Source organism: Paroedura picta, chromosome 9 (genome assembly GCF_049243985.1).
Source record: "Paroedura picta isolate Pp20150507F chromosome 9, Ppicta_v3.0, whole genome shotgun sequence".
Taxonomy (NCBI): domain Eukaryota; kingdom Metazoa; phylum Chordata; class Lepidosauria; order Squamata; family Gekkonidae; genus Paroedura; species Paroedura picta.
Window position 1 is genome coordinate 29874164 of NC_135377.1, and position 72089 is coordinate 29946252.

Genomic DNA, 72089 nt, shown 5'->3' on the forward strand with positions numbered 1-72089 from the left:
CCAGAGATGCAGCAGCCAGGGAAGCGCGAGCGTCGCGGAACAATGCCCAGGCGTCCCGGGGATTGGGAAACCTAGCTGTGCCATCTAGTGGTCACTCTAGGAAACGAGGAAGCCGTGCTCTCAGAAGAGCCGCGGACTGTTTTGGTTGTCGGCTCGGATACGCTTCCGGATGGACAACAAACAGGCCTCTCTGGCACTTCCTGCTAGTCATCTCGCTTTGCGCGGCGTTAAGGTGTGCCAGTAGGACGGGAGAGACTTAACAGTGCGGCAGCAAAACTGTCCAGGCCAGTAAGCTTCCCTGAGAGGTACTCCCTTTGCACAGGATCACACTCTTCTAGCCCAAGGTGATGTGAGGAAGTCCATGTAATCATTTACTGTCCTCTGCTTATTATCATATTGATGAACACCTGGAGATTGCAAAACGGTGGGGGGCAGAGAGAGAGAGAAAACCCTGCCCTGGTTTAACACCATTCTGAGTTGCGTTGGGAGGAAAGGCAACAAAGTCCCATTTCGATGTGACCCATTGCTCACCTTAAACATGGGCACAGTGCAGTGGCTGGAGGGGTTCCCTGAGCAGCCGTGAGAAACCAGCAGTCAGACAAACAGGCCAGGCCCATGGCCCTTTCCTGCTGGCAAAAGGGTGCAGACCAGAAGGAAGTGAATGATGAACTTGCCCCAGGGCCATGTGCTCTCAGGAGTTGGTTTTGCCCCCCAAACACAATATTTTTAAGGTGAGTGCTGAGTCACATGTTAAATGTCAGCTGGGTTTGGGTTGTGTTTGATGGAATCTGCTTCCAAGGATCCTTCCCTGTGTATAAGCCCTACTGGTCAGTACGATTCTGAGAGGACCTACCTAGGATGGCCATTTTGCACATGGATAGAAATGAGCAGCTGAAGCTTTTCAGGGCACTGGATTAAATTTCACTGCTTCTTAAATAACACCCCAGCGTGCCTCTGTTCTAGGGGCAGGAGATTTTTCTCCAGGTCTGCTGGTAAACCTCAGTCCCAATTTGAAAGTGGCCATCGGCTTGCACACATCCTGCAATATCACGTTGAAGAACAGCAGTAATGATGGCATGTTGGAGGCCACCAGCCGGGAAAAGGCTGCCCCTTTGCTGCAGAGTCCAGCCATTCCTAGAGACCTGGGGCTCCTAGAAATTGATCCTCCTGCAGCCAGCTCTATAAATTAACATCAAAAGAGATGGTTGCAGGGACATTTATTCCTTTCTGTTTCCGAACTCATCACTCAGTGCTCATCTCTGATTTGCTAATAGAAAAATACCTTGCTGGGGCATTTCTGTGGTTCTGTGTTTCTTTTTTGCTGATTATTTTTAATTTTATACAGCAAATATGCTCTGCTGTGATTTAAAGGGAAAGATGGGCACAAAGCTAGAAGTGCACCTTAACCCTTTACTGGGAGGGTTTTTTTTAATCAATGCAAGTAAAATCACATTTCACTGAAGAATCTTACAGTACATATACATTCCCCTCTCCCCTGAGTAAAAAGATTTCCTATAAGATTTCTGCATTAAGGGTAAAATTACTTTGAGGAGGATGCTTTTTGATGAAAAAGCCGTCTGAAGGGAAAGGTTACTCTGGACTTCTTTTCCTCTTGAAGGGGTGGATGGAGACAAGCAGCAGGATGGTAGCTGCAAGATTCCCTCGGGAACTCAATTCTGAAGAGGCGCAGCAAATTGATTTGGATCTTGACTGTGGCCTGGTAAAAGAGGGGTTTCAGCTCTCCCCCTACACAACTTCCCCCACTTGAAATGCCCCCAGACATGTGCATGTATTCGTCCTATGTGCAGGAAGAGGGGATGCAGTGGGGCACTTCTGTACCTGAATCATGTCAGAAAGTGGGGTTCATTCCTGATTCATATCAGGCTGCTGCATGACTTCCGAACTGAGCTTCTTAGATCTGCGATCCTGCTGCAATGAGTGTCTTGGGGAACCCCAGATGGGGTACCATCTTCACTAGCCTCCACCTCTGGTACTTGCTTCTCCAGTGAGGTGACCTCCCCCCTCCCATTTCCAGCAAGGCACGTCTCTATCTCCTTTCTCCAACTTTTCTCTGTGCAAAGTAGTATGAGTTCCAGCATGTGGAGGAAGAAGCCTAAGGCATTTCAAGATCCAATTTGGTGCACATATACAGGTTTTTATAGCCTGCTTTTCTCTAGCCTGAGGAGTCTCAAAGCAGCTTACAATCACCTTCCCTCACTCTCCCCATGAAAGGCTCTTTGTAAGATAAGTGGGGCTGAAAGAGTTCTGAGAGAACTGTGACTGGTCCAAGGTCACTCAGCAGGCTTCAGGTGGAGAATGGGAGGAATCAAACCCAGGTCTCCAGGATAGAGTTGACCTCTCTTAACCATCATGCCACACTGACTCTCAGTAGAGGAGGAAGAGGAGAAGAGTTGGTTCTTATATGCCACTTTTCTCTACGAGGAGGAGTCTCAAAGTGGCTTGCAATCGCTTTTCCTTTCCTCTCCCCTCAATAGATGACCTGTGAGGTGGGTGAAGCTGAGAGAACCCTGATATTACTGCTCAGTCACAACACCGTTATCAGTGCTATGGAGAGCCCAAGGTCATCAAGCTGGCTTTATGTGGGGGAGCAGGGAATCAGACACGGCTCGCTAGATTAGAATCTGATGCTCTTAACCATTACATCAAGCTGGCAGAAGATCCCAGGTTCAATTCCTAGCACTTCCAGTTAAGAGGAACAGGTACTTAATGACGTGAAATACGTCTGGCTTGCAGACCCTGCAGAACTCAGTGAGTTCTGTCAGACCCCTGATTTCCCCTGGGAGCTCATTCCACCAAGTGGGTATTGACCAAGCATACTTCCTTGGGGCTGGGGATTCTCAGCCGGTTGGTGTGGGCTGATTGCAGTTCTCTCTAGGGGATGTATTTAGAAAGGTGGTCCTTCAGATGAGCAGGGCCCAGACTACTAATGAGCAGGGCCCAGACTACCAATACCTTGAACCAAATCTGGAATTCTATAGGAGATTAGTGCAGTTGCTGAAGGACGGGTCTTTAATATGGTTCTCCATGGTGTTTATAGGTAAAGGTAAAGGTATCCCCTGTGCAAGCACCGAGTCATGTCTGACCCTTGGGGTGATGCCCTCTAGCGTTTTCATGGCAGACTCAATACGGGGTGGTTTGCCATTCCCTTCCCCAGTCATTACCATTTACCCCCCAGTAAGCTGGGTACTCATTTTACCGACCTCGGAAGGATGGAAGGCTGAGTCGACCTTGAGCCAGCTGCTGGGATCGAACTCCCAGCCTCATGGGCAGAGCTTCAGACAGCATGTTGGCTGCTTTACCACCCTGCGCCTAAAAATAGACAAACAAGGAGTTCTGGGAAAGGAAAATATATAAAATAAATATATAAAATAATTCAGAATTTGCTTTAGACTACATGATATATTTAAAAAGCAGGGTAAGGAAAGACTCTCACCCAACATCTTCCTCCTCTCCATAATCTTCTTCCTCTCCTTACTTCAGTTATTAAAACCAATCTATTTTGCCACTATGTTATTATATTCATTACTATATATCCTGTATCATACACACCTCATTATATATTTACTATATTTATACTATATTTAATGCAAAATGCATTAAAATAAAAATCCTTTCGCTATTTCATATTAAAGAAACAAAATTAAAGTCCACTTTAGCTAATCCAGATTTACAATGATTCTTTGGCCTTCCTAGGAAGGCAAGCTAAACCTTCCAAGGTTTGCAGGTCCCTTGTTGCTAGTTTATATTTCAAGGGTTCTTGGGGAAGGTTCCTCTTTGACCATCAGGAATTAGGGCCTCATGCAAATATTTCCTCCCAGCAAAATTCAGATTCAGAAAAGGTTTCTGCAGAAAAATACAGGATTTGCATTCAGCACTCTAGGGATTACATGCAAAACTAGGATCAGGGAAGAGAAGCAAGCCATGAAGGCCTTTTGGGTCACATATAGATGGGATAGGAGAATCTCCCTCAAACTGGCCATCCAGAACAGGTAATCTTTCCATTGTCCTCCTCAGATATAGTACTTGTTGACCATCTAGGTTTCACACCAAAATGTGAAGTTATATGGAGTCTGATAACTAGTCTGTCAAAGTCAGTGGTGTCTGTTTGTGATGGTGTATGTGTGTGTGTGAAGGTCTTTCACATCACGTACTCCCTGATTCATTTAATTAGATATGCTGGGAATTGAACCTGGGACTTTCTGCTTACAAAGCAGAATCGCTACCATTGAGACACTGCCCTACCCTGTATCCTTGAAGCTGCCCTCTTTCAGATCATGAAATGGAGTTTTGATCAGGACAGATCTTCTTGGCAAGATTAGCCCTTCTCTTTCAATCACTAGGAAAAGGAGTGATCATTCACAATGCAGGCCCCTCTCAGTTTATCACAGGCAAAATGTCATAACCGTGTGATATATATGTAGAGCAGGCCTAAGGGTATTTGTACTAAATTCCATGACTGCAAGAAGCATTAATGAATGTATTCTCCTTTAAGGTTGACAGAGCTATATAGCTCAACATTGCAGTATTTTAATTGCTAGACATACATCTTCAAAGAGTTTAGGGGTGACAAAAGAATCATTGCTGTTTCTTTCTGTCAACACAAGATGGCAATATAAGCTTTATATTCTTGCACGTCTGTCACTGTGATCTGAATGACACAGGTAAAATAACAAGATGTTGGAGAAGAACACCCAATTAGAAAATGTTACTGACTGAAGATATGAACATTACAGCATTATATACCATGATTTAAAAGATGCATTTAATATTTTCATAGACAGAACGTATCATTGGCATCAGAGGGAGCACAAGGTGATAAGCATGGGCCGGAGGACTCCCTACATTGGCAAGAAATGAAGTTGAAGTCTTTCATTATTGCCGAGAGCACCATGTCTGATTTGCTAAAAGGGATTCGCCAGAAAACCATGCCTTGCTTGACCAATTGTGTTCTGTTTGTTAGAATTAGCAGAGAACTTCGCTTTGAGGACCAGAATAAAGGTGACATTCGGCCTGCAGCAAATGAATAAAAACCAAATACACACCAATTCCAGATGGAAAAGGGGAGTTAAAAATAAGGATGACTGTCTTTGAGGGGGAGAATGTAATGGAACATATATTTTAAACATTCCTAACATAGTGAGAGTAAACATAGAAGGAAACCACTGAAAACTCAGGGTACTGTTTGTGGCTGCCCTCAAAACTGGGCCTGTTTTTAATGCCTCAGTTATAGAATGCTGACATGAATAATGAAAAGAGTTCCATTGGGCACGTGCAGAGGGTTTATCCTTTGCCGCTGAGCTGTCAATAATAAATAATCTGGTAGAGAAAAACTATCAGGTTTGATAGTCTTTAACCAGGTTTGACTTTGAACACTCTGGAATTTAATCACTATCTACGTTAATATTCTGCTTGACTAGGTTTTAACATACCGGGTAGAGTTTATTATTCTGTTTTTGGTGCTAGATGTCAGCCTGGGAAGGATTACAATGATTATGAAAAAGCTGCTTCTGAGCATGCATAGAATGCACTGCAACCAGAATTGAGTCTGTGCATTTAGCAGAACGTGTAGCAGAACTTTGAGGAGGCAGAATGGGCTGTGCCACTTTAGGTTGCAGGCAAAGTATGCTATTTTGGAATGTTCTACTACCTAAAAGATCCAAAGACTAGATTGTTTGGGGGGAGGGGGAGTGTGATCCAATCTTGTCTACTCTTCCCTGTGTTAGATTTCCACTTTTATTCTTTGGGTATTTAAAGAAGTAGTTCTTCCCTGGGGATTGTGCCTGGGGAAGTGAGAAGTTGGGAAGGGGGAGGGAGCTTAGTGGCGATGTGATATCACAGAGGCCATCATTTACTTCAGAGACACTGCTCTCTGTAGCCTAGATAGGCTGGCATGAGAGTTTGGGGGGTAAGGACTCACCAGGCCAGCATTCCCCAGCATTGCAGCATCATCCAGAAGTGGCGTTCATGCATCAGGGTGACACTCTAACATTTACCCTAAATGCAATGGTTTTCATATAGAGTTTGGAATAAATGCTAGATTGTCCTTCAGCATACTGATATCACTCCCCCGCCCTGGTCTTTAAAAAAGGTGGTGGGAGCCTAATGGTAGGATCCATCAAAGTAGGAGAACTGGTGGACATATGTAGTAGAACCTACATATGGAGATCAATTGTTTTTCTGAAAGAACTCTAGGCCCCACCTGATGGTTGGAACTCTAGGCCCCACCTAAGGGCTCTTCCACACATTGAAAAAAATAGCATTATGTCAGCAAAATGGCGTAACGCTAAAAAATAACATGCTTCCGGCCATTCCTCACCTTCTGGCTCTCTTGCTTTCCTCTGCTGCCTTCTTGTGCTTCTTAGCACTCTACACACCTGCTTGAAATGGCAGAAGAGAGCAACATGCTTTACATGTGACTCCCCTCCACCTGTCAATCATGCCAGGCAGCCAATCATCTTTCTCCATGTTTAAAAGGGCCCACGATGCCAGCTAATTTTTTTTAAAGTAAAACATCTCTGTTGAGATGCTTATGCCAATTAGCGCGAATTAAAGGGCAAGTCAGTGGACAAACATATTCATACATATATATTCTTTTTACAGAAAACAAGTAAAGTCCATGTTGGAATTCAGGCCTTTCAGGGTTATTGTATCCAAACTAAAAACTCCAGCCCTTTAATTCACACTAATTGGCAACACCTGTACAATTAAGCATTTGTTTAAACATGGACTGGAGATAACAGTAGCTGGGCACGTAAGAGTAAAATTGCCTCAAGAAAGAGAGCTTAAAGCCGGGAGATACGTCTTAATTTACTGTTAAATGGATTACAGGTATGTTGGCAAATGGATCTAGTTTGGTTTGTATTATTTTGTACATTTCATGATATCTTGTTAATTATTATGAAAACATTTATTTGTAAATAATCATTGTGGCAATCATTGAAGAAGTATTTGAAAACAGGGAAAAATATACCTAGGAGCCCGTTCTGATTGCCCAGAAATTATATGATTTATACACCAAACAAGAGTGGCTGTAAGACTTATCATTTGGGCCTGCTGATTTCATTTTTCTCTCATCTGTAGGTTCCAAGATCTGACAAGATTGGATTGTACCCTCCCCAAGAAATAGCCCCTGCCTGGGATTAGGAGAAAATATTTTTCAGGCTCAAGTATGTAGACCCTTAGAGGGCTTGACTTTTCAAACAAATGTATTTTAAATATATATATTACTTTGCATGGATGGTTCTTAAATTAGATGAGCTACTTGTAACATTTTGCTATCAGCTTCTAGTCTAGTAATGAACAGAAACTTTTCATTGGTGACATGAAAATCTGAGATGGGGGAATTGTTGGAATATGCAAGATCTGTAGTGTGCTTGATTCAAAAGGATATGAAGAATATCTTACAGGAACATCGGGGAAGGAGATATGTAATTAGCAGATTTAGAGAGGAATTTAATTTCCTGGCATTTTTGAAATAATTTCCCCCTGTGTCCTGATTGGCCCTGTTGGAGACTTCCTGCTCCTTTGAGCTCATTCTTCAGGTGGAGACAACAATCGGACCCCAGAACACTCTCTCAGTCCTCTCTCTCTTTACAATGTTGTTTCAATAATCAATAAAGCTAATTATTCTTTAAATAGCCGGTGCTGTTTACCTTTGCATATTTAAACTCTGCCAACAAAAGTGGACTACAGCTTTGTGTCCACAAAGTATACATCGCCATCAAAATGTCTGTATCTATCAGATCATTCAGTGCAGAATCTTAAATTATCTAACTGGAAACATCCAAAAATCTCACAATTTCCATCCACTCGGATTAACGGGTTGCTCTTAGAATTGAATGTCCCCAAGGTTATACTGAATGAAGAGCTTTCATTTTTTTAAAAGTGAAATCAATGGGAGATCCCAGTATTTGTGAACGAAAACCTATAATTTTTAAGGCTTATCTTAACACTGTGGCACAGTAAACAAAATCAAAAGCTTGCCCAAGAAATCAAAGCAGCAGGACTGTACTCCAGTGAGTAAAAGCTTGGACAATTATTCCACTGTGTACGCAACTGCAGCAAATGTAGGGACAAGTCAACCTTTAGTGATGTTTTTAGAAACAGTATACACATCTGAAACCTCTTATTTATGAATCCCTGGTTAGGGCTGTGCCTGACACAGTTTCCACAATTAATGTGATCTCTACACCCAGACTCCTTCATTTGCGAAGAAAAGCTCCTTTGCTCGCTCTTAAAAGGCTAACTATACATTACATGCAGATTTGCGTATCCCAGCCAGCTTTCAAAGTGAAAAGCAGTTTCAGGAACAAAGAGTATAGGACAGAGAATCCGGGGAAAGGGAGGAAGGAAATGGGGCATATATAACCATTTCCATACATCAGGGGTAATCAACCTGCGGCCCTCCAGATGTCCATGGACTACAATTCCCATGAGCCCCTGCTCCTGCCAGGGCCACAGTTTGACTACCCTTGCTTATAATTATACCTCACCTTTCTCCCCAATGACCCAAATTGGTCTACATTGTTTTCCTTTCCTTCATTTTATTCTCACGACACTGAGCGGTATTTTTAATTTTAAAATGTATTTTATTTATGTTATAGTCTGCCTTTCTCATTGAGGCTCAAGGTGGATTGCATAATGTAAGAGTAAAGTTTGAGTCTAGTGGCACCTTTAAGACCAACAAGCTTTAATTCTGGATGTAAGCTTTTGTGTTGTTGGTGATGACACTGGACACAAACTTTGTTCTGTCCTCCCTGAGCTTGGGTGGGGGCAGCAGCCGTAGCTGCTTCAGGAAGTGAGGGCAGAAGGAGCTGTCAGTATCTTTTCCCTAAATGCCATCACCTCAATGTTCAAACCTCTAAGGAAATCAGGAGGTATATCTTTTCTCCCTCAGGGTGCCTTTAAAAAATGTAAATAGATAGGCATAGTTTCTTATCACCCTGAATTCTGTCACTGTAGCATGTAGATACCAGCTAGGGGGAGGTGAGAGACTCTGAAACACCACTGAAGCCCCTGGGAATGGGAGGAGAAGAAAAAGGAAGTGGGGTGAAAATGTGCATGGGAAAAATATGTTCAAAAAACCCAAAACAAAGCCAGATCTCTTCCTCCCCCCCCCCCTGCAAATCTGGGATTTCCTTAAGGTTGCACATCTGTGAAGCTGACCCTGGTAGTAGAATTGCCAGGGAAATAGGGTTGCCAGCTCCAGATGGAGAAACTCCTGGAGATTCAGAGGTGGAGCTTGGGGAGGACAAGAATCTCAGTGGGGTACAAGTGCCATGGAGTCTACCTTCTAAACTGTTCATTTTCTCCAGGGGAAGGGATCAGTCTGGAGTTGAGCTGTAGTTCTTGGTGATCCCCAGGCCCCACCTAGAGACTGGCACCCCTACCTTGTGAGTGAATTTGGCTATCTGGGAACAGGGAACAGACCTTTGATATTCCACACGGTTGTTAATATTGTTCCAGAGACTAAATAGAAGCTAAACATGACAATCTGACCAACCCTTTGCAATCTTGGCTATTACCGAGTAAGTTCTTCACAACATCAGAAACCCTAATGTTGATTGTCATGGAGAAGGATAGAGTCAGGTGGGTAGCCATGTTTCAAGCAACAGAACAAAGTCTGAGTCCAGTGGCACCTTTAAGGCCAACTAAATTTAATTCTGCGTATAAGCTGTCATGTGCATGCACATTTCCTCAAGTATGTGCTGTAACACAAAAGCTTATCAGTTCCATTTAATATTTCTGGTAAGGCCTTGGAGGAGGAGCGTGTCTCATGGCTTAAGTGTTAGCACTTAACACCCACTCAGGGCAGCTGTCTCACCCCTGAGTGCCTCCTCCTCCAATCATCTTGCTTGTCTGTCCAGCAGTCAGCCAAACACCTTCTGTCCCCCACTCCTGATCACCCCCCTCCTCCTTCCACTCTCCTCCAAGGCTTGGAGGCTGCAGATCCCTGCTGCGTGAGAACTGCCACTGTCTGTGAGTTCCCTAACAGCTGCCTGCAGCCTTTCCAGGTCCTGGGGGGAGGAAGAGGCTGTCCGCAAAGTTCTTCCACCCCCCCCCCTCCAATCTAGCACCTGTTGTATTCCTGAATGCAATGGGATTGGCCCCTAGTATCCTTTATAGAACATTGCTGGTCTTAAGGATGCCACTGGTCTCAACATTTGCTCTGTAAAGGATAACACTAATGACTGGTTTGCCAAGGGATTCAGAAGATGGCACAGTATACCCTGACCTTTTCCCTCGGTATCTGGGGAACTCTGTGCATTTTCAAAGTTGGCTGCATCTTTCTTTGCTTGTGAATTTCCCTCCCAACTAAAAGAATAACAGTGCAATCCTAAGCAACATTGCTTCCTTTAAAACCCAAAGCCTTAGAGCTCACAGCAGATTGTAATTCCACATCAGATTGTGCTGTAAATATCATAAACAGGTGTTAGAGTACTAGCAATCATTCGGCAGCTTGGGGAGTCACAGGATGGTGTAAAGGCGGGGGGGGGGGGAGGAGGGCTGCAAGTGGCAAGCATTTTAATATCCACATATCTTTATATACTATTGTATTTCATGGGCTATATTGAACATTAAACTTGTGATGTCTTATTGTCATGACAAGAACTGAAAATATCACCAAACCGAGGTAATCCATTTTCATGACAGGTTTGCAGCGTGCATGAGGAATAGCGAACATAAGCCACTCTCATTACAGTCTGAAGACTGTAATCTCATTGTCCTCCATGGATGTCATTCCCGGGGCAATCATCACAGAGCTGGGTTTTTTTTTTAAAAAAGGAAGATCATATTTCATATTTCTGGAAGTTCTTGAGCAGTCCAGTTATCAGTTCCAGCCACTTCCCAAAATGAATGTAAATAATTCTTGCTGCAGCAGTTCAAGAAATGCTTGTCAACAATGAATAATAGCTATGAATATTTATGAAACATATAAATACTTCAGAAACATTAAGGCTTTTCTGTAGAAGTCAGGTTATTCCAATCACATTGTTTGATGTGCATGCAGATAAGGCTGTTGTGGAACAGGCTTAAAGATTTAATGTTAAAAACTGTTTTTTAAAAAATAAATTGCAGATATGTGTACACACACACACACACAAACCAGGCTTAAAAGCTTGGGTCAGTACAAAGTTCCACAGTGTAGGGAATGTTGCCCAGCCTTGGATTTTATGTGAGACCTCACAGAGTGTGACATGGGACTTTTAATCCTGGGCATATTTTAATTGAGACCCCTGGGTGCCAATGCATTGTGCATTTTGAGAAATATCACTATATGGTTGATTAAAACATCTAAAACAAGATTCAGTGACTTATAGATTGCTAAAGTGTGTGTGTGTACTGTTTTTACAATGTCCTTTTAATTATATTTTTACAAGCAAGGAACCCACAAAAATGAGGGATTTCATTTTTCTCTCTCTCTCTCTTTTTTTTCTTTCCCCAAAAAACTCCCATAGCCTCTCCCCTTTTCTTGCCTCCTTCACCAGTCAACCATCTGCCTTCCCTGGTCTTTAGCTTCGTATCCTTTCCTTATACAGAAGGCTCTATCCAGGAAAATTAATTGCATAGTACTGGCCACTGAGTCAGGCCTGGTTGTGTGGTTAGGACCCCACACCTTATTTCTCCCATTTCTCCTTCCCCCACACTATTACTTTCCATTTCTCCTTCCCCCACACTATTACTTTCCATATTGTTGCCTTTCCCTGCTTTCTTCTCTTCTTCTCATCTACTTTCTGCTGCCACCTATCTTCAGCTATATTAATAAATATGCTTTACCTCACTGATATCTTACCTTCCTCCACAATGGGGTCCATAACAGTGTACATCATTTTGCTGTCACCCTTGTTATCTTCATAACAACTTAGTGAGGTAAAATAGGCTGTGTATATGTGAATGGCTGAAGGTCACTCAGTGATTTTCATGACAGTTCAGGAATTCAAACTTGGGCCTGCAACTCAAACCACTGCACTATGTTAGTTTTTGTGGGGAGAGTGATATTGAATCGTAATAAACAGGCATACCTCAGTGGTGGTAACAAGTTGTGCAGTGAGCCTGGCTCTTACGAGTCCTTCCTCAAAGGTCAAAACAGCCCTGGAAAGGGCCCTGTTCCTCCCCCTGCCTTTAACTTACAAAAAAATGATACTTGAAGGATGGCAGTACTGTTGTGGTTGCCAAGCAACAGCTATTGAGGACATTCATATCTTAAAGTAGTAACTGTTCCTTTTATTATTGGGGGTGGGTTAGCCCTCTAATTTTTAAAAATAATTTCAGCTTTTTCTGCAAACCTGAGATTTCCTCAAGTTTGTAGAAATATCTCTCTAGTCTGGTCATGGCTCCAGTCTCTGGATTTAAGTATCTACAGATTTGGTATGTTAAGAATTAGATATATTGATAGACCTACATATTCACTGGGAAATGAAAGAAAGGGAAACACTCTTGATGATGATGACAACACTCAGCCACTTCATGAACTCATTGCCATTCACTTTGAAGACTTCATTAGTTCTGATTCGCACATCTTACAGAAAGGCTTTTTCTCCGAGAGATTGGAATTTTATTGGTCTGTGCTTGAGATAAATTGATCAGGAGGAAATAATGTGGGGAGGGCAATACATTGGAAACTGAGGTGCCCCCTGTGAGTACCCTGGGTTCTCTTCCTGTATGTGTATAATACTGATAGAATGAGGTACAAATATCATTGAAAAAATGTGCCTTTTATAGGGGAAATATGATGTAGGGGAAAAGAATATGAAATGAGACTGAAATAGGTGAGGGGAAAAACCCATGTTACTTACATCGCTACATATAATTTTCAAAGTGGTGCAAATTGTGGCCCCACAGGGCAGTTTGAAGAAGAGGGGAGGGAGAAACCAGTTCTCACACACTGCAGAAAAGAACTGGCACATATCGATATACACAAAAGTTGTTGGATTTTGTAATGTGTGGTGATACTGCGAATTGTACCCTGAGGCATCTTACACTGGGAAGAGACATGCCAAACTGGATGCTCTTATCTGAACAGAGCCAGGGGGCATGGGTCTTAAATCCCCCAGTGTCTTAAATTCCTCAGTACATCATCTCTTGAGACACTACACTATTCCAGTGTAAGGGATTGGGATGGTGAGCAGCATCTCTCTTCACAAAGTCAGTGTGGCCCAGGAGGTTTTTTAGCCAAAGAGCCAGTTTGGTGTAGTGGTTAAGAGTGCGGACTTCTAACTTGGCGAGTGGGGTTTGATTCCCCACTTCTCCCCCACATGCAGCCAGGTGGGTGACCTTGGGCCTGCCACAGCACTGATAAAGCTGTTCTGACAGAGCAGTAATATCAGGGCTCTCTCAGCCTCACCTACATCACAGGGTTCTGTTGTGGGGAAAGGAAATGGAAGGTGATTGTAAGACGCTTTGAGACTCCTCCTGGTAGAAAAAAGTGGCATATAAGATAAGGTGCCCATTCATCCCACTTCTCGCGGGACCGCCCCGCCTCCAGGCAGATAGCCCCATATTCCGCCACATTCCGCAAATGTCCCATGACGGTGCCCAGCACATCGCAAGGCGAGGCGGCGTGGGGTGGTACAAGGCAAGGCGAGATGGAGCAGGGCGAGGCAAGGCAGCCAGCCCTAGGGAGCTGGAGGTGGTGCCTGTGCCCTGCCCCTTGCAGGCCAGCCCAGATGGGGCGGGCGGCCAGGCGGCTGCCTCCGCCCTGCTTCCCGCTTTGTTCCGCCCACCCGGCCGGCCGGCCAGAGAGGAGGCTGCAGCCAGGATAGAGGAGCAGTCTGGCGTGGGGCCTGGTGCAGCCTCCGCCCGCCCTTCCCTGGGGCCAGCAGCCAGTGGAAAGGCAGCTGGGATGGTCCATCTCAGAGGCAGCCAGTTCCATTGGCTGCCCACTTCCCGGGGCTTTCCTGCTGCCAGCGCACATGGCCAAGAAGAGGAAGCAGATGAGCCAGGGGTGGAGAGGACAGGAGGAGAGCACCCCCGCCACCGCCAAACAGGAGCCGCTGCCCCCCCAACTCCCTGCTGCTGCCGAGCAGGAGCCGCTGCCACCCACCCGCCGCCGCCCACCCACCGCCCCTAAAGCAGCCCTTTCCATCTTTCCTCCACCACTGATCAGGAGCTGCCGTGGAACACAAGCCACTGCTGCTGCCGCCACTGAGCAGGAGCCACTACCACCGCCCCACTGCTGCCACCCCCCCTCGCCCCGCCCCCGGTGTTCCACCTTAGGTCCCTCACAATCTGGTCACCTTAATATAAGAACTAACTCTTCTTCTTCTTCAGAGTCCTCTTAGCTGCTCAGTTTGTGAAAGTGTTCGTCCAGCCTATGCTTTTCAACATTTGCAAAATACTAGTGTCTGAGACTGTAGCTTTGTAGCCAACTTACATCAATATGTTGAGGACCCGGCCGTACATCTCTCTGAATAATATTCTGGATGCTACTTTTAGTTCGGTGCCTAGATGCATGTACACGAAAGCTCATACCTTGAATAAAACATTAAGGTACCACTGGACTCTGAGTTTGTCCTCCTGCTTCAGACCAACATGATTACTCACCTGAATCTAGGGAAAATGTGTAATTAGATGAACAAACTGACACTGGAATACACAAGTCTGGAGGTTCAGTGAGTTTTTCCACACTTTTACTCTTCCACATTGTTTCTCTGTCTCTCAGTTGACATTTTAGGATCTATAGTTGCAATCCTAACATCACTTTCTTGGGGGTAATCATTGAATAATATAGGTCTCACTCAAATTTGCTCTCTTTGTATCTAAATTAAGTTTAGATGACTTCTGTAGACTACCAGATTTGGTAGTCTCAGTGGAGTTACTTCCACAGTAACGAGGTAGAGGGTCATGGCAGAAAAGTAGGTCACTGTCCTGTGATTTCAGTGGTGGAGGAGTAAACTGGGGGATGAGACTGAACCTTATGTCACTAAGTATTATCTTGTAGTGGCAGAGAAACAGATAGGGATGGAAAATGGAACCAATTCACCCCATGCCTGAACACCACGTTATCTATACTTTTAATCCAGACTTTTACTATAAGGACCTCCATCTGCAATTGCAACACCATATGGCTTGGTGATCTTATAGCTGGATTCGTGCAAATATTACAAGGTGCTTTAATTTGGCTGTGCAGGCAAGCAAGACAAGCAATGACCATGCCCCTATGAGGATGGTGATGGGCAGGAATAGAAGTTCCTACTAGTGTCAGCCCTAATACTAGGCCTTTGGTTAGCCCAACAGGACGGAATTGTTATCTGCACCCATTGTCCCTACCCTGTACTATGCCAAGACCTGAGGAACCTGTAAACAATAAAGTTGCTGCTGATTCTTCCCAGAAAGATTTGTCTGTGTTGTCCCACCCGTGGAGTGATCCAACTCTCAGCACAAATACATGTCCCAACCTAAGAGCTGTTGTGGGGTAATAACAGGAAGATAAAACAAAGAGATTAAGGCTGCAATGCCCATAGTATTCTTCCTTAAATACTAAATCCTATTAAATTCAGTGGGATTTACCTCTGAATGTACATGTTTAGGATTGCACTGTACAAGTCCTAAATGAGGGTCTTCATACAGAATGGTTATAGAGCCAGAAATAGTGTTGACATTTTACATCATTACAAAGGATTATTTTACATTAATCTCTTTGTACGTCATAAACATTTGTCTAAAAAGATGTGCAATTAGGTAGCCCATACAAGACTTGTATCCTGTTTAACCACTAAACCCATAAATTTTACTTGGTGATTCTGTTGCTGTAGTTACATTTTCACGGCCAGCTAAAAGCTTGCTTTGTCTGCTTGACGTTTTAAGCTTGCCTTGCCATTAGGCGTGTGACTATTGCCCCACAGAGTTTGTTTAACAGGCTTTCTACATATGGTGCACATCTGAACTTCGTGTTTACAGAAGGTTTGCAGTTTAGCCTACTTTTGGTCTGGAGACACAGTGAGGCATTGTGTGACAACGTGCTATCAACAGAAAATGCAATAAAAGTCATTTGATGTCCATCCAATATAGGACATCATTTATTTTGAGAGGAGACACTAAAGATTTGGAGTATGGCAGAGATATTTTTAAATATACAAATCAAAAATGTAATAAACAAGCAGAGTTATTTAAGAAAAACCCTGATAGAATAATCAAAATTTGTATGGTAAATAAAAAAGTGGGATTTCCATTGTGCCACTTGAAATGTATTCAGGCTCCTGCATGCGCTCACAAACCTCTCTGGTGAAACCAACATGCACACAGTGCTCTGTATGCAGAGACTATTCCAGAAAGCATAAATGTTGGAATGTTCCATGTCTATAACTAGGTATTTTTCAGAACAAAATTAGAGTTCAGTGGCATCTTTAAGGCCAAAGCTTACACCTTGAATCAAATATTGTTGGTCTTAAATATGGCACTCGACTCTAATTTTGTTCTGCTACTTCAGACCAACACAGCTTACCCCATAAATCTATGTATTTTTTTAAAGGTATACAACATGATTTAGAAATGGTGCACGTGAAATCACCCCACTATATCACTGCTTTAGAATGTTGACCACAATGGCTATCTCTATGATGGGTGACGCATACGCACAGTTCATCACATAGACTAGATTTACTCTATTCATCTATAATTTTATAGTAGCATGGAAGAACTGCCCCAATCTACATGTCTAGCCATTGGCCCCCATACAAGAGCACTTTGCTAGCTGCCGCTTCCCAACAGAGCCAAAGAGATTTTCTCTCTTCTTCCACTGGTTCCTGGGATAGGGGATGGGCCCTGAATCTTCTGAAGCTTTGCAGTATCTTCTTGTGTTTATGCTTTTTTGCTATCCCCAATGTGTTCATTTCTTACATCTGTATTACCTCCTGTACAAACTTTTTTGACCATATTAAAGTTACATTCCATGGAATTTTATTGTTTCAATTGGTCTTTTAAATTGGCATTTCAGGATTTAACTAAGCCATATGACACAGCCTTTTCCTCTTAAACTGTTTTCTCTTGTTGTACACACAGAAATCTAGAATGTTTCTGCATCCAAAAAAAAAATGTCCATGGAACCAATGAAGGGGGGAACGTTGCAAAGTAAGTTTCAAGTACCCTGAGGAAAAGTTGTGGAAAATGTGGACTCACCACGATGCAGAAGTATGCAGAATTTTTTAAATGACAGTGGGACATGCATAGGCAAAGTGGGGCTAAATGCAGAAACAAAGAAACCACGGAGGTTTTTCCTGAGTAAGAGCACACAAAAACCTCTTGTACATAAACATTCCTGGATTGGCCCAGCTATTCCTGTAGCTTTTTCACCTTTTCCCACTCTCATCGGGGAGCTTCCCACCCATACCTTTCTTTATTTCTTCCTTCCCCTTACTATTCCCATTGAAATTTATGATTTTTATTTCTTTACTCTTGACATGTATGATTGCAATGATATACCACACTCTAGGTTCTTATTCAACCTTCCTTTTGAATCTTGTGTCCTGATGTTCCTTTTTTCTTCTCCTCATTCCTGGTCCTTCTAAGAACTGACCATCATAAGAGTCGGAATATATAAGCAAAAGTTAATCCTGTTACATTAGTAAACTGTGTCACAACATCCACACACAGCTGTGACACAGTTTTCTAATGTGACAGGATTAACTTTTGCTTATATATTCCGACTCTTATGATGGTCAGTTCTTAGTCAGACGAAGAGTGCTTGCACTTGAAACCTCATGCCTTGAATAAATCTTTGTTGGTCTTAAAGGTACTACTGGACTCTGATTTTATTGTGCTACTTCAGACCAATAAGGCTACTCATTTGAATCATTCCTGGTGATAGCTTTATCCATATTGACTTGCCATCTGGATCTTTCCAAACCTTCATCTCTGAACTGTGTATCATTTAGTTTCCAAAACTGTTGTTCCATATTTCTGTTCATTCTGCTAGTCATCTTCATACTGCTTTCTCATGTTGATTCTATTATTTTCTTCTTTTGGATCATTTCTTGGGATGACAATACACGTTCCTAGTTAGAACAGTGGAACTCTCTGGATATGGTCATGGCCACCAACTTTGAAAGCTTCAGAAGAGGAGTGGACAAATTCAAGTAGGACCTGGCTATCAGTGGCTACTAATCATGATGGATATCTACTTCCTCAAGAAGGCTTATTTAAATGAGTTGCTGGGGAGTGCTGGCAGGATAATGCTGTTGCATTCTTCCCTTTGTGGGCTTCTTGGAGGTAGCTGGTTGGCCACTGTGTGAGCAGAATGCTGAACTAGATAAGCCTTTAGTCTCAGCCAGTATGGCACTTCCTATGTGTAATCCTGTTGCAAGTACTGGCTCAGTGAACAGGTCTGGAATCCTCATGGGCAGCAGGACAGTCTGACAAAAGATCAAAACGAAACCAGCGGAAAAGCTATGCCCTGAGCCAGTGGCTTGTATGAGCATGCCTTCTTGTTTTTTTTGTACCTTCTTCTTTGGAATCCTTTATTTCTGTTGCCTTCCAGTTTCTTCATCGCTATGCTTTCCAGACTGAGGTCCTTCTATTCTTGTGTTATTTTTATTCCTGCATTAGCACTGTCCATTGTCTCTGGTGCAGAACTTGAACACATGGATATATGAAGCTGTGTTGTGCTGAATCACACCCCACTGTCCGTCAGGATCAATATTGTCTCCTCAGACTGGCAGCAGCTCAGTAGTGTCTTTGGTACAAGTGTCTCACATCATCTACCTGATCTTTCAACACAGAGATGCTGGGGATGGAACATGGGATCTTCTTTCTGACATTAAGCCACAGCCCCTTCCCAATCTTACTCTATAATACTCCATTCATTACAAAGCCATGCTTTCAACTTTTCATTTTTCTTCTAATCATCTTTCTTTTCTCTCCTCCTCCAATCTTCATCGACATCTATTTGCCGTTTCATCCTTCTTGTCTTCACTTCATCTCTTTTGTCTGACCCTTTGATCCAATATTTTGGGTTTTCGCCACTCCATTTTTCTTCTAGTTGCAATATTTCAACTGCCATTGTTTAAAATCTTCCCCTTCCTCTTTTCTTTTTCTGTTAATTTTTGCCTTTGATGTTTCTTTTCTTTTTCCCTTTAAACCTACCACTTCCCTTCTGATCTGTAATTAGCGACTCTTTCTGTTCTTTTATCTCTTATCCACATTTTCTGTCTTTCCTTTTCACCTGATGTTGTCCCCTATTGCTTTAAACATGCTACTGCTTTTTAAAAGTCTCTTTGGCTGTCCACCTCTTCTCAGCATATTCTACTGCTGTCCCATTTCTCTTCTTTCATCTCCATAAATTGTCTATTCCTAGTGCCTCAGTTTTCTTTTTGACAGCTCCCTCTTTGACCCTGTCCATTTTAGTTTGAACATCTACATTATCCAGAGCCTACTTTGTGTTAAAATAAGCCTTGTCACAAAGGTCCTTTTCTGTTCTTATTGTCCTTGATCTTGCGTGAACTTTTGATATAGTTGATCACTTTCTGCTTCTTGCAAGTGCCTCTTTTTCCCCTCTACTTCTTTCTGTTGGTGTCTAACTTCTTGGTTCCCTTTCTTTTCATTCATTATACTCTTCTTTGTAATCTGATTTCTGCCTTTGCACTGCATTATCATTGTTACACTGATGTTACCTAGATCTAGCCTTTCCTTTCTCAGTTCTTATTGATTTTCAAACTATCTCACTGTTATTTCCACTTAGATATCAGATTACTACCTGAAACTCAATAATACTTCCCCCTAAACTTTCACTTTTCTCTTCTCTTTTTCTCTCAGTTAACAATGTCACTCGAGTCATTTCAGCAGGTTAAGAATTTGGGTGTTATCTTTGATCCTTCTTTTCTCAGCTAACTTTGCTCCGTTAGATAAAATCTGTCCGTTCCCTTCATAATACTTGATATTTCCACTATTCATCCTTTTATCCTTTTTATTATTAATATATGCTAATCTTTAATGATTGTGACATTTATTATTTAATCACTATTACTCATCTTTTTATTATTAACATTACTGTTTCTACCTATATTCACCTATATTCACACCCTTATTCCATTCCATGATGCAATGTTTTGCTCATCAGTCTTTCTTGACTTCAGATGAAATCTATGATATCTATTCACAATCCTTCTGCTTGCTTAATTTCCCTTTGTTTGCATTTGAAACATGGTACCTTCTCTGTATTTATTTTCACTGCCTTCCATTTCAGTTTAAGTTTCTTTTTTGCTAACTTTTAAGTCTCTTTATGGTCAGCAAAGCAGCTTGTTTTCCTCCTTACCAATTTCTAAGTTTACTTTCTGGGAAGCTGTTCCTGCAGCTACTGTCAGCAGCTTGTGAGCCAGGAGGAAAAGAGCCTTTCTTGCATCCCACCATTCCCTTCTTCCCTTTCCCATTGCTGGGAGATGTGTTTTGGAAGTATCCTAGCTGGGAGATGCAGTGCATTCATTATGCAATCTATTGTTTCAACAGAAATCTGATTATATATTCTATTTCATGTCTTTTAATGAGAGCAAAGTTGATTCAAGTGCTATAGGAATCTCTTTAAGAAAACAACAACATGTTGGGGAAAATGACAGAGTTCTTCCATTGTCAATGCTAGTTTGTGGTTTGGGCAAGTCAGTGACAAAAAGCTGGGTCCTGTGGTTCTGTTCTGTTGCATAAACTGTACTATTCTTCTCCAGAAAAAGGAGCCTTTTCCCTACTACAAAAGGCTCTTCTGATGATGGAAGAGCATCTCCTGTCAAGGAAAGTCTTTGTGCTTTTCTGACCCACTCGCTTTTTGCCCCCTGGTGTTTAAGTCACCAGCAGAAGGATATGGGGAATGGGGTACTCACTGGTGTTTTGCCAGCACACTGACATCACTTCCTATAGAAACCAGAAGTGACATAATGGATGGTCTAGCATATAGACTCATAGAATCAGAATTGGAAGGGGCCATATAAACCATCCAGTCCAACCCCCCTGCTCAATGCAGGATCAGCCTAAAGCATCCAGGGTAAGTATCTGTCCAGGTGCTGCTTGAAGACTGCCAATGAGGGGGAGTTCACCAACTCCTTATGTTATGTGGGCTGCCACCCCTCCATCAAAGGCTGGCGCACCCGTGTCAACCCTTCCTGACACTCCTGAGCAGACCCTGGCACCAGAGAGAGAAAAGCCAGGTCAAGCCTTGCAAAGCATAATGGGAGAGCAACTAAAACCCACTTCTGGCTCAGAAGCAGGACTTGGAGTTAGGCTTCCCCCAACCGGCTTGCTTGCAAACAAAAGAGGAGTTTGTCAGCACACCTGGCAAGTACAGAGAGACAAAGGCACCCCACCCAAGACTTCCCTCCAGCCAGCCAAGCACATTGTCTTGTAAGGGGAACTGGCCACTCTCTTTCAACACCAAATCTAATCCAAGATATGGTCTTTGTCTTTTCCCTTACCACTATCCCCAGGCACAAGCAATCATCCAGGATTTGCCAGAAATGGGCCATCAGCCCTTCTAGACAGGAAATATTTCTTCATATTCCCAGCAGCTAGTTTCTTTGTCTCAGCAACCTGTTTCTTTGTTGGGACCCGGCTCCAGCCATCAAACTCTTTGTCCAAGCCCTGGACAAGGTAGGATCTGCCCCCTATCACCTCAGGTCACAAATTTCCTTTAAATATTGGGCTCCCACAGCCACAAAGGGCAGTCAGTTTCTAGGCTACAGAAACTCTGTCCGACGTTCGTCTTGGTCCCTCGTCCGTCGCCCCAAATTGCTTCCCTGGACCTCCGGAACTCTGCTCCACCCAGAAGACAGGTAGATATCACTTCCAATCAACCCTTAGTATAGGTTCTTCCCCTATAAGCCTTTTCCTTGTGTGCTAGTGGCTAGGAATGTACATTTCTTTGCTAGAGTACGCATGTGTTGTCTTTTGTCTAAGTAGTGTGTATTAATAAAATCCTTTCATGTTTAGATCATTGTCTGCCTTGGTTCTATCTCAGTGACATAATTACCCAGTAAACTGTGCAATACAAGGTCTCACGTTACGCCACGCTGCCTCTTGCTGGCTCTACTAGCTGATTCCCCACAACTAAATTTAGACACGTGTCCTTACAGACACGCATTTGGCGTAACACTTAGGCAGTCAATTCCACTGCTGATCGACTCTGAAAATTACTATTTAGCTGATATTCTATACATAGTTTAAACCCATTACTGTGAAGCCTATCCTCTCCTGCCAACAGGAAACTTTCCCCAAGTCCCTTAGTCTTTCCTCATAGGGCTTGGTTCCCAGGCCCTGGATTATTCTAGTCACTCTCCTCTGAACTCTCTCAATTTTGGCCACACAATTTTTGAAGTGAGGCCTCCGGAACTGCACACAGTACTCCAGGTGGGGTCTGAGCAACACTGTATATTATGGAACGATGACATCTTGCAATTTTGTTGTGATGCCTCTGTTGATATTGTCCAAGTCTGTGTTTGTCTTTTTTACCATTACATCTGCATCACACTGCTCATATTTAGCTTACAGCCCACAAGTACCTCAAGATCTTGTTCATACACACTACTACCCAGAAGTGTATCCCTCTCATTGAACTCTGTCTTCTGGGATGTTCACTACTCCTCCCAATTTGGTGTCATCTGCAAATGTAATGAGTAGTCCCTCAACCCCGTCATCCAGATCAATGATAAAAATGTTGAAAAGTACAAAACCCAGTACCGAGTCCTGCGGCACCCCACTGCTCACCTCCCTCTAGTCTGATGAAGCACCATTGACAACTACTCTCTAGGTGCAGTTTTCTAACCAGTTCCCTACCCATTTATCTATCTGAAAATCCAGTCTGTAGTCCTCCAATTTACCCATCAGAACATCATGGGGAACCTTGTCAAAAGCCTTACTGAAATCCAGGTAAACAACATCAATTAAGTTTCCATGAACAAGTAAACCGATCACTCAATCAAAGAAAGAAACTAGGTTGGTCTGGCAGGTCCTGTTGGAATCAAATCCATGCTTACTTCTCTGGGTCAACAAATTGTCCTTCAGATGATTGCAGATTGCCCCTTTAAAATCTGCTCCATTATCTACCCTGCAATTATCAGACTCATTGGCCTATAGTTTCCTGGCCTATAGTTGCTCCTACCTTTTCTGAAGATTGGGATAACATTCACTGTCCTAACTATGATTTTGTAAAAGCTAGAATATCAAAAGACATAATTTCTGGTTTTTATGTAGAGTGATGTCAGGGTGCCTTCACACCAGGCCGTACCCCAATTTTTCTCAGAGCAAGCTGGTTAGATCCTGGAAACCCTATATGTACTTATAGAATATGCCACTATTAGTAGAATAGACCCATGACAACCAACCTAATGTTCTAAGCTGTCTTAGGTCATTGTTATACATAATGGTAATAAGGTATTGTGCTTTAATGCCATTGAGCACATATGGACATATGAGCACCAATGTTTAAGCATAAATAGAACTTTGCAACAAGGAGAAAGTGACTGTATCTTTGCATTAGGTGCTCAGAGTTCTAAGGGGCTTAATACAACATGGGACTTAATGTGTTTTCTGTGAACGGTTTCTTTAAGTCGGTAAGAAGGAATGCACCTGCTGTTTAGCGGCAGGGATTTATCTGTGGGAATGCGTTGAGGAGGTTGGGGACATTGCTTAGGAATATACAGATCCTTCACAAAAAGTAAGAGCCATTGGGCCAATCTGTATTATTAAGGTTTTTTTCTTAAGTTTTTCTTATGATTATATAAAAACACATGAATTTATGATTGTAAAAAGTATGTATGGTTATGATATACATATGAATGTAATGTAATTGTTTTACCTATATAAGAAAAATCATTGTTGATACATTGAAAAGAGAGGCAATATTGACCATACCATATAACTCATATTTATATGAATTATTTATTATAGATGTCTTATAATGAGTTTATTAATTTTGTTTTCTATATGTCATATTTTAGGGAATAGCCACTGAAGAAAAGGTCTTTACCTTGAAAACAGGTAATCTTAATCCAGACCCTGTTTTGGCTCCCTTGTATATTTAATTTTTTGCAACTTAAACCATTTGAATATATAAGAAATTTGGAAGAAGTGTTTTTGTTATTTGGAACTTATACGCTTGACTATATAAGAAATCACACTGAGAAGCATTAGAAAATAAATGTATTTGTTGCCTGTACACCACTTTCTTTTCATTTCTTGCTGGTTAACACCAAGGTAAGCAAATGTTCTTTGGTAGAAAAATTTGCAACTTTGCAGAGAGTAACAAAAAAAAATAGACATTTATGAAACATGGGCCCTTTCAATATCCCTTAAACATGTGCAGGATAATAACTGAGCTATGAGTGCTCTCTTTCCTTTCTTGATAGCCTTTCCCACTTGATTATCACATGTTATGAAATACACTGTGAAATGGCATATAGACTACACACTAGCTTTCTGTTGTCAGTAAAAAAATAGTCTTGAAATAGGGGTAATGGCAAAGAGAAATTGGAGGCCACCGTAATAAAACCAGAGGTAGCATGGAAAATGTTAACATAACAAAATGGTCATCAAGCTAGTTAGCTTGGAAAATGAAATTTAGGCTTAGAGTATAATTAAGTACTTGGGGGAAGGTAGGGGGGAAATAGTCTGGAAGGTCAAAATAGAGGACAATGAATGATTTCCAGATATGTTAGGTTTCAGTATGATAAAATATACCACCCGTTTGTAGGGCAGGTATAAATGGTTGGCTGTGTGAATGAATGAAGGAAAGGGGGGAGCTAGCAGTGCTATTCTGTTTGGGCTGGCAGATCTGAAGGATAAAAACAGAGTTCTTTCAAAAGAAAGAGGAAAGTCAAGTGTCAAGGAAATCAGATATTACTTTTTCCTGATCATGTGCCAAAAATCCAGTTGAAGAGGCGGACTGTTCTTCCAGTAAAGAACATTTTCCTGCCAAAACTGTGGAGGTGGCTACTTGTTTCTGGCCAAAATAAGGATGAACTATTAAAATAAAACTTAGGCTTCCAATCCTCCAACTGCTCTGTCAATCCACCCTCTATTAATTCCACAAGGCATGGTGAAACACCTTGAGGATGCTTTTTTGTATTTCTCATGGTTACTCACAGCATATTGGAAGTGACTTCATTCAGGAAGATCTGGATTCTAGCTTAAGTTCAGAGAAGTTTTATGGTCCTCTTTTTATTTGCCCTTCCATTTTATAGACCATATTTGCAGTAAAGTGATGTTTGAAGTTTGTGGGTGCCATGTGAAAGCTGACCTTAGGATGCTACCTCATTTCAGAGGCAGCAGCTGGGACATTTGGTACTTGATGGCTGGGTTTTGCCTCAAAAGCAGCTGTATTAGTTTAACTGAAGGAGAAACAGCAAGCTTGGGAGAACAGTATTTGCTGAAATACTGGAAACAAATGCATTAAGTAACAGGGCTTAGCTTGAGTAACTATTGATATAAATATTTTGACTTTTATTATACAGTTTTTGTAAATTTTGTAATTTTTTTGGAATGTATATCACCTGTGAGAGCCTCTTGTGGCGCAGGGTGGTAAGGCAGCCAACATGCTGTCTGACCATGAGGCTGGGAGTTCGATCCCAGCAGCCGGCTCAAGGTTGACTCAGCCTTCCATCCTTCCGAGGTCGGTAAAATGAGTACCCAGCTTGCTGGGGGGTAAACGGTAATGACTGGGGAAGGCACTGGCAAACCACCCCGTATTGAGTCTGCTATGAAAACGCTAGAGGGCGTCACCCCAAGGGTCAGACATGACTCGGTGCTTGCACAGGGGATACCTTTACCTTTATATCACCTGATTCCTCCATTTAAGGAAAATGAGGAAGAATTCTGTTTTTCATATTGCCCCTGTTCACTTTCTATACATTCTATTCGAAATGTAGCATTTTAACAAGGTAGGCCTAAGCAAAGTCATACCTTTCTCAATTCACTGAAGTCTGTGAGTTTCAGAGAGTGAGACTTTGCTTAAGAGTGATCTGTCGTGGTGAGTTCCCAAGGCCCACACTGGCCAACAGATGTAGTGAACCAATGTGCATGCAGCTGCTTTCGTGTGGCCTTGCCAGTTCCCCTGTTCAAGCTTATGCACCACTGCCAATTACTTAGTATGTTTGCCTGCTAGATCAGGTTGTTGCAAATTTCATGACTCCACACTAGCTGCCAGGTCTTTGGTTGAAGGCAGGGTGGGTAAGATCAATGGACCCTCCCCAAGCTGACTGTGACATCATCTTCCTCAGAAGGAGCCAGGGGTGCAGTAATGACATCAGCAATAGCATATTCATACAGAAGATATTTTCATCCTAGGTTTATTCTGGGTTTATAAGTTACTGCCAATACTCTGAACTGTGCCTGGAAATTTAATGCAAAATTTAAGTGCTTTAAGTAAAATTTGCTGCCTTTTTCTAATTATTTCCACTCAGAATCAATAACTGTAGAATCATCAGGTCCAGCCCCTTAACACTCTTGCACTTTGTAGTCATGTATGCTGTTTCAGTTTTTCTTAAATTTTATATTTTTATACAGTTGCTTTTATTCTATTTTACTGTTTGTAAATTTTTATTTTCTATGTTGCATTTTATATTTTGTAAAGGCCTATGGCTATATACAAATAAATGCATCTTATTGAGCAATTGTCAAAAGTGACATTTAATATGTAAGAAAATATGCCCCTCTTCTGTTCTCCCAAGCCTACAAAGTCCTTCTTCTGTAATAACTTTGTCCTTTTCTTTTTAAAATATTTGTTACTGGCACATCTTATGGTATTTTTCTATGCCAGATATGATGTCAACCACAAAAGTCTGGTTACCAGGAATCAGACTTTCCTTTGATTTCAACTGTATTTTATACTAAAGTCTGTTTAGGTTACAAAAATTAGAATGGAGGAAACACAAAGAACACCAATGAAATATATTTCATTAGAAATGCAATAATATAGTATTATTTTGGGCAGTAGTCATTATCATTTGTCACATGTGTTACATTGATGCATGAGAAAGAACAGTAACTTAATTGTCAATTTCTTTAATTTCTATGTTAGACTACTGTATGTAGGCAGCCATTGAAGAGTGTCCAGAAGTTACAATTGTGCAGAATCCTGCAGCCAGAATCCTGACTTGTTTGAGTCATAGAAACCATATCACTCCAGTTTTGTTCTACCACTTTACTTCTGAGCCCAATTAAAAGTGTGGATTTATAGGGCCATTAAAGTTCTACAAAAATTAGGGGCAGCCTAAAGACCATCTCTTCCTGTATGAACCCACCTGACCACTATAGTCAAATAAAAAAACAAAACAAAAAAAACTATTCACCTTTCCACTCAAATCCAGAATTCCAATATGATTTACCACTCCCAACAATATCACAGGAGCCCTCTACAGATGACTCTACCATATGTTGGCTACATGAGTAGAGAGAAAGAGTGGACAAGAGGACACACCTTGCTGCCACATGATTGCTGGGCCCAGGATTGGCCCTGGGGAGAGAAAACCCATGGCCCTTCTGCTTACTACCAGATCCCCCTTCTCATGTCTCTCTTCCCACATACCTCTGCACCCTTTCTTCAACCCCCAAGAACCTTCTTGCCACCTGCCCTCACAGATGCCTGCCCTACCCTGATGATGCTGGTCAGTGTGTATGGCTAGGATCATGGATGGCTGAGTGTTGAACAGCCTGTTGGTTAAGTGGCTGTATGATCACCATGGGTAAATAGGGAGCCCAACTGCCAGGTGTTCAAGTATTGCTGAGTAATGTGAACACATATGATGGCTCACCGTTCCCATCCTTCCTTCTTATATTTCAAAGATACCAATCAGGAAACATCCTTTATGGGCTACCTAGAATAAACCGCTGGTCATTTTACCATTCTGTCTCCTTTCTGTCAATCTCCCACATATATCTAGGAATAAAATTTTTATACTGACCCAATTTACATACTGACACAATTGTGTCCTCCCTGGAAAGAATGGGTAATCATATTCTGGGCTACCTATATGCTTTGTAACTTTCTAAGATACAGTAAATCCTCAGAAACTGTGCAGTGCAGACCTCTTGCCTTGAAACAATAAAGGGCTCTGTTATTGAATGGAAGTCAGCAAGTTAAAGCAATGATTGACACCCTGCTCCTCTAGTGTGCAGAAAAGGGCACTGCATGCTGCAGGTGATACTTGAGATTCCCCTGTGATCTCCATCTCAAGCTGTACCGATAAAGATTGAAATGCCTTCCGCCAGAGAAGCTATATTAAGCATCTTGGTCTGAACAAATAGATGCTCTCTCCTCTACTAAATAAAGGAGACCCTTTTCCCCTGCGATTTTTCTTCTATAAGATATTTCTGTGTTTGAACTTCATATCTCCAACTGAAATGTCAACATGCAAGCATTACCTCTAGAAGCATACCTTTTAAGAATGACTATTAACTAGCCTTTTGTAGAAGAAAGACCAAGTCGACTTTCTGCTATCCGAAAATACATTTTTGAGTATTCCGGTTGTTTCTTGTTTGCCAGTTGCAAATAGAGATCTGATTTTTGAAAATCAGGTCATTAGGTCATTAGTCTGCTTGTGGGTTTTTTACAGGCTGTTTCACTGTATTCCTTAGTCACCATCCTGTACAGAAAAATAGGCTTATCATGTATGCTGCTTCTCACACAGCCTGACTGAGCTCTACTTACCTCTCTATGGTTGCTGCATAACTGTTTATTTGTTCGATTTGTTCTGCTGGACAAGAGATGTTTAGGTTGACAGATCACTCACAAATTATATGCAGTTATCTATATATGTTATCTTTCAATAAAATTCTATTCTCTGGTGTACATCTAAGTAGAACAAAGCAGCTAAAGGGTCCTGGTCATTTCAAGTCAGCAAAGTCTTCATTCACGCACCATTTTGAGGAAACCTAAGGCAAACCAGAAGAGCCTCTTGTGGCGCAGAGTAGTAAGTGGCAGAAATGCTGTCTGAAGCATTCAATCCCAGCAGCCAGCTCAAGGTTGACTCAGTCTTTCATCCTTCCGAGGTCGGTAAAATGAGTACCCAGCTTGCTGGGGGGTAAAACGGTAATCACTGGGGAAGGTACTGGCAAACCACCCGATATTGATTCTGCCATGAAAACGCTGGAGGGCGTCACCCCTAGGGTCAAACATGACTCGGTGCTTGCACAGGGGATACCTTTTCCTTTACCTTTAAGGCAAACGAGTTCAGATCATTAACAAATTATATAAACTAATAATCAGTAAATTCTGTGTTTCAATAACATCCTACCCTTTTGTGTTTGGCTAAGTACTTCTTAATTATGCTAATGAATGCTGATCAGTTTGAAGCAGCAGTATCCTTGCACATGTGCAGTTTTCTGAAAACCAGATACAAACCAGTTTGGCAAGCACTCCCAGATGCTCAACAAGAATGGAACAGATGGCGTGATCAGTCCATATGGGGATGCTGCCTTTGGACATGGTAAGTTCAACCACTGAATTTGTTTGCAGTGAAATTCACAGGATCACTATTGATGAATCACTTCATAAAAGTGACTTGTAGTCTAGAGTTGTTGCCTGGTCTGGAGAACAATGTCCTGTCCATTTAACAGAGGCTTAATGTGAGAAATGGACAGTTAAAGCTTTTCATGGCATGGAGGTAAATAATGTCATAGGATAAATGGCATCCTACAAAGCCCATGTTAAAGGGACAGAACATTTTACTCCAGGCCTGTTGGCAACTCTCCTCCCATCAAATATACTAATGATCCCAAGTGTAAACCCACATGGATTGTTCCAGACAACTATTTTAGTACATTTTAAAGCATTTTAACATTATCAACATCAGTCAGTATAGTTTGACTGACTGTCTGTTTGGTGTTGCTGAGAAAAATGATGGAATTCCTCTTATCTCATGTACTGACACCTCCCATATACTGCTATATTGATTTCTAGGACTCAATGGGATGCTATTTATCAGGAGGTATGATTTTCTTCCATTCTATGAAAAGCTTCAGCTGCCTTTTTCCACACATTAAAGTTCTGTTAAAGGGACAAGATACTTCTCGTCCCTGGCATCGAATTCTAGGGAACTTACCTCCAAGTTTGTGTTCTTGGGACTCTAGAAATGAATGTTTACTCTAGAGAGCAGAGACAGTGAACTACTCCATAATCGTTCCAGTGCATGTATAAACACAAGCAAGGCTGTGGAGATGTTTCATGCCTAATTTCAGGAAAAGAAAGCAACTTAAAACAAAAATGGTTTGCTGATTTTTCTCTAAAAACAGGTAACTTTCCGACTGATTTATTTCAGTAATTCGTTTGTAGCACAGCTCAGTCAGTAGACTCAGAAGACATAGGATAAAGTAGGTGAAAGGTGGATTCTAATGGGTAGCCACTTTGGTCTGAAGCAGCAGCACAAAGTTTGAGTCCAGCAGCAACTTTAAGACCAACAAAGTTTTATTTGAGGGCTAAGTTTTTGTGTGCAAGCATACAGTGAAAGTGTGCATGCACACAAAAGCTTACAAAAAATTGCAGTCCAGTAGCATCTTAAAGACCAGTGATATTTTTCAAAGCTTTTGTGAGTTAGCATTCACTTAGTCAGATTAGATTTGACTGCATGAAAGTTTAGGCCTAGGTGCTACCAAATTCAAATGTTGTTCTATTTTTACCAACTGACACAGCTACTCACCTGAAACTATTATAGCACTAGAAGAGATATAGCCTCTAATATTTTACTAATTTGTTGATGTTGTAAATTGCCATGTTATCAATCAGTCTTTATTTGTGAAGATCATAGCTCAGTCAAAATTGACACAGACACACAGAGAGTCATCAGCACATCTACATACAATAAAAATCTAGAGCCATATAATAGCTTGATTTCATATCATGAGGTAAAAGCATAGGATAGAAATATCTTTAAACCGCCCGTGGCGCCACGGGAGCCACGGACTAAATAAATGGCTAAGCGGCTCTAAGGCGGGATGTGTCCGTGATGAGGAAGGGTCCGGATTGGACCCTTCCTCAGGACAGACAATCGGAGGGACCAATCGGCAACCGTCACTGCAGCCCTCTCTCCGGTAAGCTACCTTTCCTCTCCCTGCCCTCGCCAGTCCCTAGCTCTCCCCCCCCCAGCGCCCATTGTATTTGGGATACAATGGGCTTTTTTACTAGTCTTAAATAAATGGGCAAGAAAATAGTCAACCCAGCTCAAAACAAATGTTATGATGTACAGATCAAAAAGGAAACTTTTGCTGCTTTATTCTTTACATTTTGGAAGCTGGGTCAAATTGATCCCACTTACTACTTTATTATTGCAAATCAAATGAGAGCCTCTGATTCCAGGGCAGATGCTGAACAATCACTTGCCTGTGATTCAGATTCAGATTTCCTTTCTGACAAATGGCCCATGAAGAGATCGCTTGACCGTTTAGAATTAGACAGGGGTCTCCTCATTGCTCACTCATTTTTAACATTTCAAACTCAATGCAATTATAAGAAGACATATTTCATTCCAGTATTCAGAGCCATTTGGGAATATATTATCCCTTGTTTTGTTGTTTCACAGCCTCATGAATTAAGATCATTTCTTTATCTGTTTGTCTTCCTTTTCTGACATTTATTGTTTAAATCTCTGTGGTCATCATAACAACAATGCAGAAATTATAATGGGACAGTCTCTCTCTCTCTCTCTCTCTCTCTCTCTCTCTCTCTCTCTCTCTCTCTCTCTCTCTCTCTCTCTCTCTCTCTCACACACACATTTATACCAATAAATACATATTATATTTTATTACATTATATTGAGTGAAACATCTCTGAAGCAGCTTACAACATCCATGAACATAATGAGACAGTGAGACTGGACAGAAGTAATAAAGATGACAAAGAGATTATATGATCTGGAATCCCACTAGATCTGAAATTGACTTTAATGTGCTATCATAAGGAACTTATAGAAAGAAACACATATAGAAATTATACTAAATCTATTTATAGCAGCTTAAAAATGTATCAGGGCAAGATGGATACAGAGCTGTCCATGATTTTTGAGTTACTGGGTAAAATCTGGAATATTTTGTCCACATTGATATATATTAAAAGAAGTTACAAGTAATCCACCACTTACCTAGATACATTTGTTTAAAGATTGACTTTTTCATCATGCTTTAGAATTCTGAATATAAAGGAGTCTGTCCATATGTGTTCTCTAAAATTTTGTAAAATAAATTAAGGACAGAACAATAAAATCTTCAGCATAAAAACTAACTATCCTTAAAGGCAGGAAATCATTAAAAGCATCACTAGATGCTTTTATAATAATAATAATAATAATAATAATAATAATAATAATAATAATAATAATAATAATAACTCAATTTATTTAAAAAGTAAAAGTAGTACCATTTCATTTTTAAAAAATGAGCCATCAGAGACAATACTGCAGGGAGAATTAAATCTCCTGTGACACATAATGTCTTAACAAACATGCACCCTTCCCGTGACTTCCAGTATTATCTCACAGTGTTGGTTCAATGGCATTCTTCAGGTGTTAAGAATTCCTTCTGGTTTGGTATGTAAGCTGTAAATGAGTGATTATTAGTGAAGTGATTGTTTTTATTTCAAAAGTATGTAGCCCTTTTCTGCCTGAAAGTTCATCACCGCTTTGTGGAAATAAACAAGCTGTAGGTGTTAAGGAACAGAATTACTGTCTACCCAGAGGACACCAAAACTTGTTATCAAATCTCTCCAAGTAGATGGGTAAGCTGATAGCATGCTTGTTGTCTGGCTTGTTTTCCTTTCCTTCAATTCCATTTTACAGCAATCTCCAGCAGCTTCCCCGCTTGTAATTCTGATTTGACCTTTTTGTGGCTAAGTTGTTGTGGAAGCTTTAAATAGTCCTTTATGAGATCGCAGTGGGCATTTCCATCTGAAATTCAGGAAGAGCTCATGTTATAATCCCACAAATCAGCATATACAAGCTGACCTGCCGTGTAGTGTTCATCTCATCCCCAAATGTCTACTGTATCTAACAGTAGGTAAAGAAGATGGAAGAAAACAATTTATTTAAACTGCTGTGAAGCAAGCATGAATCTCTGAATTCTTTGGCATGTCCTTGCCATCTTCCTCAACTTTTCAGCTAGTATTATGGCTGAAAAGATGAGGCATCTTTCTTTCAGTCATTTTATCCATCGTATATGACATGATGAGATTTTAAATCTTTTTCGTAATTGGTTTCTAAATCCTCATTGTTCTTCAAAATTTGAATCCAATGGTACCTTTAAGATCAACAAAGATTTATTGAGGGCATGAGCTTTCGTGTGCAGGCACACTTCCTTATTGGTCTTAAAGATCCCATTGGACTCAAAATTTTGTTGTACTACTTCAGACCAACATGGCTATCCACTTGAATCTCTCATTGTTCTTATAACTATTAAATATTAATACCTGAGTATTATTTATTTTGTGTAAGACTTATTCTGCATTGAATATTTATTTGTGCTGCAAATACAAAGCCAAAATCTATATAGTGAACTCTCTAAGCGTAAACTGTTTCCTAAAATGCTAGATATATTCCATATTTACTCACAAGGAAGGCAATCCTGAATATATTGTACTCTCCCCCCCCAAAAAAAAATACCAGGCATAACTGTAACTTTAATTCAAATATAAAGTGACCTTCTCTTTCTTTTGATGGCATACTACAAAACAACAACAAGCCTCATCCTATACTGGATTTATACATAATTCTGTTTATTGTAGATAAAAATCCAGGGAATGCTCCCCTAATTATTAATTTTCACCAACATTAGCGTATAGTTACAGTGCAATCCTATACAATCCTAATACCATTTTATTTCCTTGCAACGGGGCAATCCTAATAAATTACAATCTTTTAATAACAAATATTACACGAGTGTAAAGGTACTGTGTATAACTTCAACTTAAGCCAAAGAGAGATTTTAAAATATATATATCATTCTGCAGTTATATGATTGAGGGAGGTAAGTCTTTGGATACTGTGATTCCCCTTTGTTATACTAATGAAAATAATCATAATAAAACTTCAAGCATCTCTTTCTTCTTTTCATGTATAACAATGAAACGACAAGTTATACAGAACAATGATACAAAAAATCAAGCCTGGTATGGCTAAGCGATCTAATAATCCCAACCAGCTAAGGATATCTGGTCCTAAAGAAATACACCTGGCCTCAGCCAGAGACTTGATGGAATGAGTTCCCCAGGGCCCCAGAAATGAGCTTCCACAAGGCCTGTAAGACAGAGTTCTTCTGTTAGGCCAGCCAGACAACTACACCAAAATACTGGGCCACCCTCCCATCCTTTTCCCTTTCCTCCGATGCTTCCTCTCAGTTGACATCATAGCCAATTAATTTACCATCTATCTTAGTAATGACTGTTGGTGCTGACAGTGGTTTTATTGTGATTTTAAAGTGTATTGGTTTGGTTATATTGTGAATTGAAATTTATTGTTTTTATTATAATGTGACCTAAATTGTTGTTCACTTCCCCTAAATTGTTGTTCACTGCAAGTCTGAGAGGGATGGTATACGAATGAATGAATGAATGAATGAATGAATGAATGAATGAATGAATGAATGAATGAATGAATGAATGAATGATAAAACTTCTCAATCTCTACTGATTTTAATCAAAGCAGTCTTTTGGAACTGAATAGACCTGCAGTTCTGCTGTGCCTTACTGCATTGTCCATTTTCTTCCACAGTTTACACAAAGAAACATATAGATTAGTTGCTTCCTTACAAACTGGCATCAGATCTTGAGTTCTTTTGCATGTAAATTGATGGAAAAGTGAAGCATCCATATGAACATTTCCCATTTTTAGCTGTTCCTCACAGGACAAAAGCCAAGAGTGAATAGATCTTGTGGAACTAGCATTCCTAATTCCTCATATATTACTTACAGGTATTTCTTTAAAAACATGGTCTTGCATCAACTCTCTGACTCAAATGAATTAAAACACAGGCAGAGTAAATATCTTCTGGTAATCTCTCCCTGTAGATCCTTGAAAACTAGCCTTTGGGACTTTTGCACTCTTATCACACAGGACTCTGCTGAGAATAGCACAAATTTTCAAAGGGGAAAGTCAAAAGCATAATAAAAGTAAAGACCCTTTTCAATAATGTAGTGAACATGTTGCTCAATGCTGAACTATGAATGACAGTAGCAAATCTATTTTTTTGAATTGGGGTATGCCTATGTATGTTCATGCGTGCATGAGGGGAAGCATTCTGTTTTCAGAACAAAGCCAAGGCTGCCCCATGTTCTAACATCATCCTGTGTAGATTCAACCTAAAAATGAGTATGGACATGAATTTCTCTTGGGGTTGAATTCCAGCATGTTGAAGCATGTTGAAGCATGTTTCTCGCAATTCTTTCTTGCCTGGTATTGTTTTGCAGATGTTTGTAATCAGAGCAAGGAATAACCTGATGTCCAGACTGGACTTTTTAGGTACCAGTAAGCAAGAAACCCTTCCCTCCTTCCCGGCTCTGCGGCCTATCTGCAAGAGGATTGGGGCCCACAGTTTGAGAACCACTGCCGTAATGGCTAGGAAGGCTCCTGCCAGGAATAAAATAATGGCTCCTGCATAGCTTTTAAAATGGTTATATATATTTATTTGATTCACGTGTGGCTGGGGTCACTTCTAACAGAGAATACAATACATTTCATTCTCCACTCATGATATGGATCTACATCATACTTTTAAAGAGGTTCTGGAAGTTATGCTTGTTTGATCGGAAGCAGCAGTGGGATGAAAGATATGTGGAAATGGACACCCACATTATTTTTAAAAGATTGTCCGTCTCCATTCGTTGTTACCCCACCCTCACCCCCCCAGCTTGAAACAGTGATTGTGTTCCATGCATTAATACAAACATCCCGTATAACTAGTCATACTGTTAAAACTGAATGGCATAAATCACAGGGGATGCGCTTATCAAAACTGGCCCCTATGTGCTGCATTCTAAACTAAGGGCTGTTTATAATGATAAGTCAATATGTCATAGAAATTCCAGAAGGACATTTTGTTACATGAAAGAACTAGGACTGAAAATATATTCAGCTATAGCCTTCATATTGGCCGACCTTTTGTTTTCATCTCTTATACCAGCGGGGAAGTGAAAATCCCATTTCCCAGATAGCACAGGCTGGCTGAGAGAAATCATTTTCTTCATTTCATTTAATTTCTTGTGGAGAATGGGCTAAGGATATAGCCTGAAGGCACCCTAGGGTTCCATATACAAAGATGCCAAAGTACTACATTTCCTAAAGAGGAAATCCACCATAAAAAAGAGTGTTTCCTCAATCCCCCTCCCTCTCCCCCCCCCCAAATATCAACTCAGATAACTCTGAGTACTGATTAGCGGCCACCTGCTGTGTAGGAGGGCAGGGCACCATTGTATTATAAACTGGAAATGTATAAATACAAGGGAAGATTCTTTAAAATAGAAGGCTAGTAACAAGCTTTCAGTTCATAAACTTAGCCATGCAGATGTTGGTTTTGAGGTTTCTCTCTTTCTGTTCTGAGGCATGGTGTCAGTATCTCTGACAACCACTACAGATATATGTCTTATTATTGCTTATGTGTGGTGAAACAAATGCTCGCAGGTAAAAGGGTTGCACACTCCTTATTGTTGCTTCCTTTAAAAATTGTTCTTCCTATATCTATTCATAGGCCCTTGTCATGTGTGGACTGAGGTTGTTAATGGACATTATTTTAAGTCACAGCTAGATTATGGCTATTCCAAAGGTTTATTCCGAGTCAAGAGATGTTCAGCAGTGGTTTACCAGTGCTTAGATCAGCGTAATGATGCTGGTATACATTGGTGGTCTCTCAACCAAGTCCTGACCAGGGTCAACCCTGCTTAGCTAGTTCTGAGATTTGTCAAGATTGGGCTAGCTTGGACTATCCAGGTCAGGACTTTTAAAAAACAAACAAACAATAAAAACAAACCTGGGGCTTGTAAACCAGCTTCTGACCCTGGTTGTCATAGAAATAATCCTCCTGTAGAAGATTATTCTGTTGTAACAATAAAATATAATCAAGAGTTTTCATCACTGTACATGTTTATTTTCTCTTCAATCTGTCAGCATTAGTCTGGTAATAAACACTGTGATAGAATCATTTCCAGGTACTAAAGACATTTCAGTAAATGGTGAATTTTTGCTTTGTTTTTTACATTTCCCCTTCTGTTTCATTAGAACCTTAGAATCATAGAGTTGGAAGGGATCTCCAGGGTTATCTAGTCCAACCCCCTGCAGAATGCAGGACATTCACAACTACGTGCCCACCCACAGTGACACCAATTCCATGCCCAGATTATGCCCCCCTCCAAATGAGAATCCCTGGCCAGTCTGGCCTGGAGGAATTTGCCTCACAAAATGACAATCAGCATTTCCCTGGGAATGCAAGAAAGGGACACAAGAGCCAAGTTCAGACACAATCCCTTCTGCCCACCCACTTACAATCTGCCTAAGTTCACAGAATCAGCATTTCTGTGAGATGACTATTTGGTTACAGTTTACTGCCTTAATCACAGAAGCAAATAATATTTTTGCAATGTTTTGATAACATTTCACTATTCATCTATCAAAGGCCAGCACTTTCCTTTTCTTTAAGTTTTTAATTACATTCATTATGTTTTGTAATGTGGGAGGTTGATCTAATAATTCTCTACCATATTCTGAACATTTATCTACCTAAATTCTGAAAATATATCTCCCCTCTTTGGTTCTTGATTTCAGTGTTTGCAAACTCCTCCACAATAGATTCCGTAAGAGTTAAGCATCTTAATTTTTCGATAGCAGCTATAGTATTTTGAGTCTTCCACTTCCTTAGTTTGAATACTACAAGCCCTTCCAGCTTCATTATTTTTATTTTATTTATTTTTCAGTTAGTATACTGATGCTCTCCTAATGGAATCGTGGCAGTTTACAACAATAAAACATTAAAATACAGTAAAACCCCATAAAATCCTTTCTTATAACAACAAAGGCAGCAGGCGATCACAAATAAGCCTTCCAATTACTCCTATCCCTTCCCTTATCATGTTTTTAAAAATGCTCCTTCATACATAACATGTTCCTTTGCATTAGAGTTACCAGGTCCCCCACAGACACCAACAGGTGATGCGGGGGGAGGTAGGGAGGTAGGGGTGCCAGATACAGGTTAAGAAATTCCTGGAGATTTGGGAATAGAGTGTGGAGAGGACAGAGACATCAGTGGGGCATAATGTCAAAGAATCCACCTTTCTGAAGCATCCATTTTGTCCAGGAAAATTGATCTCCATAGTCTGGAAATGAGCTATAATTCCAAGGGCTCCTTCCTTTAATAGCTGGCCACTGCTTTGAATCTTTATATCCAAAGTCATCCCCTTATTTCTTGAGGGTTGTGTTTAGAAATTCCTTTAGTCAGTGGAATTGTCAAGTAGCTTGATCTATACAGCCCTTTCATAACTGGGGATGCAAGTAATTGCCTTTGTCACAGACAGCATTGGCAGGGCCTACAAAGGCCCTGCAGTCCAGCAAATTCCACAGACCAGCCATACTCAGGCTATGTCAACTCATTATGTCTCTGTTCTTTTTGAAGTGGGCTTGTGAGTGCAAACATGTGGAAAACTTCTGTCACTTAATTTTTTCCGACCTCTCATATCTATTTTAAAAAAGAAGATTGTGAATGTCAAACACAACACTATTATAGATGTTTCCAGCCTCTACAGGAAAAACTGCTGCTTATGATGAATCCATAGTTATTTTAACAGAACTGAATACTGCATTCTAGATTCCATTTTGAAATCATAATTTTCACTAGAAACTCATTATTGGTGTAGAAATTCTTTCCCAGAAAGCTCAAGGTTCTATCCTTGCATTTTGGGGGAACTGAATCATGCAGGTCCCTTGTAGCATAACACTCCACCCCTTCCTCTCACATACACATTAGTATCAATATGAGACAAAGACGAGCCCTCTAGAGCTGTTTCAAGTCAGAAAACTGGTGTTGCCGCTGTGCTGCAAGCCCAATCAGCATCCGACCATCATGGCAATTTTTAAATGGCTGCATTCTCCTCTAAATGGCATTGGTGACCATAGGCTGGACTCATAATGTCTAGTTTGGTCCTTAGGAAAGGGAGGTAAGTTTTCTCCATCCACACCATGAAAAGTTTTATAAGCTATTACCATTTACCTCTGTAGTCCTCTTTTTGTTCTATATTGAAATACCCCAGAATCCTCAGGTTTTCCTCACAGGGAACATACACTGTTCCCTTAATCATTTTTATTTTACCTTCCAGAACTTTTCCAGTTTCATAATATGCTTTTGACATAGGGAGGCCAGAACAGTACACAGTATTCTAAATGTGTTTGTTCCATGGATAAATTTACAGCTGGAACATCAAAATTGTATTCTACTGGGAAAAGGTGTTCTCATTGAATACAAAAAACATAGAGGAATAGAGCAACTGGCAATCCTGAGGATCATCACTCTTGTGAGGCATTAGCTTCCACTGATTCTAACAGGGTCATAAAAATAAGGTGAAGAATAAAACAATCTTACTTATCGAGGTTGCCATGAGAATCAGTTCACATTTCAGCTGCTTCAGTTTTAACTGCCGCTTCCCTCCAGAGTGAAATCACACTTGGGAGGCATCTTGAGTTGACATAATGTCCAATGGAACACTGTTTTCCTAATTTCAGTTTACATTGGCTGTTGTTTGTACACCTTCTGATTTAGCAATTTATTGACATTGTACTGTAATAGGGAATAAAAAGGTCAACCAGGAGCGGATGGCTGCAGACATGAACAGTACATTTCTTTTCCTAATGACTCAGTAGGGATTTTATCTAAGAAGTTGATTATTTATTTCCTCTCACTTTATCTTCTGATTATTAGAGCAACTGAAAAATCAGAAGCTTTGAAAGAATTTAAGGGTCTGCATCTCTTCCTCAACAATCAAAATTTGCTCTGTTTCCAAATGCTCACAAACTGTCATCAGTTGTCATCTTGGCTGTTATTTGACATTCCTCTGGTAATGTATGAGAATGCACATGTGGTTTGTTCCATGCAGTTAAGAATCTTATCTATGATGCTGAAGAGAAAGAATTAAGTTAATCCATCCTATGGCATTTCTATTTAAATTCTAGATAAACTATCATAAAATTGTAATTGGGGCATGCTACAACTATTTTTTATTTGTTTATTCTTGACTTTCTGTTCAAAAGAACACCCAAAGTGGCCAATAAATGCAGGCATCAAATTATTAACAGTTGACAAAACTGTATGAGTTTACAAGTTTGTTCGATGATTGCCCGCTGAGCAATCAATTAAGCAGCAAGGATGATGCGACAGTAGACTTCATGCAGACTGTTTGAGGAGCCACATGTGAGAAAATCTAATTTGTATGTGCTGCATGATTATTAAGCAATACAGATAAACAACCTGTCAAACATCCACAAACAGGCCAACAACCTCCCAAATTGATCATTGAAAAATCATGTCTCTTGTTTGCAGTTGGCAAACAGGTCAAACTGGTGGGTGCTTGTGCATCCCTAATTTTATATCTATGCTTATTTAAAAGGCAAAGGTAAAGATATCCCCTGTGCAAACACTGGGTCATGTCTGACCCTTGGGCTGATGCCCTCTAACGTTTTCATGGCAGACTCAATACGGGGTGGTTTACCAGTGCTTTCCCCAGTCATTACCATTTACCCCCCAGCAAGCTATTTAGATACATATAAATATAAATTTTGAAGCAAGCAAAACGAGCTAATTTACAAACCAGGAAAGGCCAAGTATTCCTAGTAATGTTAACTAATCAAAGAAAAATGATAGAACTAAAAAAAAAGCTTAATAAAGCCCAAAATAACACAGAGAGGAAAATAAAAACTCAGTGCATTTTGTCATGCTGCTTCTGCTGCACATGTGCACAAGAATACCCTTTTGACAGCAAATGTTATAATGAAGGGCTTTTTTCAGTTTTAAGAATTATAGAATCATGGAGTTGGAAGGTTTCTCCAGAGTCATCTTGTCCAACCCCCTGCACAATGCAGGAAACTCACAACTATCTGCCCACTCACAGTGACCCCTCAATTCAATGACCAGATGATGCCCCCCTCCCAATAAAAAACCCAGAATCCCTGACCATTCTGGCCTGGAGGAAATTCACCTCCCAACCACAAAGTGGCAATTGGTATTGCCCTGAACATGCAAGAAAGGGCCACAGAACCAAGCATTGACACAACCCTTCCTGCCCGCCCGCCCACTCACAATCTGCCTAACTTCACCGAATCACTATTTCTGTCAGATGGCTATCCAGCCTCTGCTTAAAAACTGCTGCTAGTAAAGTAAAAAAAACATATACCTAGCACTTAATCAAGACACTTTCATAATCTACACCCTTCTAAACTACATTTGGCTGGAGGTAGATATATATTTGTTTCCCTATTTTCAAAATATGGATGGCAATCTTTTGGAAAAGATGAACTTAGACAAATTCTTGGTCACAAAGGAGCTGCATGGAGACACAGTGTGTCATCTCTCCCAAAACTGTTGGCAAGGGGAACAGTAAAGAAGAATTCCAGTGCCTCAGGGGACATATGCATTGTCTCTGATACAGCTAGTTGTTAAATGAATTCATGTGCACAGTGTTTCTATAGTTGGACAGAATATGCAGTGAAGGGAAATCAAGTGTATGAAATCAGAGAAGTTCTGTACTCCCTAGGGTTGAGGGCAAGGGAATTCTTTTCATTCCTATGCTTTGATTACATCCCACTTTCTTCCCTGATATTGTACTGCTGTACAGTAGAGCAGAAGGACTGCCTGACCCTCATATCTAGAAGATGTTTTGGATCTGAATCTCTTTCACCCCCAGCCAACAAGCAGGCTTCAACAAGCAGGCAAAAACTACTGTTAAGCCTTCACCTATGTTATACATTCACTGCAAGTTCTGCAAAAGCAGCTGGGAAAACAGTGGCTGATGAATCTTAGGGATTGGGAGACTGGCAGCTGTATGGGGATATCAATATAGTTTCCCACAGAGTCCAGTATATCTTTCAAAGAGTTTCAATGCAAGTGTCAATCGTTATTTTTCTGGGATGTGTTTCTATTTGGTTATAATGGCCCAAGAGTTTATGGAGACTCCTAGTACTCAGAAGATATGACTTTTTGCACCGTAGGTCAAGCATATCTTCCAACCTGCACTTTACCTCCCAGTCAAATGAAAGGGTTTGCATCTTTCATGGTCTGTAATAGCAAGTTCTTTATCACAGGTAACAACCACTTGTGGAACAATCAAGGTCTGAAAATGAAAAATGTTCCTGAGAACCGCTTGTAACTGATTTAAAAGGGGAAGAAGTGATCAAAACCCACAACATAAAATGTTTCCTCTTAAAAAGAAAAAGAGAGAAGCTGTGTTTAAGGAATCTTCAGCTTAATAAAACTTAAGTTCTATAGGATCAATGACAATGTCTGTACTTGATGTAACAAAGGATGAAACGATTTTATCTGTGTTCTGGAATCATTCATTTTGAACAAAAGGTCATTGCAAACTGTGAAAGAGATATAAAATGAGAATGCAAAGACAGCTTGTCCCTTGGTTTATGCTCTCAAGTTGTATAGATCAAATTGCTTTGACAAAATGAGTCTTACCATATTTGGCTATAAATGCTGGAATAATACAGTGACAACTATTTCAAGGATATATCCTGGTGGCCCCCTTCAGATGCAAAGCAAGGGGTTGTGGGAATACTCACTTCCCTCTATATTCCTTTCTACCCCTCAAAACTCCATGCTCAGCACAACTGCCCTGCATTGGAGCTTCATCTGAGCTACGGTTATTGCATAGTCATGCCTCTGAACATGTTTTGCCAACCATATTGATTCATGTTTCTGTAACCTCAAGCTTGAACTACTGTAATGAAGTCTATGTGGGCTGCCCTAGAAGGTAACTTGGAAACTGCAGATGAGACAAAACATGACGTCTTCCCATCTGGTGTCAGAGTATTCTAGAGTCCCATAACTCCAGTTTTGAATGAGCTACTTGTTTATGGACACAAATCAGGTGCCTGGGATCCAAGTACTGAAGGTTCATTTCTTCCTATGTAGATGTACCCATAACCTGAAGTCTGCCCAATATGAATATATATTAATTGCATTTGGGCTCCTGAAGATCAATGACATTTTAAAATGTATACCCCCACCTTCCTGCCAGAGGATGTGCATGGAGCTACCTTGCTAACATACTATAATCCATAGCCTCCTAAACCTATTATCCTCAATGAACTTAGAAGACTATAGCTCTTCTCAAGTATGGCAGCCTTATTTCAGTGGGTGCTTGACCAGGGTTCTAACAACTCCATAATTTTGGCCTCTTAATTAGTATAACTTTTAATTTAAATGGCAACTTGCCTATCACTTTTGGGGGAAACAATGCTTTTACCCAAGTTACAGTTGTATGTAGGGCAAAAAAATCTGTATGTTTGAGATTTGGTGAATGTGACTTGAACTCACTTGGTGTGATTATTCTGGTCTTGTAAAAGTTAAGTGAAACAGATAAATTCAATGCACAGATAGAACCACAAACTGTCTTTTCTAACCAGAAAGCTGAGTTTGCAGTATTTCAAGAACCAGGAAATAAAAACACCTGGTTATAATTTACCACAATTTTCTTTGGCAAAGTGCAGCTGCTAGTCTTGTGATCTTTTATTGCTCTTGAATTCGCTTGTTAACTCTTTCAAACTTCTTTTTATTGCACTTCTTATAATTTGCACCAATATCTGCTATAGACTATAACAGCAATTTTATTGTACACGAGAATAGATCTCGCAGTTTTCTTATAACAATGCCATAAACTGGGAAAGCATTTCAAATCAATTTTGTAGAGAATTTATTATTCAATTTGATTTATTTATTGCATGATTTTGCTGCCTTTATCTGGATAGTAAACTGCACTTTGAAGGGGTAATATTCCCCCTCTGTTCTGTAATTACTTTGATTTATTGACCACACACTTTAATCTCTTTACTACTATTTCCTTTGGCACAGGCAGCATTTAGTATCAGGATGTTGCAAAACATGACTTGTAGTCACATCACCTGATTTAGCCAAACAGGATGCTCCAGCCAAAGTCTACAAGTGAGAAAGCAAACGTGAAGGAATGAGCCTTGTTAGGTTCAGTAGTCCCACGTTTCTCAAACATGCTTATGATTTGTGCTATTTCAATAGCAGATATGTAGCAAAGGATCTGAGTGATCATTATGAATAAATATCTGGAGATCTACAATACAGGTGCTCAGTCCTGTGCTTTTTCAGCTACCTTCCAACTAACATTATACCATATCTCTTGTCCTTAGGCTGCCATGAAGTCCCAGATGCACATGTTTTCATGTTTTCCCCTTTTATTGATCACTCTGCTTTCACTTCAGCTAAAAAAAGGAGAGAGTTGCAGAGCTGGCTGGAGAAGCCGCTGATATGATCAAGTCCCCAGGAACGCAGGCCTGAGAGATCAGGTTTGATGGACTGGAATGGAAAACAGAGACTGTATGGCAAATTTAGACCACAGTGCTATCAGGAGATTATTGTTTTTAACAGAATGGTAACTCATTACCAGGCAAAGCAGAACAATATGTGCAGTTATCACTACCAGCTTGGTGTAGTGGTTAGGAGTGTGGATTTCCAATCTGGCAAGCTGAATTTGATTCCCCGCTTGTCCTCCACATGCAGCCAGCTGGGTTACCTTAGACTCACCATAGCACTGATAAAGCTGTTCTGATCGAGCAGTTATATCATTACTCTCTCAGCCTCACCTACCTCACAGTGTGTTTGTTGTGGGGAGAGGAATGGGATGATGTTTGTAAGCCACTTTGAGACTCCAGGGAGAGAAAACTGACATATAAAATCCACTCTTCTTCTTCTGCCATAGTTTTTACAGATTTTTGGAATAGTATCCTTGCCCATCACTGTTGGGTCAGGGCTGATTAGGGGCAAAGGATTCAGATAACCATCTGAGGCACCAAGCTCAGAATGTACATGTCATAACTACCTATGAAACCGCTGAAACAAACAATACCTTTTTTGTTTCTTTTGAAAATGTCCACTTATTCCATAACACTATTAATGGTTCACTCAGTTTCACAGTTCAGTGGCTTGATGTAAATGCATTTCAGCTTCTTCCATTTTGAATGAACAAATTTGCTTTTATTTGCTTAACATATGGCAGTAGGGTATTTCAGATCTGAAACAATTTACAACATTCCCTGTTTCATTTCAGATCGGAATTACTTAAAACAAAACAAGGCACTCCAGGTAATTTGTGATTTCCAATATTAATCTCCCAAAGTATTGGAATTGTTTTGATAACACTAGTTAGTAGACCTGGCATGTGGAGGGAAAGTCTACCAATCCTATTTTCAGCAGCTGGTAATGCTAGTACTCCAGAGGCCAGATCTACTATGTTGATTCCAATGGGTGATCTGATGTGTGAAGCAGACATCTAATCCCCAATATTTTCAAAATGGTATTCCTGAAGCAAACTCAGTAATCCCAAAATTTCATGCATTTCTAAAATTAGTGAATTAAATTAAATTTTGAAGTGAACATGCATAATCCTATATAGCATAAATAATGAAAATTTTAAAATCTGAGGATGCAATTTTATTGTCTTGTAGGCCAAGGATAATGTATGCAGACTGTGCATTGTATGAAAAAAGCTAAAAAGACAAGGTGAAATCAGAACACATGGAGGGAGTCCTGAAGATTGTTCTTGCTTGGAAAAAATTGGGACAACATTTGGGACTGCCCATGATTATATTGTTGAGTAAATCTGAGATGACACAGAGACAGTAAAAAGTACTGTTTCACTAATAGAATGATTAGCCTACTAGAATTCACTGAAGTAGGATATGATGATGGCCACAAGGCCACCAGTTGGCTTTTAAAATGAGTTATACGACTTCACAGACAACAGACCAATGGCATCCTAGAGCTGGTGGGCAGCAACAGTTTTTGCCATTATTATTATTATTATTATTATTTAATTTTTAGACCGCCCTTCTCCAAATAGGTCTCAGGGCGGTTTACAACATAAACAGTTAAAACACAATAAAATCCCCATAAAAACCCCAATTAACATCAACAACAAGTCACATATAACATATAAGCGGCGGTGGTCACAATTCTGTTACCCGACCTCCCCCCAAATTCAGCCTGGAGGGAAGAATAATATTCAGAAGAGGGTGGCACCAATACAATAGATCTAACAATGATCTCGATGTTAGAGATCTCAGTATTGTAGGGGATCCTCTGATGTATTAGTGGGAGAGCTGCCCTGGCCTCAACCATATGCCTGGCGGAAGAGCTCCGTCTTGCAGGCCCTGCGGAAAGCTGGTAGATCCCGCAGGGCCCTTAGGAGTTCATTCCACCTGGTTGGGAGTTCATTCCACCAGGTTGGGGCCAGGACTGAAAAGGCCCTGGCCCGAGTCGAGGCCAGGCAAACATCCCATGAGCCCGGGACAACCAGTAAATTCATACCCGCAGAGTAGAGTGCCCTGCGGGGGGCATAAGCAACCAAGCGGTCCCACAGGTAGACGGGACCCAGGCTGCATATAGCCTTAAAGGTCAATACCAATACCTTGAATCTGATTTGGAAACAGACTGATAACCAGTGCAGATGACGAAGCACCGACTGAATGTGGGCCCTCAAAGTGAGGACCCTGGCAGCCGCATTTTGGACCAGCTGTAACTTCCGAGTCAAAGACAAGGGAAGGCCCGCGTAGAGCAAGTTACAGAAATCTAATCTGGAAGTGACCATTGCATGGATCACTGTGGCCAGGTGTTCCGAGGACAGGTAGGGCACTAGTAGCCGGGCTTGGCAAAGATGGAAAAATGTCATCCGAGCTACATTGGTGACCTGAGCCTCCATAGAGAAGGAGGCATCAAATGTCACCCCCAAATTCCTGACAACTGGTGCAGGTGTTAATTGCACCCCGTTCAGGCATGGGAGGCATGCTTCCTGGTCCTATCCTCTTCTGCCCAGCCACAGGACCTCTGTCTTGGAGGGGTTGAGTTTCAGGCGACTCTGCCTGAGCCATCAGGGCACATCTAGTTGGCCATTTTATCATAAACTATGTTATACTTACCACTGGTCTGACAGAACAAGGCTTATCTTATTTTCATGTCTTTGATTTTTTCCCCCTGATACCTAATTGGATTTGTTATTCTGGTAATTTATTGCTGTTATGACATTGTGTGAGAGACTGTCTAGTACAGAAAATGTATTATGACCTGATATGGAGATTTTTTAAACTGTAGAAGACTCTTTTGCCCTGTTTTTTCAACTTTATACCGTTATTTTCTTTTACAGAAGATTAATTATTGATTCATCTGCCTAAAGCCAGAGAGGTCACTAGAGTGAGTCATAGGAACCATATCACTCTATCTTGTTTTGATTTTCTTCCAGCTCAATTTGAAGTGCTGATATTGTCTTTTGAAATCCTGAATGGCCTGGGACCAACATATATTAAAGGCTGCCTTCTCCTATATGATCTGCCCACACACCCTGGTCATCTTCAGTTGCCTCCTCTATCTGAACCTAGTCAGGGACAGCATGAAAAAGGACTTTCTTAGATATGGTACTAAACCTTTGGACCTGCCTCCACAGGGAAATTCATCTATCTCCCTCTGTCAGTGTCCTTTGCTTTTTGTTTAATCTAGGATATCCCCAATAACAGTTATCAACCCTCCTTCTGGTATGGTTTGTTTATGTTTCTTATTAAATTATTATATTATTGTTTATGTTTAATCTAGGATATCCCCAATAACAGTTATCAACCCTCCTTCTGGTATGGTTTGTTTATGTTTCTTATTAAATTATTATATTATTGTTTATGTTTCTAATTGAACTATTATATCATTTTAGCTGTAGATTTAATTGTCCGTGTTTTATTTTATTTTTAAAAAAATATTTGCCATTTTGTAGACCCTGTTCAGGTGGAAAGGTGGCATACCATGTGTTAATTGTATCCTTCCCTGTTTTCTGTAAACTGCCCTGAGCCCTCGGGGAGGGCAGTATATAAATATAATAATAATAAATAAAAATGTTTTGATAAATAAATAAAAGCAGCACATAAGGCTTAATCACCAGTATCAATTTAATTATCAACCCATATGCATGATATCTGTCCAACAGAAATTAAAAACAACTAAATCTGTACAATCACTATACTTACACATGGCAGCAATAAAGTTTGCTGAACTTCTCCCAAATAACGATTCAAGAAAATTATAGATGATACAGTTTCATGAAGAGTATCAACAAGCAAAAGTCCACGTTGGATGAACACAGCCCTGAGGCAGACAACAATATTCCTGATGGCAGTTGCACTGTTGTGGTTTGATCTCCAAGACGATTGCCTATGAGGACTCATGTCCTACATCTCGGTCCCAGTGTGCGGCTGAGCCACTGATTTATTCAACAGATCAAGCTGTGTAAGCTTCTAGAAAACCAATTCTTGTTGATGAAATCAGAGTGCATTGCAGGTAGATTCTTTGAAGAAAGATAGAAGGGAAGGGGCCCTGAAAGACTTGAAGGTTGACAGTATCCTCCATAAAGCCATCCTTAAGTTTCTTCCTTGTAATTACCTTTACAAGAAATTAAATAGATACAAGCTATGACAGGGCTTGCAAATTTACAGTAGTTAGAAGTATCAGTAAGGATTTTAAAAAACCCACGGCAGATGTTTATCTCAAGTGGGTAATCTATGGTTACATAGTACACACAGACAAGTCTTCAATGAACGCATCTGGATTTCAGCTGGTTCATGATCTGAGTAAGGTGGTGTGGGTTGATACAGACTACTAGTACGTCAGTGAGTGAAATGGTGCTTCCCATCTCCTTCTTGATGCACCTTGAGAGAGACAGTCCCATTAAGAAATATTACCCTCAACCTTGTCAAGATGCACCAGCATGGCTCATTTACAAGGCGAATAGGCATGCTCAGAAATATACTGCCAGTTCTCTCTGCAAGACAAAAGTCCAGCCTACCCATCCTGCTCATCTTAAATTCAGATTCTGGTACTGAAAATATCTGGGTAATGTGTAGATCATAAAACCAGAATTGTATTTTGTGTTTGGATAGGGCTGAGCTATATTTGTAGGCTTCCACTGACCTCATTCCAAATTCTATTTTAAAACTGGAAGTTGCCATCAATATTACTATCTGAATGTATTTTTACTCAAAATGAGAGATCATAATTTCATATTTCTTCCTGAACTGAGAGGTGACTCAATACTGAAGTGTGGATTCTTTCAGTGGACTTCTTCCTCCTTCTAGATTCTGTGCTATTATCAAAGAAATTCATACTTTCTGTAACCTCTGGGTCACAGCTCATGTTCACAGATGTGCGTCTTGCCACAGTTTACATATCTGCAGTCTATGAGCCCAGTTTCTTGCTTGGTGTTGATACAACCTTTGACTTCCTAACTCTGACCATTCACAGCTATCTGTCCAACTATTTGATGATCGTTTCAGGTTATATTATGGCCTGTGATCTCTGACCTTTACTGTAGAATAGTACAGACTGACAGGTTTCACTGTGCAGTTAAAGACTGGGCTACAACCTTCTTTTTTTCCTAATGGAGTCACTTCTGAAAACCATTAAAAATACCAAGTCAGCTGAAATCAGCAGAATCTCTTTAGGCCAGCATTTTAAAAGAACAGCGATCCACATGCCACACAGGATGCGATGATACGCTTGCACCTGTGATGCCACACTTAAAATATTTGTAAAATGAAGGAAATGCACACAAGTGTAGCCTAACTGAAAAGTCCATCTTTATCAACCTGAAATTTCCAAAGGTGGACTAGATGCTACCAAAATAAACATATGAAATCACAGGACAGTAATGAAAGTACACTTTTTAGTAGCATCATGTTAAAACTCACCATAATTAGGAAGGTTAATGGAATGAGTTAATTGAACTCAAATCCTGGATAACATTTTGAGCACTTCTACGGAGTTGTATTATAGTGCCATTTCCGCGCCGGCTGCCTTCCGGGCTGTCTTCAAATTCTAATAAATCATAACTGTTTGAAACTTGTTCATTCCTTTGCAGAAGAGATAACAAAGTAGATCCAAAATAAAGTGTTTGCTGGGCTGCAATTGAGCAGATTATAGACCCTGGGTACCTGTTATACTATGTGACAGTGTGTTGGGTATGAATCAGTTTCACAGATTTAGGGTGTATAATCCTCAGAAAAAGAAGGACAGTTTCCTGATGAAGAGACTTGATGCCACTACTACACTCACATCCAGAGTCATACCTGGAAGCACACAAAGGTTTTTCTGTCCCTCAACTGGTCTCCCTGCCTTGTCACTGCTCTTTAGTGAAAGAGCTTTCATACAAATCCCTTGCCAAACCCAGCATATTTACTCTTCTAAACAGTTTATTTGTTATTAAATATTTTATTAGTCTCCTCTTTTAAAGGGTTTTCAGTGGGTGATGGGAAGAAACTGAAAGTTAAATTTTGTCAGGTTTACCTGAGTCCACTAAGCTAATATTTTGCCTATAACTCCCCCACAGAGATAGATTTGGTCTGAAAGAAGGTAGGAAGGTCTCCTGAGGAAAGTTAATTCTGCTTGAATTAATCATCATAGAAGGCAATAGTTTCATAGTGGTAACTCTACTAGCCAGTTTGGTGTAGTGGTTAGGAGTGCGGACTTCTAATCTGGCATGCCAGGTTTGATTCTGCGCTCCCCCACATGCAGCCAGCTGGGTGACCTTGGGCTCACCACAGCACTGATAAAACTGTTCTGGCCGGGCACTGATATCAGCGCTCTCTCAGCCTCACCCACCCCACAGGGTGTCTGTTGTGGGGAGAGGAATGGGAAGGTGACTGTAAGCTGCTTTGAGCCTCCTTCGGGTAGGGAAAAGCGGAATATAAGAACCAACTCTTCTTCTTCTTCTCCTTCTTCCTTCTTCCTTCTTCCTTCTCCTTTCTTTCTTCTTCTAATTCAGTGGTTCTTGATTGTAACAACAGCTTTGCCTTTGTTGAATGCTGCAAGACAGCATTCCTCAAACAGGGCTATGTAGACCTTGGGGATCCACAGCAGTAATCTAGCGGGTCCATGAGTTATGTTGAAATATTTCACTAGAACAGGGGACAACCATTTCAGCAAAATGGATGGGGGACCTAGTTATGTTTACTGTACTGCCCACTGACATAGATAGTAGGGATGCTTTCCCGGATATACCCAATTCAAAAATATACCCCCAAATATTTTATTCATATTTTTGCGTGTACTCTGGATCATGATACACATTGGAATTCTCCCTGTCAATACCAGAATGCCAGTCTCAAATATTCTTGGAAATATTCAGGATTATTTGGGGCTGGTGTTTTAAAGTGCCAGGCTTGGTGTTCGTGTGTTTTGCTTGTTGCAGGTTTCCCAGGCAAAAAAATGTAATCAAATTGTGGAGTTTCTGGTTGTTAAAGAGCAACTGCTGTTGGGCATGCTCTACCTCCTACTGTTGATTGTAGTTACATGATCTGGACCAAGTTATGAGAACAGAGACCAAAATGAGCAAAATTCCACATAATCTATTCCAAGAGTGAAATGTGAGGTTGAAGTGAAGATGAGAAAATGTAAAAATTTATGCAGTACATAGAAGCAGAAGACTATCTGGAGATAAGCCAAGATGTACAGCCAGAGAGTCATTTTAGAGACAGCTGTGGATTAAGGAATAGTGGACAGTGCCAGAAGAAGGAAGAAGAGACAAGAACTTATATACGCAATGATCAGGCATGATTTGATACAAAGTGGAGGAAACTGGATACCAGTAGGATTTCAGTTCCATGCAAACTAACAAGGCACAAAACTGCAAGTTGGTTTGGAAGTATTGATACTGAGCAGGAAGCAACAATGGTCAATTTCTTCCCTTAGGGGTGGACTATAGGCAGCAGCATGAAGATGAATTTGTGTATCTTGAAAATGAGGTTTCTGGTTTAGCACTTGAGGTTTCCAGCTGTAATACTGCTTTTGAATTAACTTATGGACATGCAACCCCTCAGGCTGTGAAATTTCTCTGGCACCAGTAGTCCTTGAGCTCCACCCTAAACATACTTTTGCCAGAACAGCTGTTCATTTTATGCTCATCATAAGCTCACATGACTAGATTTTCCATTTTCAACAACAACAAAAAATAGGTCAAGTTATTATGAGTAACTACAAATATTACTGTTTAAAATAGCCAACATTCAAGTCGAACTGAGCTATATTACTCAGTAATTGTAAAGAAACCCACTGCAAAAGATTCTACAAAGAATGTTGCAGGTAACTGTATAAAATATAACTAGGTTCTCACTTTATAAACTCGGGTTGCAGAAAGAAGGCGTTGGATGTAAAACTATCTGAACTGTGGCCTCTGTGTATGAAAACACCTTTCTGAAATTTCCACATTAAATATAGAGGAAAATAAAGAATTGAATCTATATGTTACTGAAATCAAAGTTCCGTTTAATAAACATTTTGTACTTAAAACCACTAGAAGTAAACTAGTATTTAATTAGATGGCTGAATCAACAGTGCTGTAATAATGTTTTCCTTGTATATATGCATTAGCAATGTCTTAAATGTGCTATGTGGACAACATGCCAAATTGTCATTTGGAATGGTTGCTACTTGACAGCTGCATTTTTGACAAGGCATTCAAAGAAACACAAACAAACCTCCAAATCTCCTGTGTTTATTGGATCTGTCTTTGAGATTTCACCTGCAGGGCAAATCTGGCACTAATGTACATTACAGCCTTCTAGCTGTGGTGTAATAAGGGCCCACTTGCATGAGTGGAAACCTTTGGGGAGAGCCAAAACTGTGAAAAATATCCATTCGGTTTTATGCTTTTTGACATGCATTGTATAGACATGATGAAATGAGGGATGGCATTTTAAATCAGCCATTGAGACTCCTTTCAAAGAAGCTTGTTTGCATTCTTGGTGCTCTCACTGTTATTCTTACAAGGTCTAGAGCAAACGCTGGCAGGGGCTCATGGGAATTGTAGTCCATGAACATCTGGAGGACCACAGGTTGACTACCCCTGGTCTAGAGAACAAAAGCAATATGAGCTACCATTCAGGGATGATGTACAGGATAGTTGTTGATATTTTAATAAACAATCCAGATCATTATGATACATGATGGGTAGATATGATGATCTATTAAAATAAACAATTAAATGCAAATATTTAAGTGCACATAAACACTTGAAAGATTATATCTGGATTGTTTTTAAGTTTTTGGCCAGTCATGCATATTAAAGGTTCTAGAAGATCCATTTAACTCTGAAAGTTATGCTGTCACATCCAGCAATTTAGATCCACTATAGATTTGCCATGTGACCTGGCACCACTGTGGCAAGTCTTTCCGCATCCTGCCAATATCACATATTATAACTTACTACAGAAGTGAAAAGCCATTGCTGTAGATCATGTGGCAGGTTCAGGCTCCCAATGAGATCTATTTGGAAAGCACAGAAGTTCACACCTGCACTGCAAAGGAGGAAAAAGATTTTTTTTTAATCTGTCCTGAAAATCCAGTCTAAATAGGAATTAATAAGTAATACCTTAATTATCTTGCTTAAAGATTCAGTTTTTAAGTGCTCCCTCTTGTACTTGAAAATAGATTTTATTGCTATAGCCTGAAACAATAACAGTCAGTAGTTGCTCCACTGTGACCTTAGCTTCCCTGGCTTGGCTCTTTTTTTCTGTAGAAAGAAGTTCCAATTCTTGATTTGTCCTGTGTCTTTTCTGGATGGGGGCCTCAGACTGCAAAGGAAAATTACCCTAGCCACACTAAGAAACTCAGTTCTCTTTCCAAAGCTTAAATGTTTCCCTTGCCCAATTTCTTCCTGTTTTGTTCCCCTAGATTCTCTTCCTAATGCAATATCATAAATTCAAGTATATCCTCTGGGACAGCTCTTCCTTTAGCTCACCTACATTGGGGTAGAACCTCCAACCAGCAGGAGGCTCCATGTTTGAGCATGACTGTGAACCTGTGATGAGACAGAACACCAACAAACAGATGCAGAAAATCAGTCATACATCACTGTTTCCATCCCTCCTCTTCATCCAGCTTCAAAGGTACAGGCTGTGTAACTTCTCCCCCAGGTGACTTCCAATATACTGCTAGTATACTTGAAGAAGAGGAAGCCAAGGAAAATCTTATTCTCTTCTAGAGTTTCAGAGGGTTGGTCAGCTGTAGTCTGATGATGGAAGCTCAGCTTTGGTCTTGAAAACTCTGAACCTCTCGCTGGTCTCAAAGGTTCTAGTGGACTCAGCTGTTAACTCTGGTTTCTCTTCAGATCACATAAATCTTTTGACTTGTAACTTTAAAGTTTTTTTCCTGACAGAAACTTTGTGTTTCAGGTATGCTCTCCCCAATGTAATGATTAAATGTTATTGCGTTAGAAAAAGCATTTGGAAGGAAAAGCTTGTTATACATGTTGTTTTAAAAAAAGAACAAATATGTCCTTCAAAAAGTAGAAAAATACTAATTCTTCTTCCATACATCTCTCTCCTAAAAGAGCTTCAAAAGTGCATAAGCAAAGTGCATAAGCAAAATGAGGAACAAAAAAATCTAAAGCTATAGGTTTGCCGGATCAGAATATGAAGTCTGTTTCATGTGGATGGGACTATGAAAATGATAAACATTGAAATGTGAAAAATTTCACAGCATTTGTTTGTTATGACCATTTAAACAGACATCTATTAAGCAATCATGAACCATGGGGTGTCCAGCCACATGTCAATCACCAGCTCTCTGGTAGTTCATGTTCCTTTCTTTTGTATGTGATTCTTTCTGGTATTAAATTCTAAAAACAATACTTTAAAGAACCTGAGAACAAACTGTTCTTGTGGGTTTCTCCCTAACACAAGTAATACTGCCTGATGTGGCATTCATTAGCACTAATTCTCGGTTGTCAGCCTTCTAAAAGTTTTTCAATGGGAAATTCTTCCCCAGAAGACAACATAGCACCAATGCTGTTTTAAATCTGCATGTCTCCACATTCAGAGACAGTGAACCTTTGAAGCCCAGTGCCAGGAAGCAACCTCAAGGAAGAGCTACAGACTCTGTGTAGTTGGGCAGTGAGGTGAACACTGGGCAGTGCACCAACAGAATCCCAGTCCTGTCCCACACTCCCACCATGAGGTAAAGGTAAAGGTAAAGGTATCCCCTGTGCAAGCACCGAGTCATGTCTGACCCTTGGGGTGACGCCCTCTAGCGTTTTCATGGCAGACTCAATACGGGGTGGTTTGCCATTCCCTTCCCCAGTCATGATCGTTTACCCCCCAGCAGCAAGCTGGGTACTCATTTTACCGACCTCGGAAGGATGGAAGGCTGAGTCAACCTTGAGCCGGCTGCTGGGATTGAACTCCCAACCTCATGGGCAAAGCTTTCAGGCAGCTGCCTTACCACTCTGCGCCACAAGAGGCTCATATCCCACCATGAGAGACACATTCAAATCCAGCTGTCCTAGTTAATAGAGCCAGGAGGACCAAATCTTCCTATACCACAGCCATTTCTCCACTCCCCAGACTTATAGCAGTGCTAAGTATCAGATACTGAGTATCTTGGGGGGCATAGCTGGGAAAGGCTACCACCTCCCACTCCTTCAACCAGGCCAGCCCTCACATTCAGAATTATTTTTGATTTTGTTGTTGGCCACCATGTGATGTCATTGTTGAGAGTGGTGGGGTATAAATTAAAGTACAAACAAACAAGCAAATAAATAGTGAATGGCTGCCACTTTACCTGTAACTGACCTGGCATTTAAAATCAAGATATTACAGCCCAGTGAAGTGTTGCTATGGTCACTAGCATCACCCTCTGATGAGTGACAATTCATTGCACTGTAGTACTTAATATTTGTTTGTTGGCATTTGATCCTTCTGACAGTATTTTGTTCATTCTACCTACTTGTACTTTACTATATCCTTCCCACATTCTGTGAACAACTGAAAATGGCCTCTTTTCACAGATACAACTTTCCTTTGTGTGGTTTAAGCTTTACAGCCATATCTCTAACAATTCCGACACTTTAAAAATGCTCAGATCATACAAGAGCTCAAGAATATAATATATTGATCTTTTTAGTCTTGCTCGACTCTTGACCCAAATTCTTCCTTAAAGCACTCACTAAATGTGTCCCTTAAAAAAGAGGTGTGAATGCCTAACCTTTGTAGCCTCCAGCCCTTGCAATCTCTTTCACAATGAAAAGAATAATGGTTTTCCTTAAAATAATCACTTCCCTGCAATTGGTGTGATCTGTGGTATGAAATGATCTGGCCTGCAGATTGTTTAGCATCTCTCGCCCAAGAGGGCAGCTCACATTTGTTCCATGTACTTTGCTGTTTGTTACCGATAATTCTCATCTTTCAAGGGTCATGACTCACATCACAGTGGGCAGGAGGAAGCTCTGTTCAAAATATCCACAAAACAGAGCTCTTGAAAACAGAACTGACCCTTGCTCTGATACACTGCCTTATTCATGGCTCACAAGATAGACCCGGCTTGCCCTTCCTTTCTTCTCTTTGTCATCAACCCAAGACTTCCCAGTTAAGTGTGAGTTTTACTTTGACAAAAGCTTGCAGGGTGCACTTGGGTTGCTTCCAGTAGAGCTCCCAGGTCAGGATGGTGACACTAGCTTTCAGATTCTAAGCCTGACTTGAATGTAGTTCTCAGCAACACTCTGTCAAGCACTTTCTTAGAATGCCAGGAACTGAACTCTGTCCTTCAGAGGCTCAAATTAGATGTAACAAACAGTTGTATTATCTCTTCCTCTGTTTTTTTTTTCTCTTCCCAAAAAACTCTTGGAAGACTCCACATTTTTGGTGCTGTCTCAAGCAGGATTACACCCTTCTAAGTCCATTGAACTCAATGAAGTTAGAAGAGTATAACTCTGATTGTGCTGTAAGTGGATAAATGGCAGGGAATAGGTATTGCTTAACCCACCCACCTTTTGTCATTTTCCCATTCATCTTTTCAAAACATGATTCAAGAAAAAGTAGTGGGCATGCGAACAGCTAGACTTGACTCCAGTAAAGCTCTCTTCATCAGACACAAGTGATGAGCATGTGATGTGACCATCCCATTTTTTAAACTCGCAGCTTCTTTAAACAGCTTTTTTTTTTAAGTCAAGGTAAAATAAAAAAGAGGAATGTATCCCATCTAGTTTGAGCTTCAGCCAGTGTAGGGATTAACAATGTGATACTGTAATACAGTAATGCAGTAATGCAGTATTCAAACTGCGGCCCACCAGATGTCCATGGACTACAATTCCCATGAACCCCTGCCATGGACATCTGGAGGCCCACAGTTTGACTACCCTTGATGTAATGAGGACATTACCCTCATTACAGTATCATGGTGAAAACCATTCTGCCTTCTAAATCTCTTTCTCTCCTTTCAATACAGTATTTGCTTGGATCTGCCATATTTTTAGGCAAGATTTTCAACTGCAAGGAACAGTGTAGCCTTCCTGCATCTTTAATAACAGTTTCATCTCAGGAATCAATAAGTGAAATTTGCATGAGAACAAGCATTATTTCCTAGTAACTGCTGCAGATCAGCACACACCTAAAGTCATAGCTAGAAGAACAGGTTTTATATGCCACTTTTAAGGAGTCTCAAAGTGGCTTACAATTGCCTTCCCTTCTTTGTCTCTCTCTACAACAGTAAGGTAGGTGGTACTGAGAGAGTTCTGAGAGAACTGTGGCTGGCCCAAGGTCACCCAGTGGGTTTCATGTGGCGAATCAAACCTGCTGCTCTTAACTACTACACCACACTGGCTCTCTGCTTCAAAAACTGGCATTATCTATTCTGCATATTGACCAGTTGGAGGGATTATAATGGAGTGAGACTTAGTTGAGGAGATCTGAGCAGAGGTATAAGAAAATTTTTGTTTTATCACATGTAATTGTTGAGACTTTTGGAATAGACTTGGTCCTGAGTCTCTCCAGAAAATTAGAGTTGCAGAGTAATAGAACATTTTGAAAATATGCAGTTATTAGTTACCTTTGTGAATGAGGCACAGATCCAGACTCACAGTGCTTTGAGGTTTAAAAGAGAGATAGTATTTACTGGAAAGATTATACATGAAAATATATCATATTCATCTGCTTCAGTCTCCTTATTGAAGCAGAGAACAAAAGCTTAAAAATAGTTACACATTGCAAGCCTCTTGTGGCTAAGCTGGTAGACTACAGGCCCACACATCAACAGAGAGTCTAATGAAGGCTTGCTTGCCTCTGCAAAACACACACAGTGATTTTCTTCTTCCTGAAGGAGGAGGAAGTAGATGGTGGCTGGCTCAAACAGAGCCTGTGCTGGGATTTTTTTCCACTGCTCATTGCTGCAATTCCCAGCAGTGTCCACCCAGCACCACTAGTGAGCACACAGGTGCAGTTTAGCTGCTTAAACAACTTAACAGCAACCCTTCAAGGCTGCCTTCACCAAATTACTTGTTGATTGCAATTCCAACAGTAAAAATTTGCTTGTGACACATGAATTAATAAGTTCTTTGGCAACTATAGAAATATTAATTTCAGAGAGATGTTTTCTGCTAAAGAAATATCATTGAATTGATACTAAGATTAGTGAAGTGGAATATAGTATTGGGTTTGAATTTCCACTGTCTGCAGGTGCCTGCAGATCTCCTGGAAATACAATCAATTCCCCTGGATAAAGTGACTGCTTTGGATGGTTGAATCTATGGCATTATACCCTCCCTTGCCCCCTCCCCAGGCTACATCCCCAAATCTCCAGGAATTCCCCAGCACAGAATTGGCAACCATATGCTGGGAATATGCTTCAACTGCTTTCAAAGGGACACAAAAAGCGCTACTTTTTAAAATGCATATTACAAATATTTCTTTCCACATAAACTTTTTTCCCCAAAGCCAAAACAACAATTCTTGAGTAGATAAATAATAATGAAAGGAGTATATTTCACTGGAGTGTGGAGCTTTGTTTCTCAAAATAATTTCTAGGTTAGCTTGACTGAAAGTATATAAATTTCCAAAGAAAATATTTTCACTAACAGTTTTTTAGTAGCTTGCAAAAATGTCCAGGCTTATATTTCCTCCAGATATACTGATTATGTTCCAGCTACATGAATTAGAAGGTTTTTTTTCTTTTGCTTGTACTGAACATTTTCTAGAAAATTAGGCATGCTGGAATGTATAATGCCTATAATGTAGATTAATTCATAGCAGTGTTGGAACATCATGACTTCAATACAATAGACACCTATATTCTCCAAGCAGTTCCTCCTTAACTTTAATCCTTATCCATTGTTGTTCCTCTATATATTTATGAAACAGCCTAGGGGGTGGAACGTGTCCGGCTGTCCAAGTTAGAATAGGGCCAATCAGGGTACAGCCAGCTTTGCCCTAATTGGCCCTGCCCCTGCAGCTCCCGCTCTCCGTCCCTGGACTCTAGCCTCTTTGCTCTCAGATGCCTCAGTGCCTGGAGCCAGCAGCAGGTAAGGGGAGAGGGCCCTGGGCAAAGGGACATGGTGGAGGGCTTGCTAATGAGGGCCTCTTGACCTGCTAGGCTGGGCCTGCTGACGAGGGCTTTCCGGCCTGCTGACTGCCTGCTAAGAAGCTCTGTCCCAGCCCTGCTAACGAGCTGGACAGCCCCCGCCTGCCCCACTTGATGTGGCTGTGAGCTGCAGCCCAAAGGCACTTTAAGCTGCCTGGCCAGGGGCCAGGGGAGGGGGCCCTTTCAAGGCTCGTTCTTAGGAATGGGCTTTGAAGCTAGTAGACCTATAAGTCAGTGTCTGTTTAAGAATGCACAATGAGGCTGTAACAGAGGAAAGGTGGCTGAGTTGTGTGGCCACCAATTGCAGATATCTAAATCCATTGATAGGGGCCACGTGGAGGCTAAACAGATCTTTCTGCACACTTGGGGAATACTCCAAATGTGCAAAAAAAATCTTAAATCAATACAAAAAATACATGTAGATAGGGGAGATTTTACCCTTCGCCCAAAAAGTAAAATTATGATGTTTGTGGGAAATGACTGTAGCCAGCTGATGTCTCTGTCCCCCACAGGCTCTACCCACAACTTGGAGCTGACAATCCTTGTCCCTGATCTAAATCTGCTAACTACACAGCTCCTCCAATGCCCCTTGTAGGATATTCTTCATATCCTTTTGAATACTGCACAGCATACTATAAATATTGCATTTTCAAACAGTTTGCTGGTTGTTCTCTTCCCTTCCCAGTGTTTTTTTTCCTAGTGTGCCATGTGATAATTATTGTAGGCAGTTATTTTGAATTGCAAACCACCTTGAGCGCAGTGTGAAATATAGTAAAGGAACTGAATAAGGGACTTAAGCTGTATAAGCTGTAGGTCAACATCCCTTCTTTTGTTACTGGATTCCATTTTTTATTTCTAACATCCTGTTCAACAGTACTTTTCTTCATCCTGAACTTCCTGGGAATCAACTTCTTTGGATTCCAAAATTAATTGGCAGATTAAAATCTGACATTCCTCATGAATAGCAAGTTATATAAGTGTTGTTGTGTATATGTTGTCACCCAATATCAGCATATAAAGGAGGGAATTTTATGCACCTAGCAGGATACACATAGATTCATAGACCATCTAAGGCAGGGGTAGTCAACCTGTGGTCCTCCAGATGTTCATGGACTACAATTCCCAGGAGCCCCTGCCAACATTTGCTGGCAGGGGCACATGGGAATTGTAGTCCATGAACATTTGGAGGACCACAGGTTGACTACCCCTGATCTAAGGGACCGCCTATCTGAATATGTCTCCCAGAGGCCACTTCGCTCCATAACAGCCAAATGCCTGGTAAGCCCCAGCCTAAAAGAGGTCAAGCTAGTCTTAAACAGGGCCAGGTTTTTTTGGCCCTGGCCCAAACATGGTGGAATAAATTCCTTGAAAACATCAGGGCCCTAATGGAACTAAAGCAGTTCCGTAGGGCATGCAAGATGGAGCTAGGCTTATGATTGTCAGTTGAGATGGACAAATATACAAACAATAAAGGGCCTCCCACTCTGCTAACTGCCGGCCCCAAGCAGAAGAACCAATTGAGAGATCACCAATTGTCTGGCAGATTAATGGTCAATCTGTTTTAATTGTTTTCATGTTTTTACTTGCCACTGTATTTTTAACAGTGTTGTGAACCACCGCATGATGGCTGTGCTGATAGGGGCGGTCTAGAAATTTAATTATAAATAAATAAATTGAAGACGCCTTCCCCCCACCCCCCGGTTAGATTCAATAATAAAAAACTTGCAGTTCTGAGTGCTGGATGTACAGATGCAGTGCTGGGAAACATATGCACAGCACATGTGTGTGGTTGATGAACCAGCATAGGAAGAATGCACAGACATTTGTTGTATCAGGGATATTCAACTATTCATTCACTATCAGGATTAATAAGAATGAACCTTTGGAAAGGGACAATGTTTTATCATATGTCTTATTTGTTTCCAATCATTCCATTTATAGCAAAACCATTCATGCAGTACAAAATCAGTTACAGATTCTGAAACTCCTGCCATACGTATTCCTTGGCACACTAGTAATGATTTGAAAGAGTAGGTGGTCATTTCCTTTAAACCAATAGCAAGTAGTACAATATGTAGATGTTAAATGGAGCAACTATGTGAGACCTTAAATACGAGGGAACTGATTTTAGGTTTGTAACCAAGAACCCGCTATGCATCTGAGTTTTGTCCAATAAAATGTAATGAACCTATCAGGAAATTAATATTTGAAGGAATTGCTGAGTTTATGATACGAAGGGTATAATTTATACCCAACCCCCCCCCCAAAATCATGTGTAGTGCTGAAATTTTCTAACAAGGAAACTTGTTTCTTTTATAAATGTGGTTACAGATAAGTGTTTCAGACCCAAGAATCCAAATGTAGTTTGGCTATACTTGAAAGCATTTTTGAAGCTCTGGTAAAAGAGCTATATAATGTTTAAATAATTTTTAATCACCCAATTAGTGTTTTAGGTTTCTTCATCAGAAAGAGGTCCAAACACAAGACCGTATGAGGAACTCTCAGTTGTCTTAAATGTCAACAGTAAACCTTTGAATAGTTTGATGTTCAAAAAGATATTCTCAAATTTCACAATCTAAACATTTTTTAAAAAAATGAAGTTTACTGGGTTATTTTCTTAAAGAAGAATTTATGTAAGTAGATGTGTGCTTATTTTCTATTTGATATATATACAAGTAGCCCACTGAAAACCAAAATCTGTTGATTGATTTTAGCACCCATGGAACAAGCAGAAATCTGTAGCAACTTCTGTGCCATCCATTAGCAAGTGAGACTGGTTATCTTCATGTAAAGTCAGGTAGCACATTCTAGACCAGCCTCAACTGCCAGTGTGTCCAAGTTCAAATATGTATGCCCATTAACTATAACATCTCTTTAAAGGGTTGCTAGGCACGTGCTGGAAGTGGAAACTTCCTGCCCACAGCTCTCATTGCCTGGTAGAAGGAAAGCAGAGTAGGAATCTATGGAAGTAGGATTCTCTAGGAATCTATAGAAGAATTCTTGGCAACTCCTAGACCATTTGCACATGAGGAGTTCAGCCTGCCTCACTGTTTGTTTCGGATCAGGCCAAATTCCTGATTCCTGATAGTGTCAAGGCTGGTTCAAGGTAGTCCCAGGCCTGGCACGACTCAGGCTCTCAGTTGCCCAGGCATCAGTGGGGCATATATCAGGCCTGAGCCTTGTGTTTGGGGGAAATCTGGGCTGTCCCCAGTCGGAGCAGTGCTCCTACTATCCCCTCAAGTGTCACTTCTGTCATCTACCTTCACAACATTTTTTTTTAAAGTCAGATCATGGTACAACGTGATTCCAATCTAATAATATAGCAAAACAATTTTAATTTTGTTGGTTTCAGTGGGATCTGGGACAGTCTGAGCGTGTGAGTGATAAAAACAGCCTATTTTTAATCTCCTTGTGTGTGTTGTAACAGTTTTGTTTTACAACGCAATCCTGGTAATTTAAAAATATATATTTTGGACTTGGACTCAAATGGTGCTGGAAGGTGTTTGTGATGTTCTTGCCACATCACAATTATTGATGCTGTAAATGAATGGTGGGAAGATTCCACTTCCTGCCCATTGGCTACCTCATGCAGTAGTGAAAATCTGGGGTGCACAAGTGGGCCAAATACTACCCCATGCAGTTGTGGGAAGACTTGGAGCAACCATTCCTAGAACAAAAACCAGGTTCCAGTGCAGCACAACGCCTCCCGTGCAGTAACAGTCCTGGAAAGGCATGACATTACTTTCTCCTGAAAGGGAAATAATGCTATCATACCCTCACCCCCACGTTAGGTTCCTGCTGGTCGCCAGCTGCTCTCTAGTATCCCTATCTGTTTACCATGGAAGAAAATAGCTCTCAGGATGATAAATAAAAAATATCTATGCTTGGCCCAAATCTACTTTGCAAAGGAAGCGTACCAATAGTATTTGAGGCTGTTGATGATGTATATCTTAAGCTGAGATGGATAGTCCGAGAAGGAAAAGGAAAAACTAACGCAAATCACTTAACAGAATCAGACTTAAAAATTTAAACGCATTAAAATGACATCATACCTACTTTAAAGAAGAGCTGTTTTTTGTACCCTGCTCTTCAGTACTCAAAGGAGTCCTGAAGTGACTTTCAAACACCTTTCCCTTCCTTTCCCCACAACAGACACCCTGTGAAGTAGGTGGCACTGAGAGAGCTCTAAGGGAACTGCTCTAAGAGAACTTTGACAGGCCCAAGGTCCCCCAGCTGGCTGCATGTGAAGGAGTTGGGAATCAAACCCAGTTCCCCAGATGAGAGTCCATTGCTCTTAACCACTACGTTTGAAATTATTTTTTTCCCATTTATTGGAAATTAGATCATGAAAACCATTATAGTGTGAAAGCTGTGTTCTGAATCAGAAGTCCCTGATTCAAAACCAACTTTGGTTGTGAAGCTAGTAGGTGGCCTAAGGCGAGCCACTGTCTCACCACTGACCATCTGTATTATGGAGATAATAACATTGCCCTACTTTACTGGATTGTTTCTAGGATTAATAAGTCCTTTTAAACCATAAAGTGCTATATAAATACTGAGTGTTTTGATAAGGATGGTATTTAGGTTTCAGCTCCAAAGACTAAAAAAAAAATGTTCACAGTTAATAAGAAAATTATGAAAATTAGGTGAGTAGTTAAGACAGAGTAATGCTAATGTTGGTGCAATTTCTATGGTCTCAGTTGAAATTATGGCTCAGCTTGGTGTCAATTAAATCAAGAACAAGAAGAGTTTCATTTCCATACAGGCTCGGCCAATCTCAGCATGGGTGGCCTCATAGAAAGTTAATAAAACATGTTTTTTGTACTGCAGTTCATCTCCTGCCTTGATACCACCATGCACTTACTTGCACCTTGTTCCAAAAATTGCATTACCAAAGAACATCTACAGTATATTGTTTTCATATCACCGAATTGAAATTATTCAAGTCCTGTATAAGTGAAATAAGGACACAGTTCTTTTTTGTAATCCATACAAGCTACTGATGCACAACTTATATAATTATTAATTGATCGGATTGCTTTAACCAAACACAATTCTATTGTCACATGTAAACCTTCAGGAGGTTTTATATGTCTATCTAGCTATTATTTTATTCTTTTTGTCTGGTGCTCCTACTATTCTTATAGTCACAATTATATATTTAAAACCTTTTTTAAAGTTCTGACACACTGAAAACATTTAGTTAAGCTTACAGGGCATAAATGCGGACTTCACAATATCCTATCCATCCAGGGAGACATGGTTTCCTACCATAGCAGCCTCCTATGTGTCCCCTACCCACACCCACACCCACCCCACCCCACCCCACAGCTCAAAAGTCTAGTGGGGGAAATGGCTGCATTCTGTTCATGGGGATTTCTCATCATATGCCTTCTCTCTCCCTTAACAGATTTTATGACTAGACTGTCCCCATTATAACCAGCAAAAAAGTTATTTACATTATTCTCCTCTACTACCATGTTTCACAAGAAAAAAATATTCCATTTTGTAGCCTATTTACTAATTTATTTGAACTATTTTTGTATACCACCTACACATGAGTAACTTTTAAAGTTTGCTGACTTCTTATCACTACAACAAATTGAGTGATAAAAGCTAAACACACCAAATTTTAATATTTAATTAGGCAAACAGCTAAGGTTGCGCCAAGCCTGGTGGACCAGTTTGCAAACGTAGCTCGTGAGCCAATCATAATAAGCAAAAACTGACATTCTACTGGTATGCCAAGGTATACAGGTGAAGCTATTACAAGGTTTCCATTCAATATTTTATATGGCTCTAAACTGCCCTTGCCCATACATAAACAAATGTTATCCCAAACATGAGGAACATTACATTCAAGTTATTGAACTGGGCAGGTACCTTCTTGGCCTTCAGATTCAAGTTTTGTATTCTGTTGACCTGTTAAAACTGTACTGGAGCCATCTGAGGCTTAAGAGTTGTAATTTTTTTACACTTACTTATAATTAAACTGTCAATCTATCCTGAGAATACGTGAGGAGCGCCACTGTAAAATTCCACATTTACCTACCACTTCTTATTTGCACTTGCTACATTAGTCATACTACCAAAGTCAGACAGCCACTGAACTAAGTTCTACCATAATGTGACTGAAGTTTTAATCACAGTCTGAAACAAAGTCTCCTCAAAAAGAGACCTGTGGCAGCAAATTTCATAAAAGCACTAAATTGCAATGTCAGAATGATGACGACATGAATATATGATTCAACCTTGGCTCTCCCCATTCCATAGCCTCTGGTCTGAGAGGAAATGGTCATGACACATTGAATGACTAAAGGAACTATCTGTACCATGGTGTCTTTCTTTAAAAGTGTCTTAAAACTATTCAGAAGGATTTTAAAAAATCTTTAGGGGGTAAGGGCTTTCCTCACTAACCTTCAAACATATGCCATCTGTAGAAAGAAAAAGGGAGTTGAGAGACGCCAGGCTATCCCTGCCGCTATAGCAGTATCCTGCCATTTGTGGACAGCAAAAAGGAACCATCTATTTAAAGCATGGTCAGAGTTAGAGGCTATGATTAGAAGAACCAGGGATAAATTCCTCCAGTTTGGTGTAGTGATTAGGAGTGCCGACTTCTAATCAGGAGAGCTTGGTTTGATTTCCTGCTCCCCCACATGCAACCGGCTGGGTGACCTTGGGCTTGCCACGGCACTGATAAAGCTGTTCTGACCGAGCAGTGATATCAGGGCTCTCTCAGCCTCACCCACCTCACAAGGTGTCTGTTGTGGGGAGAGGAAAGGGAAGACGACTGTAAGTTGCTTTGAAACGCCTTCTGGTAGAAAAAAGTGGGATATCTTTGCCTTTATCCTCACCCTGCAACTCCACAAGGCAACTTTGGGCCATTTGTTTTCTCTCATTACCAGATCTTTTTCTCCATATTGTTTGGCAATCAGAACTGAGAAAGGCAGAATCACGTTTCATTCTCCAAAGGGAGCACAGATAAAATTGTGGTAGATATTCATTATGCCCTATACTTCTCACATGGTCTCACTGTAACCAAAATATAGTCTTTTAAAAGTAGTTTTAAAAATAGATGATGAAGTAATTGCAGTTCTGTTCTTTTGTTCAGCATCCTCCCTGTTCTCAATCAGGACATTTCACATGCATTCTGTAAATAAAATATTAAATAAATCTGTATTGAAACTTTTTAGAGTTTCCAGCCAAGAGTCAAATTATCAGTAATTATGTCATTGTGGAACATACAAAATGAGGGGGATCACAGAGAGCGATTTTGTTATGAAGATAAAGGAGACTATAATGGAATACTCCAACATCTAAGTGAAGAACTAAAAAAAACACACATCAGTTATTGCCTCAAAATACCAATAGAGGAAGCTATCTCCAAAACCAAGATAAATCCTTGAGTTCTTAGACAATATGCAGATAATAGAATCCAAACAGGTCAGCACACCTACAGAAAAAACTTGTTAAAATTACAAGGGAATGGAGAACTTCCAATTAACAACAAACACAGAGAAGCAATAGGAATGCTACTATATATAAGCAGTCTTACACATCCTGACATCACAGCAGCTGTGGGCATACTATGCTGGAATGTAGACTGGGATGTGGTAGAACAAGCAAACAACAACCCAAAATGGATAGGATACACGGATGCAGGCTAAGCAGGAAATACCAAGTACAGGAAATCAATCAGTGGGTATTCATTTTGGAGATGCTACAGTCAGCTGAACAAGTAGAAAACAAGAGACTGTAGCCAAAGAGGCAGAATTTGAATCTGTGACAGAGGGCTGCATGCAACTGAAATGGATATTACAATTAATACGGAACTTTGGAATGGAAGAATTCAGACCAGAGAAGCTTTTGGGCAGTAATCAGAGTTGTTTAACGCTTGCACAAACTGAAAGGATTAATTCAAGAACCAAGTGTATAGACGTAACACATTTTTTAAAGTTAATTTTTTTTGAATGGTTGTGAATTACCCCGAGATGGCTATACAGTTAAAAATTGAGTGAATGTTAAAAATTGAATGAATGAATGAATGAATGAAATTATCTTGTAAAAGCCATGCAGAAAGAAGGGCTTATTGCACTGGAGTATGGTGCCACTAAAGACATGGTTGCAGATTTCACTTCCATGTGAAAAAATTGAAACTTTACAAAAGAAGATTAAACTGAGGACTTTGCAGAATAGATATTGGGACAGGGTGTTAGAATATGCAAGATCTGTAGTGTGCAGGAATCAGCACAGGGGCTGAAGAATGTAGGGGCATTAGAGGGCATGTGCATTTAGAATAGAAACTTCCTGTTGTTTTTCAAATAATTTCCTCCATGTGGAGTCTCCTCCTCATGTTGAGACTTCCTGTTCCTTTGACCAGACGTCCTCCCTGTTTGTGTCCACAACAGACAGAATAAACAGAACAGTTATACTATACCTCTCTCTATACAAAGTTTTGTCCTCTCGTTACAATACAATGATTTTATTCTTTTAAGCAGTCTGGTGATTTATCCTCTTGTATATTGAAACTCTGCCAACAATTCTTTAATTAATATCTTTCAGGTAGATAGCCAGGTTGGTCTAAGATTGAACTCCAGTAGCACCTTAAAACTCCTGACCTGGATAGCCCAATCTTATTAGATTTTGGAAGTTAAGCAGGATTCGCCCTGTTTAGTTCATATAATGGAGGTAGGCAATAGCAAACCTCCTCTGGATGTCTCTTACACCTGAAATCCCTGCACGGTTGCTCTAAGTCAGCTATGACTTGTTGGCAAAAAAAAAAAAAAAAACACCTTAAAAACTAACAGGGCATTTCTAGGGTACAAGGTTTTAAAAGTCAAATATCTCTTCATCATTACAGTGCTACAGTGCTACAGTGCTTGTTATTCATAAAGTTTGTTGTCATAAGAAGATAAAAGAAGCAAAAACACCGAAATCTAAAATATACAACAAAATGCATCATTCTTTATTTCTTACTGTAACACTGACAATCTTAGAACACAGTTCAAATTCTGATCTCTCTCTTTTTTAGCAAAGAAAAGCCATATAAAGGAGAATGATCAAAATTGAAAGGAAAGTATAACACAACCTATGGTGAATTATTTTAGTAAGCCACAGTTTTTAGGTATTTGTTTCCAGGCAACTAGAAATTGTAATAAACCCAGTTTCAAAAAACATAAAGACATAAGGAATTAATTTAACAGTGTATATTCTGGAGAGAACTACTAAGACAGTGGATATGCATAGGATAATACATGGAAGTCAGAACGTTGATGTTGGTTAAGTAATCAAGTGTTATGCAGAGTCTTTGCACCAAACTAGAACTGGGATGATGCAAGAATTCATGAGGGAAACTCTAAAGGCTGCATAAAACAACATATTACATATCAGTAGTAGCTGTCTACTCTGGTGTTGGCCAAGTAACATAGAAGATGGAACAGAGTTGTTTTCTGTTGTCCCAGAGGGTAGGTCCAGAACCAGTGAGTTGAAATTAATTCAAAAGAATTTCAACTAAACACCCAGAAATTCCTGATAGTTGGAGTGGTTCCTCAGTGGAACAGACTTCCTCGGGGGGTTATGAGTTCTGCTTCCTTGGAAGCTTTAAAGCAGGGGCTAGACAGCCACCTCACAGAAATGCTGATTTTGTGAATGTAGGCAGAGGGGATTGTGTCTATTTAGGCTGGGCAGAAGGGATTGTGTCCATGCTTGGCCCTTTCTTGCATGCCCAGGGAAATACCAATCACCAATGTGGCATCAGAAGGCAAATTTCCTCCAGGCAACACTGGCCAGTGATTCTGTTTTTTTTTGGGGGGGGCATCAACTGGGCATGGAATTGGGGTCACTGTGGGGGGCAGGTGGTTGTGAACTTCCTGCATTCTTCAGTGGTTGGACTAGATGACCCTGGAGATCCCTTCCAACTCTATGATTCTAAGTTTATAATTTATTAGCACAATTTGGGTGGTATGCATAAAAGGGAATGGTTTAATTTAGGCTACAACTCTATCTTACTTGCAAGATCATCCTGTTGTGCGTTATGGGAATTATTACTGATTACTGAGGTGGAAGATAATATCCACCATAGTCTGGGAGGTAAGAGCTTCTAGTCTAGCTACTAAGAAAGTACAGAAATGAAGCATCTTTTCAGTAAGAATTTAGGAGAAGGAAAAAAATGGAGAAGAAAGACAGCTGAGAGCAGCTTGGCATGAAGCAGGAATTGGTGTGTGTGTGTGTGTGTGTGTGTGTGTTATGGTATGTTCTTTCAGAATCTGAAACTCAGTTAGTAGGATACAGCCTATTTTAAGGAATCTGCTTGTTTCCAACCTGCTCTACAAATATGGTTAAGATGGCAAAGGTTTCTAGTACTCTGTCATCCAAAGAAAACTAAATCCTGTCATACTGTTCTTGTAGGAAGAAATAACTTCAGGGTTACAGGTTTGTTGTTTAGACTCTGACAAGTGGGGACCCAGAGGTATGACATGCCAAACCCCATCCCCCATTTTCCCTTTTCTGAAAACCTGCATAACCTCCCCTTCTTTTCATGATTCTGTCTTTACTTGAAGGATGGCCAACTTACAGGTGGGGCCTGGAAATCTCCTGGAATAACAACAGATCTCCCAGCTACAGATATCAGTTCCCTTTAGGGTTGCCAGCTCCAGGTTGGGAAATTCCTTAAAAAATGTGGAGGCAGGAGTGGGAACAGGTTTCTTTCCAGTCCTATATGGGCCTTTGAGAGGGGACTTATTAGGAGTGGGGCCTGGGGAGGCTGGGGATTAGGGAGGGAATAAACTTCAGCAGGGTGTAATGCCATAGAAATCACCCTCTAAAGCAGCCATTTTATTCAGGCGAATTTATCTCTGTTATCTGGAAAGCAGTTTTGAGTGATCTTCAGCCCCCACCTGGAGGTTGGCAATGCTATTTTCCCTGGACGAAATTGTTATTTTGTAGGATATAACCTATTGCATTATACTCTTCTGAGATCCCTCCCCTCCCCTCGCCAGACCCCAGGCTCCCCAGGCCTGACTCCTTATGAGTCCCCTCTCAAAGGCCAAAGTAGGGCTGGAAAGGAACCTGTCCCCTTCCCTGCCTCTTATTCACTGAAAGCCAGCCTGGAATGTTGCTGTTGTCTAGCAACAACTGCTGAGAGAATCTTTTGCTCTTTTTAGCTTAAAGCTACAGGTGCTTCTTTTATCATTTTCAGATTTTTTAAAAGCCCCCAATATATTGTTTATATGTCACAGTATTCTGCCAGTCTGGGGCCCATTTCAGGTTTGTAGAAAAAATTGTTCTGCCTGCTTGCTGCTTAAGTCAGCAGATTTAAGAATTCAATGATTTTCTGACTTCACTATTAGAATTTAAGATATTTTTTTATTCACTGTCTGGCTGGTCATCTTTCTTCAGTCCATGTACCTCTGTAAGGCTTCTGGTACCTCAAGCATGCTTCTAACCTGCTCTACTTGAGTATTTGTAAGTAAAACAAATATTGTTAAGATGGCAAGTACTCTGTCATCCAAAGAAAACTAAATCTTGTTATACTGCTCCTGTAGAGAGAAATATCCTGAGGGTTACAGGTTTGTTGTTGAAACTCTGACAAGTGGGGACCCAGAGGTATTTCCCTGAATGCTTCCCAAAGAATGGCTACTTCTCTCTTAAAGGGCACTCTTCTTCTATCCTCAATACCTCTTATAAAAATACACTGGAAAAGGAAAGTTTAAAACTATTTGGCCTTAATTGCTTACTTTCATAGGTCTGGTCCTCTCCACCTTGTATTCTCTGACTGCCTCCATTACCATGCTAATTACCTTATTGCCACTAATTACATTATTGCCCACTTCTTCGCTTGAAAACTGTTTCTTTTGACCAGATGACCTGTAAGCAGAAGCAGTTTATCTTAGTAACAAATGTAGCACCTGCTCCTGGCCCATTGTTCCAGGATCCTCACAGTCATGTATAGTTAGGGGAACTTCATGCTGTGCTTCTTAGGGAATCTTCTTGTAAAAAATGAATATGCCAGTTGCTTTCAAAGTTCCAGTTATCCCTAGGAAGGGTGCTCTGCTGTTGTAAGTACGTAAGAAATTTGGCCTTTTCTTAACACTAAAAAGACAAAAATAATGACCACTGCAAAAAACAGCCATATCACAATAACAATTGATGATAAAGAGATTGAATGCTTTCAAGAATGCATTTTCTTGGATCACAAATTGATGTGAGTGGTGATTGCAGTATGGAAATAAAACGTTGAATTGCTCTGTGTCACTCAGCAATTATGAGCTTGAACTGAACATGGAAAAGCAAAGACATAAACCTGACTACCAAATGCAGATTAGTTAATCTATCATATTGCCAATAGCTACTTATGGCTGTGAAAGTTGGACGATGAAAACATTGGACAAGAAAAGAATCTATACATTTGAATTCTGGTGTTGGAGAAGGCTTCTGTGGGTTCCATGGATAGCAAAAGTCACAAACAAGGAATACTACAGCACAAAGTCTGATGTATCATTGGTAGGCAAAATCAAGAAACT

The 72089-nt window shown here is 40.5% G+C and overlaps 1 long non-coding RNA gene across 2 annotated transcripts; it reads left to right on the plus strand.

The window, feature by feature from the left end:
- The first annotated feature begins 202 nt into the window (after window positions 1–202).
- Window positions 203–47769, plus strand: LOC143844668 (uncharacterized). 2 transcript variants are annotated; one of them, XR_013234090.1, is made up of 6 exons: window positions 203–344; window positions 7102–7187; window positions 17023–17091; window positions 23934–23973; window positions 45242–45276; window positions 47429–47769. It is a non-coding gene; the product is annotated as an uncharacterized LOC143844668 (long non-coding RNA). The 2 variants fall into 2 exon arrangements; XR_013234091.1 differs by lacking the exon at window positions 45242–45276.
- The last annotated feature ends 24320 nt before the right edge of the window (window positions 47770–72089 follow it).